Source organism: Microtus pennsylvanicus, chromosome 8 (assembly GCF_037038515.1).
Source record: "Microtus pennsylvanicus isolate mMicPen1 chromosome 8, mMicPen1.hap1, whole genome shotgun sequence".
Classification (NCBI taxonomy): Eukaryota; Metazoa; Chordata; class Mammalia; order Rodentia; family Cricetidae; genus Microtus; species Microtus pennsylvanicus.
Genome location: NC_134586.1, coordinates 59,189,882 through 59,261,605, shown reverse-complemented (window position 1 = coordinate 59,261,605; position 71,724 = coordinate 59,189,882). Strand labels below are relative to the sequence as shown.

The 71,724-nt window shown below is 41.5% G+C and overlaps 1 protein-coding gene across 2 annotated transcripts; it reads left to right on the top strand.

Annotated features, from left to right (window-relative positions):
- Positions 1–12,971: 12,971 nt before the first annotated feature.
- Gfpt1 (glutamine--fructose-6-phosphate transaminase 1) lies at positions 12,972–69,809 on the top strand. 2 transcript variants are annotated; one of them, XM_075983582.1, is made up of 20 exons: positions 13,027–13,169; positions 23,310–23,417; positions 28,053–28,160; positions 28,894–29,019; positions 30,856–30,914; positions 32,362–32,496; positions 34,812–34,873; positions 36,030–36,109; positions 36,290–36,343; positions 41,365–41,470; positions 42,922–43,085; positions 44,218–44,313; positions 50,685–50,782; positions 53,804–53,924; positions 54,462–54,619; positions 60,357–60,471; positions 63,131–63,258; positions 64,306–64,473; positions 65,154–65,315; positions 65,986–69,809. In XM_075983582.1, exons 1-20 carry the CDS (start codon positions 13,163–13,165, stop codon positions 66,028–66,030), a joined length of 2,100 nt encoding a protein of 699 aa, XP_075839697.1. In that variant the 5' UTR covers positions 13,027–13,162; the 3' UTR covers positions 66,031–69,809. The 2 variants fall into 2 exon arrangements, with proteins under 2 accessions (XP_075839696.1, XP_075839697.1); XM_075983581.1 differs by lacking the exon at positions 36,290–36,343 and having other exon boundaries at positions 12,972–13,169.
- Positions 69,810–71,724: the final 1,915 nt, after the last annotated feature.

Sequence of the window (71,724 nt, the reverse complement as noted above, 5' to 3'; positions counted from 1 at the left end):
TCTATGAGATATTATTTTTTGCTGAAGATTTTAGTTTATTTAAAAAAAAGTGCCAGGCAGTCATAGTCCACACCTTTAATCCCAGCACTTGGGAGGCAGAGACAGACAGATCTCAGTTCCAGGCCAGCGTGATCTACAGAGTGTGTTCCAGGACAGCCAGGACTGTTATACAGGAAAAACCCTGTCTTTTTCTTTTTAAAAAAGAAAAAATAATAATTCTGATTTAAAATGGTAGCTGTTAAGTAGCCTGAGTGTGAGAGCCTATAATGCCATGAGAAGCACAAAGAGCAATCCTGAGTGTGGACATGGGGAAGCAGAGCGGGCTGAGTGCCTGGGCCAGCCCAGAGCAGCCCATGGAAAGCTCAGCTCATGAGGCCCGGCCTCCCTGTTGAGCCTCTGTCATGAATTCTGAATTGCTGCACTCTAACCAATGGAGACGGATCATAGAGCCCTTTGTTAGCAGTTTTACTGGCTTGTGATTTCTTCTTATCAGGAATTCTGAATTGCTACATTCTAACCGATGGAGATGGATCATAGAGCCCTTGGTTAGCAGTTTTACTGGCTTGTGATTTGTGGCAGGTTGCAAATTCGCCTTGAAATTAAACGAATTGACATGTATCTTTCAATGAATTGAATCTAGAAAATAAAATCAATAGGTTGAAACAGTTGTTGTGTTAATGGTTGACTAATAAGGAATAACTTAATCAGGTAATTGTTGGGCCAGGCATGATGTATGCCTGTCATCCCAGCACAGCAGGAGCAGAGATGGCCAGAGCAGAGGGTTCAGGTCTTTGTGGACTATATGAAACCCTGTCTCAAAGAAATCAAAACAATGGAAATAATAACTCATTATTAGTTGTGTTTAGCGAAAATAAAAACAGAAAAAATAGCTGGGCGGTGGTGGCGCACGCCTTTAATCCCAGCACTCGGGAGGCAGAGGCAGGCGGATCTCTGTGAGTTCGAGACCAGCCTGGTCTACAGAGCTAGTTCCAGGACAGGCTCCAAAACCACAGAGAAACCCTGTCTCGAAAAACAAAACAAAACAAAACAAAAAAAACCAGAAAAAATAATCCCAGAAATATATAAGGTATTGTTATGTAAAGATAATTGAAAATGCTTTATAAAGGCCAGGTTCCAGCCTATAATTCCAGTAAAGGTGGGAGGATCACAAGTTCAAGAGAAAGATGGGAGAGAGCAAGGGATAAAGGAGAGTAAAATACCAAGGATGTTGTACTGATAGGGTGCTTGCCTAATATATATATATATATTTTCCTAATATATACATTGCCTAAATATATAAAGCCCTAGGTTTGATTCCTAGCAAAGAAAAGGAAAATAGTAAATGTAGGATACCTTAGTAAGCATTTGAAACTAAGATTCTTGGTTAATAGCAAGATAGGTTCTGAGATTTCTTGCTTATGGAGTAGGGCAAAGTGCTCTGTAGAATGTTCATGGATTTTTCACTGACCATTAATTTGAAATGCTGGGTAGAGGTTCTGTATATAAGGTCATATGAGAGTAATTATGCAAAAGTAATAAATTTCCGATGATGGCTCACTCTGCACCAGCGCATTATAGTTAGAAACTTCCTAAGTCCCATTGGTAGGTAACTGTTGTCCCTGCTTTAATGGATATGATGGGGGAGGCACAAAGACATTTCCGTTGCCATGTGCACAGTCCCCATCTTGGTCTGTTTTAGGGTTCTGGACCCTCATCACAGAGGGAGGAGGCGTTAGTGCTGGTGGTTAAGGATCCCTGCCTGTACCCAGTGAAGAGCCACAGTAGACCAGAGCAATGGTGCGTGCATGTGCGTGTTTTACCACGAAGTTCCTACACGGCAGTGGAGTCTACCTCTTGTTGGAAATGTACTCCGCATCAGAGTTACCTGTGATCCCTCCCAGGCTCACAGGCTGGCCACAAACAACTCTTTGAAGCTTCAGGGAGGAATTATCTTGTCCTTCTCTCCTTACATTTCTAGTGGTCTTTCGGCTCTCGGCAGCTCCCTGGGTAGTCCACCCCTCATTCCGTCTCTAACACACACAACAGGACAGAAATGGCAAAGATCGGACCAACTGGTCTCATGGTTTTCTGTGTATTAAGTTCCTTCTTAGCAAGACTAAAAAACTCTTCTAGCATCTGCCTCCTGGAGGAGAAGATGGCAGTAAATTCTGCTTTGAGTTGGGAGTGAGCACCCACTGCCCTAGGATGGTGAGGAACAGTCAGGCCGCGTCTGCCTGCGGTAGTGCACAGCCTTTGTGGCCTCTGGCTGCAGCATCTCCCCGTTTCCTCCGGAGAACTGAGCTGTCAATCACTGCTTCCCAGCCCTCCTTTCCACAGGACTAGAGCACCTGTCTCTCACATTGGCCTAGAACCCTCACCTGGAAGGCAGGAAGTGTGGAACTTCAGTCTTGGAGCGGGAGCTGCAGATGTGGTTCCAAAACCGAGGTCATTTCCCTGTCTTCAGGGACATAGGTGACAGAGTTTCACAGCATTGACTGTGATTTTTATATGGATGTGACCAAAGATGCTGTGTCCCTGCCTTTCACACTTAATGTTAGCTAATAAACCCCTTCTTCCAGTTTTAATAGGTTTCTGTTGTCATTTTATAAAGTTAAAGAAAGACAACATTTAGTTTTAGGAAAAAACAGTAAAATGACTGGTTTTCCAGAGTGTGCTTGTGTGCACAGGTAAAATATGCAGAGAAAGAGCATGTGCACATACAGTCACATGCAGCTTTGCAGCCTGGCAGATTCCAGACCTGAAGGGTGGAGTTGAGTTGGAGACTCGGGAGAGAACAGATGTTCAGAGCTGAAGTCTGGCTGCTCCCAAGGTCTTGCTTATGGAGGTAGGTCTTTTCCAGTAGGGCTTTCAGCTGATTGGAGGAGGTCTGCCCACAGCTGTCTCTCTGAGTCCACTGTTCATCTCATCAAAGCATCCTTCCCGAGTCATCTAGACTGTTTGGCTAAATAACTGTATACAATGGCCCAGCTAAGTTGATACAAATAATTAACCATTCAAGTCCACCCCGTGTCCACTCAGAATCTTTATGAATCTCTCTCAGCCATAATCTTCAAATAGAGCCACAGCAAGATCATACTTCTACCTAACTTGGTATGCGCAGCTGAAACTCTAGCTCCAGAAGAAGATGCCAACTCCTTCCTGGATAGTCTGTGGCCTGGGAGCTATAATGTAAAGCTACCCAAGTTTTATACTAATGTAGGGCATACCTCATGTTAACTGTAGGAGATACGAGGGAAGACGACTTACCTGACTGTTAATATATGTATATGAACATGAATACACACAAACATGAGGAAGACGCGTGGCAGGTACGGTTCTGTCTCTAACTGAGCACATGCCTATGGCTGGTATTTACTCCTACTGCGCAGCTCTTATTTCCTTTGCCTTCAGCAAACAACTCAGACGGGTGTGGTCTTGAGCTGGTGAGCCAACCCAATCTTCTTCCTTGCGGGCGGGCCCCATTAGTGGTCCTTTCTGGATTGCATTGCTGTAACTTCCCGTTGACATTAATCACAGGGGATGGGAAATGAAAGAGAAGTCTTCCTCCGGATGCCTTTCTTCTGAGTTTTGTGAGATGGTTGTGTGATTTCTGCACGACAGGATCTTTCATTCTGCCTGACACCATAGCTCCCATGGCCTTTTCTGCCTACTGATTTAGAAGCATGAGGAGCCCAGAGCAGCAGGGTGACAGTCACCTGGGTCAATAGAGTCTCTGTTGTGTGTCCCCATACACGTTTTCATTCCTTTGGGACTAAGACCTCCAGATCAACAGCATAAGGAAGCAGAAATTTTGCTTGTGGGTCATTAGGGGTAACAGTGACTAACCACACAAATGGGCCCCTTTTTTCCCGATCTTTGAGCCTTGGCTATGGGAGAAAGTATCACATACCAGGCACAGCCAGCCTTCAAGACCCCTTGCCTTGGCCTAGCAGGGAATTAATTCCCTCTGGTTCTGTAACTCATCTTCAAAAGTGATTTCACCATTCTGCCAAGCCAGCTGCCTCCTGTGGGAACTTGAAAGTGAAGTCCATGGGCCAGGTCCACTGCTGCCCTTCAATTGTGAGATGAGTTCCCTGGTCAAACTTCTGCCACTGTGTGTAATCTAGTGGTTGTAAATGTGTGTGGGGCAGGTTTTGTCGGAAGCGCTGTATGTGTGGCAGGCAAATCCTTACCAAGAGTGCTGGCTCCAGTAATAAAACATCCTAACTTACACGATGAAAGAACTGGTACCATCTTATAGGCTCTGTGTACCCAGGAGTGTCTGCAGCAGGTCAGCCATGAAGGACGGAGGTCTGTGTTTCTGAGCCCATGGTAGTCCCTGTCCATGCTGCCGTAGTCATTTTGTGCATGGGCCCATCTGGCAATGACAATGTCTCTGAAAGAGATGGCCTGCTGTCCACAGAGATAGTCATTCCCTGCTTTGTTAGAGCTGGGCTAGGCTGAGGCTCCAGGAGCCGTCACACCTTCACATTTTGTGGCCCAGACATCTTTGCCTCCGATCTTCTAATTCTTCCATGACCATGGCCATCTAGCCAAATCATCAACCATCGGTCATGAAAGCCCCCAAGTATTGCTCCCTGGGAGAATTTCTCCCCGCACTGTTCTTCAGGGGCACATCAGGAAGGGTCTGTTTTGCTGGGTGTGGTTTGCTTGTCAGGCAGAACCATGTTCTTACAAGCCAGTGTTCCTTTCCTCAGTTGTTCACAGTTTACTCCCTTCTTGGAGCATTCAGGCTGAGCAAGGGAAGGCAGTGTGGTCCTAATGGGGACCACATAGGTGTACAGTTTATGTGACTTGTGCCGTTGGGGCTGCTTGTGTGATTTCATGTGGCAATGGAGCGCTGCCACACATGCCAAATATTATAAATCGATGGGTCAGGTAACACCTGGTGCATGTTGGGAAGGGGCTGCGTGCTTAGTGACCTGTGGGTAAACCCAGTAATAGGTTCAAAGATGTTTCTCAAGAGGAGAGTTATGGGGCTGGAGACTCAGTAGCTAAGAGCACTGGCTGCTCTTCCAGAGAATCTGGTTTCAATTCCCAGAATCCACACAGTGGATCCTAGCTTCTGAGAAACCAGTTCTGTCTTCAAGCCTCCACAGGTCCTGTATTCATGTAGTGTACAGACATACATGCAGGCAAAAGACCTGTGGTAGTTTGAATGTAATTGGTCCCCATAAGCTCATATGGAATGACACTGTTAGGAGTGTTGTAGTAGGTGTAGCCTTGTTGGAGGAAGTTTGCCGCTTTGGGGGTGGGCTTTGAGGTCTCTTTTGCTCAAGCTTCCCTCAGTATATTACTCAGTCTACTTCCTATTGCCTTCTGATCAAGATATAGCCAGAACCCTGTCTGCCTGCACGCCACCATGCTCCCTACCATGATGATGATGATGGACTAAACCTCTGAACTATAAGCCTCCACCTCAATTAAATGTATTCCTTTTTAAGAGTTGCTGTGGTCATAGTATCTTTCCACAGCAAGAGAAACCTTAACTAAGACAGAAGTTGATACCATGGACTGGGATATTGCTGGGACAGGTCTGACTATGTTTTTGTTTGAAGAAATGTGAACCTTGGGACTGTGGATTAGAAAAGAAATTGAAGTGCAGCTTAGTGGGCTACACCAGTAGGAGCGTTGAAGGCAGTGGTGCTGAGTGTGATTTGATGGACTGTGGGGGACTTGCTCAAGAGGAGAGGTGTTTTAGTATGTTGCCTAGATGATTTCTTGTGAAATTTTGGTGAAGATAGTGGCTGCTTTTTGCCCTGGTCTGAAAAGTTTGCCTAAGGCTAAAGTGAAGAGTTTTGGATTAATTCCCTTGGCAGGGGAAATCTCAAAACAGCCTAGTATAAACTTTGTTGTAGGGTTATTAGTGGTAACTCTGATGAAGAATTATAATGAAAAGGATCAAGCTGAACAGTGTAAACTACAAAATGTAAAATTTAAGGAGAAAAGCAATACCAGTGAGTGGAATGGAGCTAAGTCCTGTGTTCAAGGAGTAAACAAATTAAGACACGGAATGCGGGGAGTGGTGGCCTCAGGTCAAGAGCCCACCCAGCTAAGTTTTCAACTGTAAAAAGGAACTAAAGAAAAGCTTAGTGCTCTCCCAGCACTGAGAAGGCAGAGGCTAGCCTGGTCTATAGAGCAAGTTCAAGGACAGCCAACCTTAGGCTTGGCAGTAAAGGTAACAATCAAAACCAGAAAGTTAGTGAAGATGTAATTGAACGAGGGGGCCATGTTCCAGCCCTGGCAATCAGCAGAGCTTGGCAAGTTCAGCCACATGGTTCTGGCTTTAGAGTTAAGGATAGAAGAAAGGGGCTGTGGAATTTATCCCCAAGACTATAAAGCTGCCGAGGCCAGGCACATGTCAGGGGTGTCCCTGAGTGGAGGCCTAGAAAGGCCATTCCATGAAGCTGTGAACTGAAGCCTGGATTGTGTTGGAGATGGCAGCTGTGGGATACCTGCCAAGGAAAGTTGCCAACAGGGAGTAGAACTATTCCAAGAGAGAGAAGTTTGCTGAAAGGAGATGGAGATTTGAAGAGCTTTGACATCAGACATGGAGATGCAGAGTTTGGGGTTTGCCTAGCCAGTTTTTGGTCTTGCTTTGGCCCAGTATTTCCTTACTATGCTCCCTTCCATACATTTTGGATGATAATGTATATCCTGTGCCATTGTATATTGGAAGTGTGTGATCTGTTTTTTTTTTATTTTATAGATGACTACAGTTAGGAGGTTGTATGAATCTCAGAAGAGACTTTGAACTTTGGACTTTTAAACATTGTTGAGACTGTGGTAGACTATGGGGACTTGTGAAGTTGGAGTAAATGCATTCTGCATTATGACACTGTTGAAAGTTTATGGGGACAGGAAGTAGTATGTGGTAGTTTGAATGTAATTGGCCCCCATAAGCTCATAGAGAATGGAACTATTAGGAAGTGTGGCCTTGTTGAAGTTACTTGCAGCCATGGAGTAAGGATATCACTGTGGGTGCAGGTTTTAAGGGCTCTTTTGCTCAAGTTTCCCTCAGTGTGACTTTTAGTCCACTTCCTGTTGCCTTCTGACCAAAATGTATCCAGCACCATGTCTGCCTGCACGCTGCCATGCTCCCCACCTTGATGATAATGGACTGAACCTCTGTACTAGTAAAACATCACTTCAGTTAAATGTTTTCCTTTATAAGAATTGCCATGGGGCTGGAGAGATGGCTCGGTGGTTAAGAGCACTGACTGCTCTTCTGAAGGTCCTGAGTTCAATTCCCAGCAACCCACATGGTGGCTCACAACCATCTGTAATGAGACCTGGTGCCCTCTTCTGGCCTGCAGGCATACATGGAGGCTGAACACTGTGTATATAATAAATAAATATTAAAAAAAAAGAATTGCCATGGTCATGGTGTCTCTTCACAGCAGTAGAAACCCTAACTACAGCAACACCCATATGTATAAAATAGAAATAAATAACATCTTACAATATATATTTTGTTCTTCTAAAGTTGGGAATATGGCTCACTGGTTGTGGTTTGAGTTAGAATGGCTCCTGTAGGCTCCTATGTTTAAGTGCTTGGTCCCCAGTTGATAGAACTGTTTGGGGAAGATTAAGAGGTGTGGCCGTGTTGGAGGAGCTGTGTCACTGGGGTGGGCTTGGTCTCCTTGTCTTTTCCCTCTGTCTCCTGCCTGTGGATCAGGATGCAAACTCCCAGCTCCTTCTCCAGTGCTGTGCCATGCCTGCCTACCAGCACACTCTCCACCACGATGCTCATGGAGTAGGCTCTGAAACTGTAAGCACGCACTCAATTAAATACTTTCTTTTAAAAGTTTCCTTGGTCCTGGTATTTCATCATAGCAAGAGAATAATAAGTATGACAGAAGTAAAAGAAAAATAAAATTTAAAAGAGACTTAGTTCCTCTATGGCTGGTGTTATGGTTTTGGTCCCTTTAAGAGACAAGCCACATCCATTCCTCTCCCCATCCACTGAGGCAGGCTGATCTTCAGCTTCCGGCCTGAGCTCGCTCTCTTTTCCTTCTTCCTCTCAGAGAGGCAGCTTCGCTTCTGCCTCTCTCCCCACTTCTCTGCTTCCCCCCTTCTCTCTCTCTCTCTCTCTCTCTCTCTCTCTCTCCTTCCCTCCCTCCCTCTCTCTCTGTCTCCCCCTTCACCCTTCCTCCTCCTCCATAACCCCCTGAATAAACATTCAACCTCACCCTGCATGTCGTGTCTATCCATGTTTCTGTCTTCTGCTTGCTTGCCATGTGTCTCCCTGCCTGGAACCAGCCATTGCTCGGGGACCAGCAGCCGTCTCTGCCTAGGACCCACTGCCTGCTGCCACATGGCCCACCACCACTGCTCTGAGACCAGCAGCCATCTCTGCCTGGGACTGGCAGCTCCCAGGGCCTGCTGTCTGCCGCCTCATGGCCCGCCACCACCGCTCAGGCCGCTGCTCTGGGACCGGCAGCCATTTCTGCCTAGGACTGGCTGCTCCCAGAGCCCGCTGCCTGCCACCACATGGCCCGCCACCACCATTTGGGATCTACAGCATTTCTGCTGCCTACTGCCACGGGGGATCTTGCAGCATTTTTTAAAAAGAATAACAGCTGAGGATATGGTTCACTGGTAGAGCTTTTTTTCCTCACAGTTCAGTTTTTCTCCTTCTTGAAGGGAGGATTTTCTTAGAACCCAAGAAACATGGTGCCTCAGACTCACCATTTTTTTTAGCTGAGGACTGCCTGAGTTGATCCTGCTTCTACCTTCTGAGTGCCGAATTACAGGTTTGCGCTACAACGCCTATTGTATGTCATCCCGGGGACCAAATCCAGGCTTGGGAGCATGCTAGCCAAGTGCTCTCTCTGCAACCAAGCTACATCTGCTGCCTAGAGCCTGCCATGCAGGAGATTTAGTCAAGAACAAGGCCCAAGTCACCATCTTACTCTAGCACTCTTTAATTTGTTGGTTTCTTCTCAGCAGGACCTCCTGATGCTGTGCCCGCTGCTGGAAGTCCCACAGCACATGTGAGACCTGTGCTCACGGTGGCCAAGACCTTTGCCAGGCTTCTACTTTTACACTGCTTCCTCAATGAGGGCATTGATCTTAGCTTCTGCGATGGTTTCCTCACTGTCAGGGAAGATGAGGGTAGAGGCGGGGGCCCCAGGGAGGAGGCCGTGGTAAGGGCAAGGCAGGACTCATTAAGTGCCACACGAACTGAGAACCTCACCTGCCCCTGCTTTAGTTTTCTCAACAGGACCGTGCAACCACATGGCAACTGGGGAAAAACTTTGTTTTCCTTTTTAATGACTTTTAAAAATGTCGATGTAAAGAACTAAGTGTCGTGGTGTGTATCTGTAATCCCAGAACTAGGGCGGGGGTGGGGTGGGGTGGAAAGGTCAGCAATTCTTCCAGGCAATGGTGGCACACTCCTTTAATCCCAGCACTCGGGAGGAGTTCAAGGCCAGCTTGGGCTACAGAGCAAGTACCAGGTCAGGCTCCAAAACTACACAAAGAAACCCCATTTCAAAAAACCAAAAAAAAAAAAAAAAAGGACCAGCAATTCCATGCTAGTCTGGGCTAGACACTGTCTCAAAAAGAAAATGAAAGAAAAAGCAAAATTGTTAAAGCTTGAGATGGTTTGAGACTGTTTTATTTCCTAGGGATTCAGGGTAGCTGGATTACAAGGTGCTGGAAGCATTTGGCAGGGGATCACTGACAAAGCTGCTGGAAGACTCTGTCTGGAGACATGTGCTTTATCTGTATGTGGGCTTAACCCTGGAGCAGGGAGAATGATCAGGTCTGTATTTAAAGGGCTATTCTGCCAAGAAGGTCTACATCTTGAGCTGGGGTAGTAGTGGAGCCAAAGGGGGCCCAGTCCAGGGTCTTTCTGCAGTCAAATGGTGGTGCTGGTAGTGCTGGTGGTGTGTGTAGGTAATGGTGGAACCCAGGAGAAGGTACTGTATCCCCTGGAGTCGGAATTACAGACATTGTGAGCCACCTTACTTGGGTGCTGGGAACTGAACTCTGGTCTGTTGGACGAAGAGCAAGCATTCCAAATGTTGAGCTGTCTCTGCAGCCTGGTGTGTTTTAGAACAGGGTCTCGGTTGGCCTAGAACTTTCTTTGCTGCCAGGGATGACCATAAACTCCTGATACTTTGCCTCAGCCTGAGTTCTGGCCTGAGTGTTTTCCTTCTCACAGGCCTCAGGCAGAGTTTGTGTTCTTCCTTTGCTATTTGCCACCATCATTTCTACCCACTGGGTAAGATTTTCTACAAAACTCCCTAAAATTTCAAACATATGTATCCTAGAACCTATAGTTTCATTTCACACAATAATACTTATATCGCTATTTATTAGACTTTGGATAAGGGGTAACAAAATTCACAAAAATGAGGAAGGTGAAAAATCTTAGAGCTATTTACATGGTGGCTCATTTGAAACATTATTTTCATATTTGTCTGTGTGTGCACAGGTGTGTGAAGGACAGATGATAACTTGGGGAGTCGGTTCTCCTTCCATCGTGTGGGTTCTGGGGATAGAACTCAGGCCATCGGGCTTGATAGCGAGTACCTTTACCAACTAAGCCTAACCTCACAGGCCCCCTTTTTTTAGACTCAGTGACCAGAAGCACTGGCGGCCTTCAGCCTATCTGACTGCTCAGTAGGGCCACAGTATGGAAGCACCAGGGCTAAGGGGCCTTGACTGTGGATAGGGAAGTAGACCCCCATGAAGAGAGGACAGACAACACTGTGCTGGCTAGTCTAAGCCTGAAATGTGACCTGAGAGGAAGGACCCTCAGCTGAGAAAACTGCCTCCATGAGACCCGGCTGTAAGGTATTTTTTAAATTCATGATTGTTGGAGGAGGGCCACCCTGGACTGATGGTCCTGGGTTCTATAGGAAAGCAGGCTGAGCAAGCCACAAGGGAGCAAGCCAGTAAGCAGCTCCTCTCCATGGCCTCTGTATCAGCTCCTGCCTCCAGGATCCTGCCCTGTTTGAGTCCTTGTCCGAGCTTCCTTCTTCCATAATGGACCGTGATGTGGAAACGTAAGCTAAATAAACCCTTCCTTCCCCAACTTGCTTTTTGGTCATGGTGTTTCATTGCAGCAATAGAAACCCTAAGACAAATACCCTCCCTCCTTTCTCCCTTTCCCGTCCTTCCTTAAATTTGTTTAGTGCTGTTTGTTTAGTAGAAATCCTTTCCATGGTCCCAGATATTCAAGTTAGACACAGATGACCTCTTTCCTCCACGCATTGTTTATTTTCTCCTCTAGGCCCAGGGAAGGCAGAGCTCTACGTAGAGGAGGGACAGTGGCTCAGCTGGCACACAATTACAAAGCACTCTTTGTCCTGGTGGTTTAGTGAGCTTGTTCAAGGTTGGGCTGGAAAACACTGGCCTTAAGTTTCCTCTCAGCTGGTGCCGAGCACCTACCAAGAGAGCAGGAGAATGGAGACGTGTGAGCGACTGAACCAGTAGGAGGCAGAAAGGGCTGGGCAGATTACTACAGTTGGAACACTTCACTGGTACCGTTGCCATGTTCTATGTGGCACCAACGGGTTTGCTGCCGGCAAACAAGGGATGCAAAGTGCTTTGGACTCTTGGGCAGGATCATCCTAGTCCCCTCTCAGCTGGTCTTTAGGCTAAGGTGTCTATCCAGGGGTCTGTTTTAAGAAAGGCATTGATCTTTAACGAACAGTCCAGTGTGTTAACTCTGCCAAGATCATCTAGAGACATGTTTAATGGCTTGGAATAATGTAGCACTTTCAGATGAGAAATACCGTGCCTACATTTTCTAGTCTCTATTTGAGGTAGGTGATGAAAAACTGAGATGCCTTTGCTTCCTTGCATCTATAGCCAGGTGATGGTCATTTCTGTGCCTATGGCATTTATCACTCCTTCAAAAACAGTTTTTATAACATTCATGTATTCAGTTTTGGGGTAGAGCCGGTCACGTGTGAGTGTGGTTAGAAGACACCTTTGAGGGGCCCAGGGATGGGACTCAGGCGTCCTCTGAGTGTCTTTATCCCCTGAGCCACCTCTCCAGCCACAAGAACAATTTTGATTCGCTACCTAGGGTTTATACTAAGCAGGTATACAAAAATCCCACTACATCATAAAGGAACTTAGAACTTAGTGGGGAAGGAGAAAACAGCCATTAACACAGAAGCCTATTTTTTGAGGTAGATCAAAGGAAGAGAAGTTAAAGCCCTGGGAAGACAAAAAGAGGTCGCCTTTAATAGTGACAGGGATGTGGGACTCTGCAGAGTAACCCAGGTGTGCAGGTTTGAATACGGGTGCTGTTAGGACACACGGGGCTCGAACATGCGGTAGGAAGGGGATACAGGCTGTCAGCACACCAGCTTGAGTTGGCCCTGTTCATTTATTTCCTTTAGAGCTATCAACAGAGGGCTGACAACCTTCCTGAAGCAAAGGCCCACTACTAGCTTCTCAGGACGTCTCCCCTCTTCGCAATGGAGAGTTCATTTACCGCATGAGCGACGCGGGTGCACCGTGCCCTCAGAAACCCTCTAGTCCTCTCAAGTGGGCAGTGCTGGGACCGCTGTGGTACCCTAATCAAAGAATAGAGTGAGGAAGGCAAGGGTGGGGCGCCGAGCATCTTGCCTACTGCTCAGGCCATCACCGGAAAGGCAGCCCGAGGGCAGCCTGCAGGCTCTGTGCTACCCGCCCAGTTCCGGCCACCGTCCCTGCTCCACACTGGCGTGTCTGTCCTAGGCTCTCCCTTCCTTCCTCCGGTTTTCTTTCTCTCTGCTCCTCGCGGGTTGCAAAGTGTTCTGTAAATATTCCCTCTCTCCCACTCCGCCTCCGCGGCACGGCTCACCCTAGGCGGGCTGCTCCAGGAACCTGAGCCGGATGCTGGACGAGCCCCTGCCACGTCTCCGCTGCCCGGAGCCCCGCGCCTGCGCGCATTGGGCGGGGGGCCGAGGCCTGCGCGTGAGCGGCGCGGGCGTGGCCCAATGGGAGAGCCGCGGCGGCGCGCGTTGCCGGGGGGCGGGGCGGCGGTTAAGGGCCGAGCCGCGAGTCCGGCAGTCGTGTCCGTGCTGTCGCATCCTGGAGTCCGTCTCGTCGCTGCCACCCCGGCCCACGCTCGTCCTCGTTTCCGAAGCTCTCGCGCGCCCGACCGCTCGGCTCTCGCCCCGCGACCAGCATCATGTGCGGTAAGGGCCGCGATGGGGGCGTGTGGCGGCCGCAGGGCCCGCGCAGTGAAGGCAGAGGTGGACTGTGCGAGTCAACGAGCGGCCTTGGGTCTGGGGTCCCTAGGAGAGAGATGGCCTGAGGGGAAGGGTGTCTGGGGAGAAGGGCGTGCGTAGGGCAGGGACTCCAAGATGGGGATTCCTGGATTGAGCTGGCCGCCGGTTAGTATGCTGGAGACAGGGGGCCGCCAAGGAGATTGTGGGGCCCCCGTGAGTCAGAGCTACTAAAGGGGCTGGGGCGGTGGGGGTGTCTGGAAGGATATCAGGGCATTCAAGGGGCACCTTTGCGTGGAGCTCCGAGGATAGATAAATGTCTACCTTAGAGGAAGTGCGGGGCTGAAACTGCCCACAGAGAAGGTATGGAGGGATGCCCGCAGGAGGGTCCACCCGGTGAGTGAGGCAACCTGTGGGCACACTGTGTGGTACTGGGGGTTAAACTCATAAAGTCAGCTTGCTAAGCGAGTCCTCTGCCCCCTAGCTACACCCCCTCACCCCCACACCCCCAGCCTTCCTTCACCCCCACCCCTCTTCTTTTTTTTTTTTTTTTTTTTTTTTTTTTTTTTTTTTTTTTTTGGTTTTTCGAGACAGGGTTTCTCTGTAACTTTGGTGCCTGTCCTGGAACTAGCTCTGTAGACCAGGCTGGCCTCACAGAGATCCGCCTGCCTCAGCCTCCCGAGTGCTGGGATTAAAGGCGTGCGCCACCACCGCCCGGCTTTTTTTTTTTTCTTTTTGTAACTGGGTCCCGCTCAGTAGTCTAGGTTGGTCCGGAATTCAGTGTCCTGCCTCACTGTCCCAAGTGCTGTGGTTACAAATATGAATGACATGTGGCTGGTAGCATTTCTTGAATTTATCTTGCACTTTAAAAAAAAATACTTAATTCTAGTCACTGTATGTTAGGCAGACCTAGTAGAACTCAAGCTAGAACTCCGACAGTGATTTTACACATTAACTTCCTGCAATTCTTAAGTCTCTCAAGAGGAACCATTACTAAATCAATAACTTGATGAAGTGGCCTCAGAGCTGATCTTGTGAAAGAGACAGGCAAGAGTCCTGGCCAGAGATCACACATCATGCATGTGCAGCTCTTTAACGTATGCCTTTACTAGAACCATTAAAAAAACAAAATTAGGCCCTTTTATTCCATGTTTTAAGATTATTTGAAAGTGTTGCTGTGAGAATTGTGTGTCATGACTAATAATACTCTAAAATGGGAATGAGCCATTAACAGTCCATAAAAAGAGTTATGTTCTTACCTTTTCTTTTAAAATTGACAGTTGAGCCGGGCGGTGGTGGCGCACGCCTTTAATCCCAGCACTTGGGAGGCAGAGGGAGGCGGATCTCTGTGAGTTGGAGACCAGCCTGGTCTACAAGAGCTAGTTCCAGGACAGGAACCAAAAGCTACAGAGAAACCCTGTCTCGAAAAATCAAAAAAAAAAAAAAAAAAAAAAAAAAAAACCAGGTTCGGTGCATCCCTGTGATCCCTGTGCTGTGGAGGCTGAGGCAGGTGGATCCCATGCTCAAATCCAGACTGCGCTGTGAGTTTGAAGGCAGCCTGACTTCAGAACAAGACTTTGTTTCGATGGTGGCGCATGCCTTTAATCCCAGCACTCGGGAGGCAGAGGCAGGCGGATCTCTGTGAGTTGGAGACCAGCCTGGTCTACAAGAGCTAGTTCCAGGACAGGCTCCAAAACCACAGAGAAACCCTGTCTCGAAAAACCAAAAATAAATAAATAAATAAATAAATAAATAAATAAATAAATAAATAAATAAATAAAATTGACAGTTGATGTTACCACTAGAAGAAAGAGCACTTTTAGAGATACTCTCTTGCCCAGATCATAGCTCTCCTTCAGCCTCATGAGTGCTGAGATTCTGGGCATGGACCGCCGTACCATGCCTGGCTCCCAAGAAAGAAGACATTTTAAGGAGAGGTGTTGTAGGGTTGAAGCTGTTATGAAACCTTCTTCATAGTCTTTCTCTTGAAAGAGCTGAGCTGGAGTTGTACCCATTAGTGCGGTTTTCCCTGGGTCTAATCATTTCTCCTTCTGAAAATGAAGAGCAGGTTAAGGCTTAAGAGATTGTAGATTCTAAAGCATCAAATGGAGACACCTATAGTGTATTGAAATCAGTGTAGGGCTGACTTCATAACCAGTTAGCTTTTACAGTTTAATTAGTAGATTGGTTTTGCAAAACATCTGTAAGGTAGTTTGGAGTTGTAAGTGGGGGACTTCCAAGCTGGGTGATTACTAGTGTGTTCATTTGGTAGTTAGCTGTTTTCTCACCTCTCTTGACCTTGAATTCACTGTAGCTGGGAATAGCCTTGAACTTATGATCCTCCTTAAGACTAAGTGCTGGACTTACAGGACTCTGCCACCACTCCCAGCTAATTAACTGTGTTTGAGTGATGAGTTGTGTACGTAGTAAAGTACCTGACATTCTGGTTGCAGGTTATTTCCTCATCTTGTTCCAGGAAGGAAAGTGTAAAACAAAAAGAAAACAGAAATCAAATCTAGTTCCTGAAGGAAGCCTGAGGAGACATTGTTAGTTACAGTGGCTACTAGTGCAGGCCAGCCATTAGCCTGAGTCTCACTGACTACGGACAGAGAGTGTGCTAGCATGCAGTATTTGAAGCATTTCTAAGACCCTGCCTTTCAGCTCATTGCCTTTGAGGTAAAAATCTGAGATTTAAAGATGAGGTTATTTTTTCTTCCGTTTCATTTTGTTTCCTTCCTTTCCCAGACTTTGATGTATGCCAGGTTAGAACTTATGTCTTAGTTAGGGCTTTATTGCTGTGAAGAGACGCCAGGTTCAGCGGTGTAGTTCATTATTTAATGCAGGAAACAAGGTGACTTGCAGGCAGACTTGGTGTTGTAGAAGGAGCTGAGAGCAATACATCTTGATCCACAGGCAACAGGAAGAGACTGTGAGCCACTGGGCCCAGCTTAAGCTTCTGAGACCTCAAAAGACACACCTCCTCCAACAAAGCCACACTTGCTTTAACAAGGCCTCACCCCATAGTGCCACCCTCTATTCAAACAGCCATGAGTCCTATTCTTCTACCCTAGCACCTCAAGGGTTGGGGTTATAGCAATGTCTACCTCCCATATCTTAACTTTTTAAAATTTTTTATTAGAATTACTTTAATTCTATATAAAATTTATTTTAAAAAACCTACAAATAAACATCATATGTCAAAATTAACCCTGCCCAAAGTCTCTACATGAGTTTCTGTATAATTACAATAGCTATTCTCAAGCTGTGAAGCTCTAGAGTAGATTTTACACTTTCACTATTGAGTATATTTTATTCATTTATCCACTACCAAAACTGAAAAAGCCACGGCAGAACTAGAACTAGGAAAACAGTTATTTTAATGTTTTAATTGTTGAAATAAAATTTTTAGGCAGAGGCCTGGAGGGATGGCTCAGCCGTTAAAGGCTAGGCTCACAACCAAAAATATAAGAGTTCGGTTCCCAGCACCCACGGCTGTCCCTCCAGCTACCATAAAAAAACAAAATTTTAGGCAGAGATATTCATGAAAATATGAGAATATTTACAAACTTTCTGCTACCTATTTTTTCTGAAAGATTACATTTTTTTCAGTATTGTAAACATTAAAGCAAAAGAATAAAAACTAAAATTCTATGTTATGTGTTTTTCAATTCAGTATTCTAATAAAACTGTCAAGGTGTTTACTATATGTTTGGGCCATCAATCAAAAGATTTTGTATGAGGCTGGAGAGACATCTCAGTGGTTAAGAGCACTGACTGCTCTTCCAGAGGTCCTGAGTTCAGTTCCCAGCAACCATGTGGTGACTCAAAACCGTCTCTAGTGAAATCTGATGCCCTCTTCTGGCATAAAGTCGTACATGCAGATAGAGCACTCAAAATAAATATTTAAAAAAAAGATTTTGTAGTCAAGCAAATTTGGAAAACAGTATATTAACCCAGTAATACCTTATTATTATATATTTCCCAGAGAACAGGGTGCCTATTTTTAATTGTTTTGTCTTTTATTCTTGATTCTTGCCTCTTTTTATTGTTTGTTTATTTTGGAGGCGCTCACCTAGGCTACTTTGCTTTCCTGTTACTGTCATGATCAAAGTCAGCTTGGAGAGGGCAGGGTTTATTATATCTTACAGGTTAGAGTCTCACTGAGGAAAGCAAGGGCAGGAGCTTGAGGCAGGAGCTGAAGCAGGGACTGTGGAGAAATAGGAGCTGCTTACTGGTTTGCTCTCTAAAGCTTGTCCAGCTTGCTTTCTTATATAACACCCGTTCATGGGCAGTACTGTCCACAGTGGTTTCGGCTCCTCCACATCGATCATTAGTCAAGATTTCTCTCAGGCATATTCATAGGCCAGTCTGGTGGAGGCAGTGAGGGTCCCTGCCCAGGTGATCCAGTTTATATCAAATTTAGAAAAAAACAGTCAGCACACCATCATAAACTATGTAGTCCGGGCTGCTGATCTCAAACTCAGTAATTCTATTCCTACCTGACATTTCAGGTGTGAGCCATCATGCATGGTTCCTTTTTTTTTTAACTTAGTAATTTAATTTTTTTATGTATTTATGTGTAAAAGTGTTTTTCTTGCATATATTTGTTTGTGCCATGTGTGTGCAGTATCCCAGACGAGGGCAGAAGATGGCATTGAATCCCTGGGAATTAGAGTTACAGCCAGTTCTGAGCTGCCATGTAGGTGCTGGGCACCAAACCCTGGTCTTCTGCAAGAACAGCAAGTGCTCTCTCAACCTCCTAGCCTTCTCCTCATCTTCTAGCTCCATTTATGTTTTTGTTTCTGGTGTTTCTGGAGACAAATCCAAGGCTTCTCACAAAGCACTCCACCACTCAGGAATTGTATCACCAGTGCCGTGTTGCTGCCTCCCCTGCTTGTTGGTTGGTTTATTTGGACAGGTTCTGTTGTAGTCCAGGCTGGAACTTACCTAACCCAAAATGACCTTGAACTTCTGGTTCTTGCCTCTACCTCCCCAAGTGCTGAGATTTTAGAGATGTGCTGCCATGTCTCATATAGGGTCCTGGGGATCAACTCAGGGCTTCTTTCATACTTGGTACTCACTCTACCAAATTGCTACACTCCCAGCTCCCCAGCCCTTTAATTCTGGGAGAACCCCAGCCCTTTCTTAACCGTTGAGCCATCTCTCCAGCCTCTTGATCCTTTGAAATCCTATGTCCGTCATGTTTATATTCATTTTGGTTTTGCTGAGTTGTATCTTCAGTTCATTAAAACTACCCCTGCTTTTCATAGTTATTGCTGGATATTAAATAAATTGGAGTTGCATCTTTTCGATGTGATGGTATATGTAAATGACTTTTTATAATGACAGTCTCTACTCAAAAACAGAGCTTAAAATTTGAAAGTATCCTGAAATGAATATTTTAAAAACTTTTTTGTAATTAAACTGTCTAATTGCTTTGAAGGCAATTGAGGGATGCTGAAACTGGTTGCTAGGGTGACTCATAAAACCAGTACTGTTTAACAGCCTTAGAAATCATAGTGGATATAGAGAAACTGTGAGGGGAATTTGCTAATTGCTTAGGAGACATTTCCTAGGAAAGGGAGAGGTTAGTAGATACCAAGGCTACTAGAAATGAGCCATAGAAGAGGGAAAGGGTTTGTAATACCTGTATGATGCCTACTCTTGCAGATCTAAAATTCACAAGAATAAAAAAGGTTTTTTTAATACAATAAAGTAAAAATAAAAAAGGTTCTAGAAACTTTTAAAACTAAGCCTAGTAACTTTGATTCAAATTATTACTACTACTTACTACTCTTGGTTTTTCTTTTTTTTTTTTTTTTAATATTTACTTATTTATTAAGCCTGCAGGCCAGAAGAGGGCACCAGATCTCATTACAGATGGTTGTAAGCCACCATGTGGTTGCTGGGAATTGAACTCAGGACCTTCAGAAGAGCAGGCAATGCTCTTAACCACTGAGCCATCTCGCCAGCCCTACTCTTGGTTTTTCAAGACAGGGTTTCTCTATTTAGCAGCCCTTGCTGTCCTGAAACGTGCTGTGTAGACTCGCAGAGATCTTCCTGCCTCTGTCTCCAGAGTGCTGGGATTAAAGTGTTCACTACTGCACCCGACTTTGACTCAGTTTTTTTTTTAAGCTTTTAATTAGGAAACCTTTATTTTACACCTTTTTAGCACTGAGCAAAAGTTAGTGTTGTTTCTTGTGACTTGCGAATTTTCAACTGTATGTTTCAGGTTACCTAGAAAATATTAGAAGATATTATGAAGTGATTGATAGCACTGTCTCTGGAGAGATGACTCAAGGGAGTTGCCTTCAAGGGATTGTTCTTTGGTCAGAGAAAACAAAATTGAATGCAAATACAGTGGCTGCAGGTGCTGTCACAGTCCTATCTCTGGCATTCTAAGATTCGTCAGACACAGGAGAGTGGGTTTTTTGGGCTGACAAGATGGTTTAGTGGGTAAAGGTACTGCTTACTGCCAGTCTGATAATCTGAGTTCAATTTCCAGACCCCACATGTTGCAAGGAGAGAAAGGACTTCAAGAAGACTCCCGCTTTCTGTCCTCTGTGTACATACACCATGGCACACACATGTGCACTCACACACACAAAATAAATACAATTTAAGAATATTTGGAGGGCCGGGCGGTGGTGGTACACGCCTTTAATCCCAGCACTCGGGAGGCAGAGGCAGGTGGATCTCTGTGAGTTCGAGACCAGCCTGGTCTACAGAGCTATTTCCAGGACAGGCTCCAAAGCCACAGAGAAACCCTGTCTCGAAAAACCAAAAAAAAAAAAACCAAAAAAAAAAAAAAAAAAACCAAAAAAAAAAAGAATATTTGGAGGCCAGAGTTTTATCTCTGGAATTCACAGAAAAGGAGATGACTGAATCTTTGTTTGGTTTTGCAAGACAGGGTTTCTCTATGTATCCATGGCTGTCCTGGAACTCACAAAGTTTTGCTTGCCTCTGCCTCCCTGAGTGCTGGGATTAAAGGCCTGTGCCACCACTGCCCGGCTGAGGACTGACTCTTTTTTTTTTCTCACCACTATACAAACGAGGAAGGACTGACTCTTTCAAGTTGTCCTTAGCCTCCACGTAAAGTGCATGTGCAGAATATATATACAAATAAATAAAACATTTAAAAATAGTTTTTAAGTAGATTTTTAAAACAGTGTTAATACCTTAGATACAGTTTACTTTGGGCTGGGCATAATGGCACATGCCAAGGTCCTAGGTTCTAGTGAAACTGAGTTGGGGATTACTTGAATCTAGATATTTGAGCCAGCAAACAAAAACAAATCTGTTTATGTAGTTAGCATTTAATTTTTTAATAAATTTTTTTGTTTATTTATTATGTATACAATATTCTGTCTGTGTGTATGCCTGCAGGCCAGAAGAGGGCACCAGACCTCATTACAGATGGTTGTGAGCCACCATGTGGTTGCTGGGAATTGAACTTGGGACCTTTGGAAGAGCAGGCAATGCTCTTAACCACTGAGCCATCTCTCCAGCCCCAATTTTTTAATAAATTAATATTAGGGAATCAGGCATGATGCTTCACACGTGTAGTCCTTGCACTCAGGAGGCGGAGGCAGAAAGATTGTAAATTTGTGCCAGCCTGGGCTGCATAGTGAGACTGTCTCAAAGGGAGGCCAGTGACATGGCTCAGACAGTAGAAGTACTGACTCTGCAAACCTGACAACCTGAGTTAGATTCCCTGAACTTTCACAGTAGAAGAACCCATTCTCAAGAGTTGCCCTTTGACCTCCACATATTGCACTGTTGCATGTACACACCTGCACTCATGTCTCAGAAACTAAAAATAAAACTGTTTATCCAGTAATTCCACTAGTGAGCATTTGAGATGAAATACTTTAGCCAAAGAGAATTTCGACCCCATGTTTATTGCAACACTTTACAAAATACAAATCATGCTTTTAATTGGTGGATGGATAAGGAACATGAGTGTAACAATAGAATACTACTCAGTCACAAAACAGTGAAACCCTGCCATTTGCAGGAACATGGTGAAAAACTGCAGGACATTGTGTTGAGTGAAACCAACCAGACATACAGCAGCAAATAGATGTTCTATTCAGTCGCCCTTGAAGAAGTACGGATTAGAAGAGGGCGGGGTAAGACGGACTTTAGGGATGCGGAAGGGTGCTAAGACCTACTAGGAGCCATAAGACAACTGGCTCTCCCTCAGAAGCCATAGCTCAACCACCCATAGCTCTTCAGTTAGGGTGAGGCTCATGAACCCTGTCCCACTCCACATTAGAGCAGGCAACCGCGGTTAGTGTGAGTTCACGGGTGCAGAGGCCTGCCATGTCCTGGAAAACTTGTGCTCTGGTCCTCCTCTATCTATGGCTCCATAGTCTCTCCTCTTCCGTCATGGTACCTGAACCTCATTTAAGCCATTTTGAGGCTTGAGTTATATATTTAGGTGAGTTTTTTTTTTATGATTAAATTATTGTGTTGGGTTGTAGTTGAATGATAGAACATTTGACTCAAATGTGGTCTCCAGGGGCTGGAGAGATGGCTCAGAGGTTAAGAGCATCGCCTTTTCCAAAGGTCCTGAGTTCAATTCCCAGTAACCACATGGTGGCTCACAACCATCTGTAATGAGGTCTGGTGCCCTTTTCTGGCCTTCAGGCATACACACAGAAAGAATATTGTATACATAATAAATAAATAAATATTTTTTAAAAATGTGGTCTCCAGCTCTGGGAAAAAAAACTAAATTATCGCCTGGCAGTGGTGGTGCACACCTTTAATTCCAACACTAAGGAGGCAGAACAGGTGCATCGGAGTTTAAGGCCAGCCTGCTCTACAGAGCAAGTTCCAGGACAGCAAATCCATTTGTTGTTTTTTTCTTTGTCTCAAAAAAAAAAAAAAAACAAAGCAAATCCATTTGTTGTTTTTTCTTTTTGATTTTTGAGACAGGGTTTCTCTGTGTAGCTTTGGTTCCTGTCCTGGAACTAGCTCTCTAGACCAGGCTAGCCTCCAACTCACAGAGTTCCTCCTGCCTCTGCCTCCTGAGTGCTGGAATTAAAAGGTGTGTGCCACCACTGCCTGGCAACAAAATAAAATTTTTAAACACAGTTTATCCCTAAACGTCATTGAATAGTGGAAGTAAACAGTCATTTTTGCTATTGTTATATGAACTATTTGTGACTTAAAATGCTTGCTAGAGCCTGGCAGTGGTGACACATGCCTTTAATCCCAGCACTCGGGAGGCAGAGACAGTTAGGTCTCTGTGAGTTTGAGGCCAGAGCGAGTTCCAGGAAGGCTCCAAAGCTACAAAGAAGCCCAATCTTGGGGCAGAGGGAAACTTTCTAGAAGGTATGCGTATGTTTAATGTAATAGTATATAGCCCACAAATTTAATTTTTAAAAAATAAATTTTAGTTGAAAAATGGCAGTGAAGGAAATAAATGACTTAACTTTTTAAGCTTTGTTAAACATTTATTTTGACATTTTTGTTAATCTTTTTATGTTTATAAGAAGATCCTGTTTGAAAAAGTTCCATGGGTTCTAAATAATTTGAGATGAAGGTTTATTATTATATGAATTTTTTACTCTTTGCTTTTGGGGGGACTCGTCACTCAACTCCCAAATAAATTATACACGAAGGCTTAGCCTGGCATGTTTCTTACCAGCTTTTCTTAAACTATCCCCATTTCCTTTTGCCTCTGGGCTTTCATCTTTCTTATTTCGGTATATTTTACTTTCTTTCTTACTCCGTAACTGGCTGGGTGGCTGAGTGCTGGGATATCCTCTTCTATTATTCTCTTGCTCCTGGGGCACCTCATTTCTCCTTTTATCCTCTCTTCCTGCCAGCCCTGCCTGTCCTAGCTCCTGCCTTGCTATTGGCTGTTCAGCTCTTTGTTAGGACCATCAGGTGTTTTAGGCAGGCACAATAGCACAGCTCCACAGAGTTAAACAAATGCAGTGTAAACAAGTCACACACCTGAAAATAATATTCCCCAACAGTTTCTTTTCTGAAGGTGAAATCTAGCTTTATATTTCTGCATAGCCTAAACGTAATTATATCAGATTTGATTCATTAGAGTTGTCAGTTAAATATTTATTTATTTTTTTTTTTTTGCAGGAATATTTGCCTATTTAAATTATCATGTTCCCCGAACAAGACGAGAAATCTTGGAGACCCTAATCAAAGGCCTTCAGAGACTGGAATACAGAGGATATGATTCTGCTGGTATTTTCTTTAAAAATATACTATGGGTTTGCATTGATTCTTGAATCTAAATAGTATTTTTATTATTTTTAGGAGACCTGTTTTCTTTGTTGTGTTATAAGTTCAAGTCTGAAGAATTTCTGTCTTCCATCATATCTAAAGGGTTTCCTTATGCCATTTCAAGAGTACTATTGTTTGTGTGGATATTGTTCTCATGGTAATTTCCTTTATAAAAGATGCTGCTGTAGGACTGGGGATGTGGCTTAGTTGTTAGCATACTTGAAGCCTTGGGTTCATCCCTAGCACCACACAAACTGGGTTTGATGTTCATACCTATAATCCCAGCACCGAGCAGGTGGAGGCAGGAAGGTATGTTCAGATTCATCCTTAGATATATAATAAGTCTGAGGCCAGCCTGGGCTGCAGGAACAAAAAAATAAAAGTTGACTATAAAAACATAAACCATAGCACATTTTTATGGGAACAAGTTGTAGAGCACCTTACCTTATAAATTCTTTGTTCTTTTTAGAAAGGTTTCTTATTATTTTTTAAATTGTGTGTGTGCATGAGCACAGGTGCTAGAGTTACATGTAGTCATGAGCTGCTTGGCGTGGGTGCTCAGAACTGAACTCAGATTTCCTGCGACAACAGCTTTTAACCTCTGAGCCAGCTCTCCAGCCCCTAAAAAATCCATGTTTTTCCATTTCTTTTTTTCTCCATGGACCCCATGCTATGTCATTTAAATATGAATTTTTTTTCTCTTTTTGTGTTGGAGATTGAACTTTAGGGTCTTGTCCATGCTAGGTAACCACTCTACTACTGAGTGATATCCCAAACCAAGATCCTTCTGTTTTATGTAAACGACAAGCTAAGTCATAAGAGTCCGTTTGACTCTAGCTCTTAGTTGGGGTTCAGCAGAAGCTCCCATTCCATGGTTCCTAGAGTGACTTATGAGCCTCAGCAAAGAGCTGAACACATAGCTCTATGATTCACTACAGCGGAAGAATCCAGAACAAAATGAGAACAGCAGCGGGTGTAGGATGAACTCTGCAGGAAAGCAGGCTCCAGCTTCCAGGAGGCCTCTTTTAACAGGGTATCCTTGATTTCCCTAGCAGCAGTCCATCCCAGAGGGGCACACTGTTTTCATGAACAGTATAGGCACAGAAAGCACACTCACCCCTCTCAGGGGTAGACATGCTCCTGAAATCTAAGATGCCAGATGCCAATCAAGGGCCAACCGTGAAAGTCTTTCTAAGGATTGTAGTGTTGGTTTCTCTTCCTATTTTAGTAGTACAGGGAATAGAGGCCAAGGTCACAGATGCTAGGGCAGTGCTGAGTTATGCCCAGTCCTGTGCCTTTATTGTTCAGATTCTCCGTTTGTAGCTTTTCTAGCAACATATCTTCCCATATGGATGCTGATTATGTTTTCTGTCAGCTTTGGAGATGCCTTTTCTTATGGCTGTTGCTTAAATAATAATGCTCTTTAAGATTTTATTTATTTGCCAGGCGGTGGTGGCGCACGCCTTTTTTCCCAGCACTCGGGAGGCAGAGGCAGGCGGATCTCTGTGAGTTCGAGACCAGCCTGGTCTACAAGAGCTAGTTCCAGGACAGGCTCCAAAACCACAGAGAAACCCTGTCTCGAAAAACCAAAAAAAAAAAAAAAAAGATTTTATTTATTTATTTGAGGTTAGGTCTGCTCTATAGCCCAGGCAGACCTTTTTTCCCAAGTGCTGAGGTTGTAGGCATGACCACTCCTCCCAGCCACAGAGACTCTTTCCTTATTCCACTTGTCTTTGTATTTTCATGAGATGATTTCATTACCCTATACATTGTGATTTATAGTCCACGTGTTTGGTTTCAGTTTTTTTTTAATTTTTTTATTGATAAAAGGAGAATAAAGAAAAGAAAAAAAAACAAATTTCCACCTCCTCCCACCAGCCTCCCCTTTCCCTCCCCCTCCTCCCACTCTTCTCCCCTTCCTCCCACTCTTCTCCCCCTCCTCCCACCCCTCTCCCCTTCCCCCCACTCCTCTCCCCCTCCCATTCCAGTCCAAAGAGCTGTCAGGGTTCCCTGCCCTGTGGTAAGTCCCAGGTCCTCCCCCCTCCATCCATATCTAGGAAGGTGAACATCCAGACTGGCTAGGCTCCCACCAAGCCAGCACATTGCGTAGGATCAAAACCGCGTGCCATTGTCCTTGGCGTCTCATCAGCCCTCATTGTTCGCCATGTTCCGAGAGTCCAGTTTTATCCCATGCTTTTTTTGGTAACAGTCCAGCTGGCCTTGGTGAGCTCCCAGTAGATCATCTCCACTGTCTCAGTGGGTGGGTGCACTCCTCGTGGTCCCGACATCTTTGCTCATGTTCTCACTCCTTCTGCTCCTCATTGGGACCTTGGGAGCTCAGTCCAGTGCTCCAGTGTGGGTCTCTGTCTCTATCTCCATCCATCGCCAGATGCAAGTTCTAGGATGATATGCAATATATTCGTCAGTATTGTGCAACCACTGTGGAAGTCAGTGTTTCGGTTTCTCAGGAAATTCGGGATCAACCTACCCCTGGACCCAGCAATACCACTCTTGGGAATTTACCCAAGAGATGCTCTATCACATGTCAAAAGCATTTGTTCAACTATGTTCATAGCAGTATTATTTGTAATAGCCAGAACCTGGAAACAACCTAGATGCCCTTCAATGGAAGAATGGATGAAGAAAGTATGGAATATATACACACTAGAGTACTACGCTGCGATAAAAAACAATGACTTCTCGAATTTTGCATGCAAATGGATGGAAATAGAAAACACTATCCTGAGTGAGGTATCCCAGACCCAAAAAGATGAACATGGGATGTACTCACTCATAATTGGTTTCTAGCCATAAATAGGGTTCACGGAGTCTACAATAGGCGAATCTAAAGAAGCTAAGTAAGAAGGTGAACCCAAGGAAAAACATATAGTTATCCTCTTGGATAAGGGAAGTAGACAAAATTGCCGGGGAGAAAAGTGGGATCTTGGGGGTGGGGTGGGATGGGGGTTAGGGGAGATAGGGAGAGAAAAGGTAGAAGGGAAGGAGGGGGGACTTGGGGAAACAGGAGGATCGGGATAAAGGAAGGTTGGATAGGGGAGCACGGAACCACAATTCTTAGTTAAGGGACCCACTTTAGGGTGGGCAGGAGACTTGACCCTAGAGGGGCTCCCAGGTGCCCAAGCTGAGGTCCCCAGTTAGTTCCCTGGGCAGCTGAGGATAGGGAACCTGAAATGACCCTACCCTAGAGCAATACTGGTTTCAGTTTTAAGACAGTCTTTCTTCATAGACCACACTGGCCTCAACCTTACCATCCTCTTGCTTCAGTCTGTGGAGTGCTAGGAATACAGGCACGTGGTACCACATTTGGCTTATGTATTTCTAGTCCAAGTGTGCTTCCTAAGTTGCAGGTAGGCTCGTGTTTCCAGCTACCTTCTAGAAGTATCTTCCTGGACAGATCACTTTTCAGGTTCATAATTGAACTGAACACTGTGGTCCTCACTCATACCTCATTCTGTTCTATGTCCCTTCTACTAATAATCTTTCTACAGATCCTTTGAACTCAGAAGAGAACCTTGTCTATCTAATGCCTTCTCATCCAGGCTTTGTGTTTCTCTCATTCATCACCATCACCTGCTTACATTTAAGTCAGGCCTTCTCCATTTTTGTTGTATTGCAGCTGTAATGTCCTCTTTCTCCCTCACCAACCCATCCTCCTCTCTGTACCATTTTCAGAGCATTTGCTAATTTTTCTTGACATTATTTTTGCTTGAAATGACCTTCAGGGTCTAAGGAAGTTTTTCAAGTTCCTTAGTAATCTAAGTAAAATTTCAAGAGCTGCTTTCCTGACTATGACTGGTTTTTACCTTCAGAAGTGAGTGCCTGTGGCACTTGTTCTCAGTTTATAATTTCTATAGCAATTGCTTGGGCTTTTTTGTTTGTTTGCTTGTTTTTCCAAGACAGGTTTTCTCTGTGTAGCCCTGGCTGTTCTGGAACTCACTTTGTACACCATTATGGCCTTGAACTCACAGAGATCCACCTGTCTCTTTCTTCCAAGTGCTGGGATTAAAGGCGTGCTCCACCACTGCCTGGCAGCAATTGTTTGTACAAGTAATAATGATGATTATCGTTGTTCTTTCTCTGTCTGTTTTCTGAACAGACAAGAATTGAGCTCTCTATTATAACCCCTTTCCTGACCTCCCTTCTCTTACCCTCTTAGAATTCTGATGCTGGGTTTGAACACAAGGCCCCATTCATGCTAAATAAGCCTTATTTTCAGTTTTTGTTTTAAGCATCTTTCACTATCTCAACACATAGTAGATTTTCAGAAAAATCTACTTGGTAAATGAATTAATTAGATGAATATATAATCTCCCTTTATTATTACTATTTTTTTTTTGCCTCATATTGGTATTCTTTTTTTTTTTTTCGAGACAGGGTTTTTCCGTAGCTTTTTGGTTCCTGTCCCAGAACTAGCTCTTGTAGACCAGGCTGGCCTCGAACTCACAGAGATCCACCTGCCTCTGCCTCCCGAGTGCTGGGATTAAAGGCGTGTGTCACTACCGCCCTGCCTCATATTGATATTCTTAACAACCAGTTTCTAAGTCTTGCTTTCTTATCTACCTCTTGCTAATTTAGGAGTGGGACTTGATGGAGGTAATGACAAAGACTGGGAAGCGAATGCCTGCAAAATTCAGCTCATTAAGAAGAAAGGAAAAGTTAAGGCACTGGATGAAGAAGTTCACAGTAATGTACTTAGTTTGATTTTTCCCATTCTACCCTCTTTTGGGACCCATTTTAAGGTAGATTTAAAGGTTGAAGAGAAGGAAGAAAAGTAATTTTGTTGACTGCTTGGGTTTAAATTGTCCCTGTGCTTCAAAAATAATCATAGCAACTAGGAAGGAAATTAGGTGCAGTGGGCATAGGGGGCAGCTCAGAGCTCTAAGTGAAGAAGCTTCAGAAGCATCATCCTGAGGATGGGGCTCGCATAGGTGGCCTGCTTATATGTCTCCACTTGGCATAGTTTTTACTTTGCTTGATAATCACCCCAAACGCAAGATGCTGGTTTGCTGATCTGCCAGAGAAGCCAGAAGGTGCTTCTTGTGACGGGAGAGGGTGAAAGTTCTTACTTAACAAGGAAAGAAGACAAATGCTGAGTCTGCCAAGAGGTGTGGTAAGAATGAACCTTCTGTTTCAGAAGGAAACAAATTAGTGCTAATTCTGCTGTCACATCTCAAGCAGAAAACGGTTTGGCCAGAAGCCACAGGCCACAGTGAGTAGTTCCCTAAGGTGGAAAACATGGTGACATTGTGCAGGAAAACACATGCTATGTATGTAGAGCTCTGTACCATCTGCAGTTTCAGGTATCCCTGAGTATCTTGACACAACCTTGTGGATAGGGGGGCTGGTGTAGATATATTTAATATAATGTATCTATAGCATTATCAAATACTAGAGTTTTAAATTTTATCTTCTACAGAACAACAAGATATGGACTTGGATATAGAATTTGATGTACATCTTGGAATAGCTCATACCCGTTGGGCAACACATGGAGAACCTAGTCCTGTCAATAGTCACCCCCAACGCTCTGATAAAAATAATGGTATGAATGGGTTGTGTGTGCTTTGAAATGATTTTAGTGGGCCAGGAATGGGAAGAGAATCAAGGTGCTTATGTTATTATTTTAATTAGATTCTCATCTAGAAATTTCAAAACATTCAGTGAATGCACAAAACTTGATCCCATCATCAAATTTCAACAGTCCTCCATGTATTGGTTTTTTTGGGATTCCAATAATAAATATTGGTAACTCTTCAATATGATAGTTGTTTTCTCTCTTTCACTTGTAATTTAGTGCATTGTTTATCTGTGAGTTTCCTGTAGTCTAAGTATTGCTAATTATATCTACTCCTATTATGCTATTTAAGGTTTCCCCATGTCTTCAAATTTTTTTTTGTCTTTTCTTTATTGTTTTTTTAAAATGGTCTCACTTTGTAGATCTGGCCAGCTTTGAACTAGCATTAATCCTCCTTTCCTTACCTCCCTTATAGCTGTGTGCCATCATGCCCTGCTAAACAGACCTGTTACCCCGTTGTATCGCTGCAGCACTTTTTCTGTTTTGCCCCACTGGGAGCTTACTCAAGTTGGCTCCTGTTTCTTTTTGAAATGATCCCAGTAGGCTCAATAGTCTTGATTACTTTTCTTTTTTTGAGACAAATATGAGATCTTTAGGTATACTGAGAACATTTTGAATGCTATAATATGAAATTAGATTTACATTAAATGTGGTAATACATGCCTAGTTACACAGAAGGCTGAGACAGGAGGAGTGCCTAAGTCTAGGAGTTCAGGCCAGACGGGGCAACAAAACCATTGTATTTAGTAGCAATTACTCTTTTTTTGTTGTTGTTTTGACAGGGTTTCACTATGAGGCCCTGGCTGGCCTGGAACTCACTATATCGTCCAGGCTGGCCTTGAACTCAGAAATCCTCCTGTCTCTTCTGAGTGCATGAGTCGCCCTACCCAAACACAATTATTCTTTTGATTTGGGAGTTTAAACCTACACTGTATGGGTACTGCCAGGCTGCACATAACACTGTTAACTCTTAGGTAGCTGTTTTTAACATTTTTCAGTCATCGTTTAATAAAAATAGATGAAATTGATCTCTCAGAATTATATTTATTTGCTCTTGGGATGCTACTTTGACATTTTAATGTGACATTCCAGGAGTCATCTGGACCTTACATAAATCAATTTATAGAACTTGGTAATTATGTAGTTATTAGTTCTTAAACTTTAGTTAGCGTCACTGAGATTGTTTTAACTGAAAAGACTTTTATACTTAAGCAAAGCATAAATGAACAGAGAGAGTGTGGTCAAGTAGAGTAGCACTCTGCAAGGGAGGAAACAGGCGCAGGAGACTTGCTCTGCCCCTTTCATTCCCCGTGTTAGGATAGTAGTTAAGTGTAGCAAAATTCAGAGCTGGTGTATTTCCTCATGTTCATGGACACTAACACTGTACATCAGCACATAAGCAGTGCTCTTGAGTTGCTCGATAGCAAGCCACAGTAAGAAGCATACAACACTGGAGGACACCCACTAGTATATTAACTTTTTGACTTGAGAAGACTATTCATAGACCAGGTGTGGTAGTGCATGTCTGTAACCCTAGCATTTGGATTACAGACACTGGAGAATTTCCACTAGTTCAAAGCAAGCCTCGGCTACATTGTATGTGATACCTTGTCTCAAAAATATGGAACAGCAGGGTTAGGAGGTAGTTTAGTGGTAGAGTATTTACCTAACATGCAGGAGGAGGTCCTGGATTCAAACCCCAAGCACCACTGCCAAAACCCAAAGGAAAATCTATCCACAATCATAGCTATTCATAGCATTTATCAGACTTCTTATAGTTTGTCAATACTTTATTTCTTTTAGAATTTATTGTTATTCATAATGGAATCATCACCAACTACAAAGACTTGAAAAAGTTTTTGGTAAGTAAAGTGAGCCCAGAAGATACTATCTTTGAGACTACTTTTGAGTCAGGGACATGCAACATTATTTAGACTGCTTACGTAATTCCCAGGTTAACCACAGGGTGCGCAGCTTGTTTTATTTCTCTCTGTTGATACTGGAGCTGTTCTGATTGCTTCAGGGCATTCTGAGGGCCAGCTGTGTGCTGTACTGAGATAGTGCCACCCAGCGCCTGTTGAGTTTCCGCAGTGATGGGAACTGTCTGTATCTAGCATAGCAGGGTCTGTGCATATGGGACTGCTGAGCGCCTGTGACAGAGAAGCTAGATTTTAAATTTAACTTTAAAATAGCCCTGTATAACCAGTGGCTCTTTATTGGACAATTGAGGATCACCAAAGAATTGTTACTCATTATGAACTAGCATTTTTAATATCATATATCCCACCTTATTTATTTATGTATTTATTCAAATGCTTTATTGATTTTTTTATTTTATGCATTAGTGTTTGACCTGCATGTATGTCTGTGTGAGCATGTTGGATCCTCTGGAACTGGAGCTACAGACGGCTGTGAGCTGTCATGTAGTTGCTGGGAATTGAACTCAGGTCCTTTGGAAGAGCAGCCAAGTGCTCTTAACCACTGAGCCATCTCTCCAACCCCTATTTTAATTACTTATAATTTAATTTATATGAGGAATATATGTTAAATGTATTGAGTTGTACTCAATAATGTTATTGTTTCTCTATAATCAGACTTTAATTTTGATTAACATTAATTGAATTATATTAACTGAATAATTTATTAAATTTATTATTATAAATTAATTTTAACTAATTCAATTAATTTACATTTTTTGGAAAGTCTGTATGACATCCAAAAAAAGTTAATAATTAGTAAGATTTTAGAGGGGTGAGATCGCTCTTTGGGTAAGATGTTTGCCACTGAAAGCTGACAACATTGACTTCATTACCTGAAATCCACATGGTGGAAAGGGAAAACTGATTCCTCAGAGTTGTCCTCTGGCCTCCAAACACGCACTGTGGCACACTTCTGCCTATACTCGCATTCCTACGTGCACACACACACATATATATGTGCACACATACAATTAGAAATTCATTTGGTTTTTGAAAGAAATATTCTAGAAAATATTTGCATGGGGGCTAAAGAGATGGACCAGTAGTTGAGAACACTTGTTGCTCTTGCAGAGGGCCTGGGTTTGATTCCTGTCACCCAGAGGGTGTTTAACAACTATTCAGTTTCAGGGGATCTGATGCCCTCTTCTGATCTCCAGAGGCATCAACCACATATATGCACAGACATATATATAGGCAAAACATCCACACATAAAATAACATAAATCTAATAAAAATTTTTAAAAGGTTAACATAAAAGAACCATTAAGTTAAAAAATATTCGAACATTGTATTTATTTAAATGTGTCTTTTTTCTTTATTTTACTTTCAGGAAAGCAAAGGCTATGACTTTGAATCTGAAACAGACACAGAAACCATTGCCAAGCTTGTCAAATACATGTATGATAACTGGGAAAGTCAAGACATCAGTTTTACTACCTTGGTGGAGAGAGTTATCCAACAACTGGTATTAAATCATTCTTAATGATTATTATGTCAGATTGAGATAATGACTCAGCAGTAAAGCACTTGCAATGCAAGTTTGAGGACCAGAGTTCAGATCCCCAGCACCCACATAAATGCTGGGTAGATAGGGAAGCCTTGTTGTGGTTCTAGCTCCCAGGAGGTGGAACTGGATTTTGGAACAAGCTGTCTGGTTGACTATACTAGCTGAATCAGCAAATTCTTGGTTCAAGTGAGGGATCCCTACCTTATTATATAAGACACAGAACAATCGAATAAGACAGCTAGCATCAGACCTTTGGCCTCTTCCTATACTCACCCATGCGACTGCACACCCACATCTATATCCACAACCATGTGTACTAACACACATACTATCATGCATATCCAGTACACACATGCAAAATAAAGTAATTATGCTAATGTTAATTTCAAGTAACTTTCTTAAAATGAGGTTTGATGTGCAGGAACTATGCTGATTCATTATTATTAATTCAAAGGACTCTAACAATAGACAACTTTATTTTTAAGGTATTTTATTGTCAGCATCTCTCTGTGTGTGTGTGTGTGTGTGTGTGTGTGTGTGTGTGTGTGTGTGGTGTAAGTGAAGGCCAGAGACTGGTATTGGGTATCTTCTTTTTTTTTTTTTTTTGGTTTTTCGAGACAGGGTTTCTCTGTGGTTTTGGAGCCTGTCCTGGAACTAGCTCTTGTAGACCAGGCTGGTCTCGAACTCACAGAGATCTGCCTGCCTCTGCCTCCCGAGTGCTGGGATTAAAGGCATGCGCCACCACCGCCCTGCCGCGTATCTTCTTAAAACTTTGTTGTGGGGGCTGGAGAGATGGCTCAGAGGTTAAGAGCACTGACTGCTCTTCCAGAGGTCATGAGTTCAATTCCTAGCAACCACCTGATGGCTCACAACCATCTGTAATGAGATCTGGTGCCCTCTTCTGATGTGTGTGAAGCAGAATGTTGTACACATAATAAATAAATAAATTTAAAAAAAAAAGAAAAAAAAAAAACTGTGTTGTGCCCAGCTTTTTATGTGGGTGCTAGGGAACTGAACTCATGCTTGTGTGACAAGCATTTTAGCAACTGAGCCATCACCGTAGTTAATCCCTGTGCTAGTTTCTTGAGGGATTTTTAGGCTTCTGTTACACACACAAAATGCAGAGAATTTCGATGGTGGTTTTACTTACTAACTTGCTTTTCCTGCATTTACCATTCCATTTACTTCACTATAGTTGTATTCTAGTTATTTCACTATAGTTAGAGGTTGAAAGGTAAGGTTGGCCTAGCACAGTGGTTCAGTAGGCAAAAGCATTTGCTGTGCAAGCCTGACACCGTAGAGAGAACCAGCTTCAGAAAAGGTGCTCTCTAATGTCTTATCTTTTTTTAAGATTTTTTTTTTTATGGTGGTGATGGTACCTGTGTGCACACGTGTGGAGAGTAAGGTATCACTGTTAATGTCTATGGAGACCAGAAGAAAGTGTTGCACCCTCTGAAGCTAGAGGTACAAATGATTGTGAGCTGCCCAATGTGGGTTCTGGGAACCAAAATCAAGTCCTCTACAAGAGCAGGGAGTCAGCTTCCCTTTATTTATTTATCCATTCATTCATTCATTCATTCATTCATTCATTGTTTGTCATTTTATTTTTTGAGACTGGGTTTCTCTGTGAAACAGCCCTGTCTATCCCAGAACTCTGTTTGTAGAACAGGCTGGCCTCAAACTCACAAAGATCTATCTGTCTCTGCCTCCTAAGTGTTCCTGAGTACTGGGACTAAAGACATGAGTTACCACTGCCTGACTTTTCCATCCCATTTAATAATTATGATCGTGTATATTTGTTAAGTCCAAGACGGAGGGCATCAAGAGTGGAGGTTTGTAGTGGAATATGATGATGAGGGCCAAGGATGGGTTTTGGTTGTGGAGCTTGGGATCTTTGCTAATTCTGCCTCCCTGAACAAATTAGTCTGAGAGAGATGTGTCTGTTGAGAAATGTGCTATGCACACAGGTGGCTCTCCAGGTGACGTGTCTTTAAAAGCAGTATTTGAAGGTAAGCTTGGTGATAAAGTTTAGTTTGTTCTCATTGGAGCTTAGGGGTCAGTGTCTACCTGAAATGTGGGCTTGGATGTTAGGGAGATCTTGCTGTGATCTAAAATGGAGACTTGTTTTTGTTTTTTTGTTTGTTTGTTTTAAATAGTTAAAAAGAGCATTGCTATGAGCAAGAAGTATCCATGCAGAAGCCAGTATGTTTTAAATGTTTTTGTTTGATAATTATTACCAAGAAGTATTGCTGATGTTTCTTTTTCTTCCATAGGAAGGTGCTTTTGCACTTGTGTTTAAAAGTGTTCATTTTCCTGGACAAGCAGTTGGCACAAGGTACAATAGGTTTAAGACTAATGATGACATGCCTTTTGTAGCACTCGGGTAACAGGATAATTCTCAGTAGCCTGTAAGTGCCCTTTACTGTTTCCTTAGAGGTCTGACTGTGTTTGTTTTTATACACTCCTTTCTTGTACCATTCTTTAACAGAATTTCATGGTAAAACAAATACATTTTGGCATTGTGATTTGTCTTTAGTGAGCACTGTGGCTATTTATGAATTTGGATATGGAATATTCTTTAGTTTCAGCTCCAAAGCACTAACTTTCTCCATACTTTTTGCAAATATGTATCAGATTCCTAAGTGTAACACCACTGATTTTGCTAGATTTTTGCTAACTATCTTTAGAATGATCATAAAGTTCTTAGAGCAGTAAGAACACTTAAGATCCAATAGCAGAAGGATCTTTCTCTGAAGGCATGATGCCTAAGGATATATTGGGGTGTGTTTGCAATTGAATGAAAAGTTGCACCACACATTAAAAGAACAACAATTTAAAGTGTTATAAATTATGAGTTGGCAAATTTTTCCAGAATAGGTCAGATAGGAAATACTTAAGCTTGTTGGGACACATGGCCTCCCTGCCAGCACTCAGAGTTGCTGTCAAGCATGAAGCAGCTGCAGAAAAAGGACCTCACTGTCTCAGTAAAACTTTAATGCAACTGTAATTTGCCAATTGAAAACTTTATTAGAAGTACACAGGTGTGGCCTAGGGACACAGGTTTCTAATGTGGTTATTTTGTTACACCTGAAGTTCAGTTCATTTTTTTATAATGCATATGTTATAAATACATATTTATGCATGATATATTTCCATATATTATGTATAATATACATACAAAATACATATGTAAGTCATATTCTATAGCATTGTATTTTAAATTGTTCTTCTTTTAATAAGAACTGGAACTTTTCATTCAATTGTATACACATTGCAATATATCCTTAGGCATCCTGCCTTCAGAATAAGAATCCTTCTGTTAGCCGATCTTAAATGTTCTTTCTGCTAAAAGAACTTCATGATCATTTCTAAATTAAATCATTTGGGGAGCATTATATTTCAAATTAAAATGAATTTTGAGTTAATACTTTTTAATATTGTTAGCGCATTATTTATGAGAAAGTTTTATTGTAACTCATCTTGCATTTCAGGCGAGGTAGTCCCCTCTTGATTGGTGTGCGGAGTGAACATAAGCTTTCTACAGATCACATTCCGATTCTCTACAGAACAGGTAAGCTAGCTGCATTCCGTTGTAAGACAGGGCGGCTCTGAGAACCATAGAATGCTATGGTAAATGCTATTCGGTCAGATCTGTGTGTACATGTGCATACAGTTACGTAGTTCTATCTAGACATGAAAAAACTTGTGAACACTCTGATAAGAAGAATTTTTCTCTGTTGTGCATCCTTAGCTAGGACTCAGATTGGATCAAAATTCACATGGTGGGGATCACAGGCAGAAAGAGGTGGGAATGCACTCTGCATGGATGGAGGGATTTTACCTGCTTCCCTTCATTTACTAATTCTTGGTTTTTGAAGTGAACTGAGGCTCTAAAAATGCTTATTTTATGGGGAAATGTTTTGACATTTTCCAAATTTGCAAAATAATTTTGTCTGTTTGCTTTTGCCATTTTGAAAGTTGCATTATTTAATAACTATTTTGTTAAAATGAGAGGTTTGAGGAGTATTTCAAATCTAAGGCCCTTTTTCCATTCCTGTTTCAAAATCATATAGATTAATGCTTTAATTAGGGAAGGAACATGGAACTAAGCAGCCACTTACTGAGTGATTTAACATCACTTTTAACTAAACTAGATTAAATGCTCTTTGTTTAGTGCATGACATTTTACTTTTAGATTTTGATTGGTTTCATTTTAATTTGGAGTCTTATTTTAGTCTTTATGTTTGGGGGTTTATTTTTATTTATTGGTCTTGGGGTGATGATGTTCAAACTCAGAGCCTTATACACACTAGGCAAGTGTTCTACTGTTGGCTTGTATCCTCAGCTCCCCCACTTTTTTTTTAAGATTATTTATTTATTTATTATATGTACGCATGTATGTCTGCATGTGGGTGTGGGTGTGCATGAGAGTAAAGTTTTCTTGGAAGGTCAGAGGTATCAGATCCTCTGGATATGGTTGTGATCTGCCTGATATGGGTTCAGGAGGCCAAACCTGGGTCCTCTGAAAGAGCAGGAAATACTAGTAACTGGTGAGTCATCTCTCCAGCACCAATTCCCTCCTTCCCTCCCTCCTTCCCTCCCTCCCTCCCTCCCTTCCTCCCTCCCTCCCTTCCTTCCTTTTTCTTTGAGAGGAGGTTGGAACAGGATCTTGCATAGCCCGCACTAACCTCAGACTTGCAAGGCTGACCTTTTAACAATCCTGCCCCTGTCTCCTGAGTGCTGCAGTGTGTTCCACCTTGGTCAGTTTTTTAGTCTGTCTTTATGCAAACTCTGAATCATTTTATTGACTTACACAGAAATAGAAAACGACAGTGTACCTTTTGTTTTCTTACTACTGAGAACTTTCCATGTGTAAGGTAGGGGACTGCTGGGTTCAAAAAATTGAAACCTTAATTAGTAATATATAATTCTTGGCTTCTTGAACAACAGTTACCAAAGAATGCTGAGCCTGTTCATCTTTGGATGACTGCTTTCATGTTTTACCTGGGAAGAAAATTATTTCCTTAAACAGCCTTTAATACTTGGTGATACTCTTTATTTTTTTTCCTTGAAGTAGTACGTCTTTCCCAGTCCATGCCAGAAGATTTCCACCAGTGATAACACAATCTGGTTCTACAGTTGTGGATTCCTATAACAGTACTGCTTCTTGTGTATCATAAACACTACCTTATAGGCTATTTTAGGTGGCTTTTAGAAATAATAATAATAAATAATTGAGTGAGATCTCCCAAAGTTGGCAGAAACATTGATCCTGGGAGATGACGCTTGGTACCTGTGTTTCTCTAACTCTAGTAGGTAGTTGGTGTGGAGCTCAGTGCCATGCTGTGGTGAGAACAGTATTGGTGGGAGGGCTATAGAGAGAGCTTTGGCTAGTTTTTCAGGCTTTTGCCATTGTCTCCAACTTAAAGCCACTTCTTCCCACTGAAAAACGAGTGATGCCGATATCTCGGTGGAAAATTGCCGAAATCTCAGTTGAGACCTCCAATTGCCGAAATCTCGATGGAGACCTCCAATTGCCGCGCACCGTGCCCCCGTGTCTGCGCTCTGTGCGCTGGCACCCAGTTCGCGAGCTTCGGGCAAGGGGGCTGGAGGTTAAAATACACAAACACAGACAGACAGATAGACAGACAGACAGACAGCGACACTGTTATCCTTGAATTCCCCAAGAATGCCCCCTTTATTGTGTTCAGGGGCAGATTATATAGAGATAGCCATGCCCCAGCCAAACTCACCAGACACCACTCTCCTGCCATCAGGAACTCCTGAAGGTCTCCTGCTCAGAGCAGCTGTAAGGCACTCAGATCAGGGGATTACAAGAAATTCAGGATCTGGGGTCTTACTGCTCCCAACAGAGTGATACTGTATTTCATTGAACAAGAGAATCCCCAAATGGAAAAAATTATAGATATTTATAGGCAGTGATGCTTCAGCTTCTTTTAAATATTTCAATTAGATATATACTTCTGTTACCTTAACAATGAAGTTACAAATATTTGGAGTTATACTCAACTCTAGAACATTTTATAAACAAAGCTAGTTGTGGGTTTTTTTGTTTTTGTTTTTGTTTTGTTGTTGTTGTTGTTGTTTGAGACAAAGTTTCTCTGTAGCTTTGGAGCCTATCCTAGAAACTAGCTCTTGTAGACTAGGCTGGCCTCGAACTCACAGAGATCCGCCTGCCTCTGCCTCCCGAGTGCTGGGATTAAAGGCATGCACCACCACTGCGCCTGGCTAGCTAGTTGTCTTTTTAAAATGTTGTTTCTGGGCTTCTACTTGTTTTGTTTTGTTTTGTTTTAATTTAGATTGTGTGTATTGAGACAGAGTCTTACTTATAGCTGAGGCTGGCCTCAAACTGTTGGTTCTCCTGCGTCAACTTCCAGAGTACTAGGATTAGAGGCATACACATGTGACATTAATCTTTTTAGAAACAAACAATTCAGTATTATTTAAGAATTATTAAACAATTTTTTGAGTTTTTTTTGATGTATGTGTGTTTGCCTGCATGTATGTTTATATTCCACATACATGCAGTTACCTGCAGAGGCCAGAAGAAGATATTGAGTCCCCTGGCTCTAGAGTTACACAGATGGTTGTGAGCTACCACGTGGATGTTGGGAATCCAACCCAGGTCCTCTGAAAGAGTAGCCAATGATGTTAACCAATGAGTCATCTCTCCAGCATCTCACTATGTAGCTCTGACTGGCCTAGAACTTGCTATATGGACAGATTGGCCTTGAATTCAGCAGAAATCTGCTAGCTTCTGCCTTCCTGAGTGCTGAATAAAAATTGTGTGCCATTAAGCTCCTTGGTTTAAAATTCACTTTTTGGTGGACAATTTTAAGATTCCTGCCAAAGGCAAGTAGCTGTTAAATTATCAATGCAATGGAACCCTTGAAGCTACGCCTTTGTAAGCACTTGCTACCTTTTTATAGTATGCCAATGCATACTTACGTTTTAAAGTTTGCTATCTTCTCTGCTTTTGATTTTGGCTGGAAAGTACTGTTTTGGTTTCATGCTTAAATCATTCCAGATACACACAGGTAGAACTTGGAATGCATATTTCTAAGAATAATTATCTAGTCATTGTATATACATTTTAGAGGATAAGATGTGAATTTTTACAAGTAACTTGTGGTATTTTATGGCTATTCTGCCCTTGGTTTATAAAGCTCTTGTATGCTCTGAATTTGGAGAAAGGATATACTGTTCCTGGTAGCTCAGACTGGCCTCAAACTATGTAGCTGAAACTGACCTTGAACTAATCTTCCTGCCTCTGACCTCCCAGGACTACAAACAAGCTTGGCTTTAACTTAGAGAATTTGTCATACCAGCGTACTTCCTCATTTCTGTTAGTTGAGAATTAACCAAAAGGAAAAACAAACCAAAACAATTATTACTGATGAAGAAATAAGTGCCAGAATTAAAAGGACACTGAAAGACACACACACTTCTGAGATAGAAGAAGGTCTTGGCTCACAGCTTTGCCTGTGACTACAAGTAGGTGCCATTGGCACGCCATGGTTAAAGTGGCATGCGCTTTGCTTTTTAATTACGTTTATTTATTTGTATATATGTACATATGTATGTATATAAATATATATACATACACACATATACACTGTGCACATACCACAGCATATGTCTGGCAGTCAGAGGATAGATTGTGGGAATTAGTGTTCTCCTTCCATCATGTAGGACCTGGGGATTGAGCTCAGGTCTTCAGGCTTAGTAGCTAGTGCCTTTACCTGTGAGCCATTTCATCAGCCCCCTTTGTTTTGATTTTAGTTGAGTATTCTAGGCCTGATTTGCTGTTAAAATAGCAAGAGATTTTATTTAAAAATTAACTTGGCTATAGTCTGCTTTTACTTTTCATTGTACCATATTGATTGCTTTTTAGTTTTTTTTTAATTTAAATGTTTTATTTTATGTGTATGAATGTTTTACTTGCATGTATTTTTTGTGTATCACAAGTGTACCTGGTAACCAGGGAGGCAGAAGAGGGAGTCTGAACCCTTGGAATTAGAGTTGAGGAGGACGTGAGCCACCATATGAGTGTTATGAACCAAACTTAGGTCCTTTTGCAGTAGCAATAAGTGTCTTTATCTTTGTCTTAGTTAGGATTTTATTGCTGTGGAGAGACACCTTGACCACAGCAACTCTTATAAAGGAAAACATATAATTGGAGCTGACTTACAGTTTCAGAGGTTTAGTCCATTATTATCATGAAGGGGAGCATGGCAGCATGTAGGCAGACAAGGTGCTGGAGAAGGAACTGAGAGTTCCACATTTGGATTGCAGGTAGAGAATTTGCTTGAGCTTCTGAGTCATCAAAGTTCACCAACCTAGTGACTCACTTCCACCAACTAAGCCACACCTACTCAACAAGGCCACACTTCCTAATAATGCCACCTCCTATGGACCAACCATTCAAACACACGAGTCTGTGGGTGCCATACCTATTCACACCTCCACAGTCTCTGAACCATTTTTCTAGCCCTGCTGCTTCTAGATTTTTAAAAGTTATTATTAATAAACTATTATCGGCAAATTCTTTTCTCCCCGAGGAGAAATGACATCACAGAGTTTGCAGTGCAGCACTGTTGTTCACCATGCAGTCTTGGTCTTTGCGTCTCACTGCACTTCTTCCTTCTTCCCGGCTTACTTGCATGGAAATCCAGTGAGAACTGCTGAATTTGTCTGTGCTGCCTTTTTTCTTTTTGTTGTTGATTTTATGAACATTTATGCCTATTTCCAAATTGTAGCATGATTTTCTATGCTTGCTGACTTTATGTTATCTCTGTGCTCTAGGCAAAGACAAGAAAGGAAGCTGCAATCTTTCCCGTGTGGACAGCACAACATGTCTTTTCCCTGTTGAGGAAAAGGCAGTTGAATATTACTTTGCTTCTGATGCAAGGTGAGCTTCCTCATTCAATATTTAGGAAAACGACCCCAAACCATGAAGGTATTTGTAAAACTCTAGTTGCTAAGAACCTCTGATTCCTGTCTGCCAGGCAAGCAGACCTACTATTAATGATGCCTTAGCTCCAGAACTCTCTTAACTGAGAAATCAGAGCTCACTTCATTAGACATGGGACAATAAAAATGCTTTTTCTACCACTTCAGAGCATGTTGGTCACTTTACCAAAACACATGCATTCTTAGAGACCTATTCTAATACATTTACTTGGAGTATTTGTTTTATTTCCAGGATGTACTCAAGCGTTATAGGGAGGAGGGATTGCTTTTCTAGCAGTTATGGAATTATGTAGTTACGTAGTGAAATATTTAGAGGCACTGGTAATTTGAAAACTCTAGGACTGGGGTTAAGATAGAATCACTCAGATACTTGATTCATTCACTGTGACTGGAAATAAGAGGAAATAAGAAAGAAAATGGTACCACTTAGTACCAAGAATGTATTATCTGAGTGAGAAACAAATGTTACTGTTTTGTAACATTTGTAAGATTTTGCAAACTTGTCTTTGCTGTCATTAAGTGGGTTTGCTACAGAGAGTTGGTAGTCATTACCTAAACTAGAAAAACTTTTGATTCATTCGTAATCTTAATGAACAATGCCATATGCTACCCTTAGGAGAATGGTAAGATAAAAAATATTATTTGATCTGTCATAACGGAGGAGATAACACTTACCTATAACAAGATCATTTAGGCCCTCATGAGTATATCCTTCTTTAAGGGAATGAAGCTCAAACTGAGCTAAGGGACAGTTAGGAGCTAATTAGGTGAAGGGTTTGAGGGAAGAACATTCATTTTGTGCAGTTGGCTCAACTGTGAGAGTTGGGAAGGGCATAGTATAATTAGAGGCTGTTTGGTGGGACATGCGAGGCAATTTGAAGTTTTCCTGAGAGCCAGAGGGAGCTGAAAAGTGATTTGTTGGGTGAAGGAAAAGTTTTGATTAGCATTACCTTTTGATGTTGACTTGAGCAGAGAAGGAGACTTGGAGGAGCGGTCAGAGAGTAGTGGGTAGTTAGGAGGGTGCTGCAGAAGCCGGCCAAAGAGCTGCTGGTGGCTTGTGTTCATCAGTGGCAATGACATGGAACTATCCAGAAATAGGGGTTAAAATTACAGGCTTTGGTAAAAGCTAGAATGAAGTAGAAATAGCCAAGGCTTCTGATTTTGTTTAATTGGTCAGGTGTGCAGAAGTCCACTTTATTATTGTTGTTATTATTTTCACAATAACCACATCTTCTATATGACCTTATAGGAAGTGAGTACATTGGCAATTAACATGTGGTGTAAGATGAGAGTTGGTGTTTGAGCTTGGTCTGTGTGTTCTAATGATAGCTTTCTAGGTGACAATGATCCTTGGTTATTGATAGTAACATCTCCATGACCATTTTGTAGTGCTGTGATAGAGCACACCAACCGTGTCATCTTTCTGGAAGATGATGATGTTGCAGCAGTGGTGGATGGTCGACTTTCTATCCATCGAATTAAGCGAACTGCAGGAGACCATCCTGGTCGAGCTGTGCAAACCCTCCAGATGGAACTCCAGCAGATCATGAAGGGTGAGTATTTTGCAGTGTTAGGACTTGGGATGCTTAAGGAAAGGAAGCATGCTACTTCCCATCCTGCTTAGGAAACTTCCATATGATGAGTGGGTGGGCAACCCAGGAAAAGGGATGACTGGAGAAATTATCTGCTAGTCTTAGAATAGTTCTTGAAATTAAAGCATGGTTTGATTTGAACTTTGTAAGGAGATAGTGCCACATGTTTAAAGGGTAAATATGGCTCATGCTCTGTTCAGTATTCTTGTATTCCCTCTGCTTCATCCTTCTCATGTATTAAGAGGGGAAAATAGAATTCATCTCATTAAAGTTGTATTGAAGATCAAGAATGCTGGTCTGTATAAAGCTCTTAGAACAGTACCTGATATGAGTGTGCCCTACATAATGTGTCCTGCCATCAAGTGTTAGGATTTTTATTCTCCTCTCTGGGCTGTAATAGGAATTATATTGTAGAACCACTGTCGGCAAAGTCCCATGAGCTATACTTTAGTCCATACTAGGAAGTATAAAATGATCTTACTTATAATAAGGAATTTTCACATTGACATGCTAAAGATAACTTGATGAGTTTGAACTTAAATTTGATTCAAAAATGATCTTATGCCCCTGTTTTTGTGTAACTATGCATTTTAGCTACTAAGTATATAAAAGTGACTTTCTTCCTTGTTCATTTTTCATAGTGAGTAAAGCACTCACAGAGGCTTCTAGGATGTTAACCTGATTTATTTATTTTTTTTAAATATTTATTTATTTATTTATTATGTATACAATATTCTGTCAGTGTATATGCCCGCAGCCCAGAAGAGGGCACAGATCTCATTACAGATGGTTGTGAGCCACCATGTGGTTGCTGGGAATTGAACTCAGGACCTTTGGAAGAGCAGGCAATGCTCCTAACCTCTGAGCCATCTCTCCAGCCCCCCCCTTCTTAAAAATATTTATTTATTTATTTATTTATTTATTTATTATGTATACAATATTCTGTCAGTTCCTGATTTCTTTATTGCATGGCCTTTTGTTTCATCTATCAAGATTATGTTGAAAAGAGATAGACTTGACTTGATTGTGTACAGATTTCTTACTCTTTAGCTCATTTACTGTTGTTTTAATTATGTAATTTCTATTTTTGTAGGCAACTTTAGTTCATTTATGCAGAAAGAAATTTTTGAGCAGCCAGAGTCTGTTGTGAACACAATGAGAGGAAGAGTCAATTTTGATGACTACACTGGTAATAACATTTACTTTTTTTTCATTTCAGTCTCTTGTAGGATTGCCATTAGCAACCTGAAGGTTTATTGTCCTTTATATAGATGGGTAGAACAGCTGAGATTGCCAGACATCCAAGTCTGATTGCACTTTATGGTGAAGTCACAGTAATCAGACTCAGAGACAGGAAGTGGTCTGATGGCTACCAGGTGTTGGGGTAATGGTGGAGAGTCATGACTTCTTAGGTAGTTTCTCTTGGGGATGATGAAAAGTTCTAGAGTTCGTTAGTAGTGATGGGGGCCCAACAGTGTGAATGTATGTAATCCCACTGAATGGCATATTAAAAAATGGTAAAGGGGGTGACTGTCACATACTGTGTTCCTGCTGTGGCTGTCAGGGACAGTTCTTTGCATGTGTTGGGCACTGTAGATTCTGAAAAGAGCCTGTCTTCTCACTCAGGTTACATTAATTGGTCAGGCTAGATTTCTTTCTAAATTTTTTCTTTCAGGTTTATTTGTTTTATGTGTATGAGAGCTTTTGCTGCCTGTATGTATGTATGTGCACCACATTTGTGCCTGGTGTTCTTGGAGGTTAGAAGAAGACATCAGATCCTCTTGGACTGGGCTTATGTAGTTGTGAACTATCATGTGGGTCCTGGGAACAGAACCCAAGTCTTCTGCAAGAACAGCAAGTGCTCTTAACCACTGAGTCATCTCTCTAGCTCCTGGGTTTTTTTCATAAGTAAGCTAAAGCATGAACTTCTGCAGAGTTCTTTCTTAATGTTTGCACCTTACTCCATGTTTAAGCTAGAAGTCAAAGCGCAACACTACTCTCCAGAACAGACATCACAGGAGCTTACACAGATATCTTATGATCATAGACTCTTAGTCTTGAACGCATGTCATAGGAGTAGACTATATTAAAGTTTCTGATGTAGTCATGCCTTCAATATTTTAATCATGTGTAAAGGAGATCAGTATATAATTTACAATTTCAAGAAAAGTAAAATGTGGTCCTAGCACTAGAAAATGCTTAAAGCTTAATATTGAATTTATGAAATATGAAGAATGAGTCTGTTTGTGGAAAGGGTTTTGAGGTAAGGGAAGGCCTCATGAAATAAGAAGGTATGGGTTTGAAGATGTAAATAAGTGGATGTCAGATGGGAACACTCATCTGGCTAGAAGAGCATTAGCTAAGGGCATTGATGGGAAAACCATCAGGAGGCTGCTTATGGAGTACTCTGTAGTCTAGGGTATGTTCCAGATCTAGTATTTGAAGAGTTGTAAAAGAAAGTAAGTATAGGAAAGAAGAAGAAGTAGAAGGGGAAGCTCAGTGGGGTACCTCTGCTAAAGAAGCTGAAGAACTTAAAAGACCAGGTGACAGTCTCCAGGATACAGAAGGAGTGAGAGCCTGAGTTATATACCTATGTCAGTAGAATGTTGATCTGTCTTGGACACAATGAAAAGAGAAAGAGGGGGGACCCAGGGGAGAGACAGGAGCAAGACAACAAAGACCCATATCTATTTGTGAGTGCCAAGACTCAGGGAGGGCTTCCCTCTCATTGCCTTTCATCTGTGGTTACTGGCATGTTGGTAGCATGTCTATTCTATGACTGATCCATTTGTCCCTGTTGCTTCTCTGTTGTGCCTGATCTCTCTCTCTCTCTCTCTCTCTCTCTCTCTCTCTCTCTCTCTCTCTCTCTCTCTCTCTGTGTGTGTGTGTGTGTGTGTGTGCTGTGTCTGGGAAAGAAATGAGGAATTCATTATACAAAATCTTTGAGTTCTACTAGGGAAGAAGTTACTTTCCTGACCAAGAATAGCACTCAGAACCACAAACAGACCTATATGCACATGCTGCTTTCAACAGTTCATGTGTTACTTGTTTTTTTTAAGATTGCTTTCAATCTGTTGGCTGCTTTTGGCAAATGATTACCACAACACACAAGCATTATTCTGGGTCAGAGGCATGGAAAGTACATAATTTAAGATTAAAACTATGCATTTAGCTGAAGTTGTAAAAGCTGATTGCATGGAAAATCCAAGGCACAGTAATTAATGTTGGTTACATTGTTCTCTTAAAGGCAGGTTGAGCAGGCTCATCATACAATAGGATAACAGGTTTAGTACATAGTCTTAATGGTCTCAATGCATATTATTAATTTGGCTGTAGGACCTGGGAGTACTTCAGTCTCATGAAGACATTAAGTATTTTTAGAAAAATATATCACCATAGTTTGGAGTTCATAGAAATAAACATAATGAAGGTAATTTTCTAGGTAGCTTTATTGAAGTATAGTTAGATGTAATGAACACAATCATTCTGTATGGTGATTGTACATACAGCCCATGTTGATAGGTTTAGGTGTGTGTGGTTTGTGTATGTGTGTACAAGTGTACATGCATGTGCTTTTATGGATACCAGAGGCCAACCTTGGGAGATGTTTCTTAGACTTGCTCCACTTTGTTTTGTTTTGTTGTTGCTGTTTTATTTTGTTTGTTTGTTTATTGAGATAGGGTCTCTCACTGAGATTTGGCATTAGGATTAGACTTGGCATTGAGCCCCAGGGATCATTCTGTCTCTCTCCAGAGCTAAGAATGTAAGTACATCCCATCATGCCTAGATTTTTACATGGGTTCTGGGGATCAAACTCCTGCTTGTGTGGCAAGCACTTTATGGATTAGTATATCTTACCATGTATTTTCTCCCTTTATGGATTAGTATATCTTACCATGTATTTTCTTCCTTTATGGATTAGTATATCTTACCATGTATTTTCTCCCTTTATGGATTAGTATATCTTACCATGTATTTTCTTCCTTTATGGATTAGTATATCTTACCATGTATTTTCTTCCTTTATGGATTAGTATATCTTATCATGTATTTTCTTCCTTTATGGATTAGTATATCTTATCATGTATTTTCTTCCTTTATGGATTAGTATATCTTACCATGTATTTTCTTCCTTTATGGATTAGTATATCTTACCATGTATCTTCTTCCTTTATGGATTAGTATATCTTACCATGTATTTTCTCCCTTTATGGATTAGTATATCTTACCATGTATTTTCTTACTTTAAGGATTAGTATATCTTATCATGTATCTTCTCCCTTTATGGATTAGTATATCTTATCATGTATTTTCTCCCTTTATGGATTAGTATATCTTACCATGTATTTTCTTCCTTTATGGATTAGTATATCTTACCATGTATTTTCTTCCTTTATGGATTAGTATATCTTACCATGTATTTTCTTCCTTTATGGATTAGTATATCTTATCATGTATTTTCTCCCTTTATGGATTAGTATATCTTACCATGTATTTTCTTCCTTTATGGATTAGTATATCTTATCATGTATTTTCTTCCTTTATGGATTAGTATATCTTACCATGTATCTTCTTCCTTTATGGATTAGTATATCTTATCATGTATTTTCTCCCTTTATGGATTAGTATATCTTACCATGTATCTTCTTCCTTTATGGATTAGTATATCTTACCATGTATCTTCTTCCTTTATGGATTAGTATATCTTATCATGTATCTTCTTCCTTTATGGATTAGTATATCTTACCATGTATTTTCTCCCTTTATGGATTAGTATATCTTACCATGTATTTTCTTCCTTTATGGATTAGTATATCTTACCATGTATTTTCTCCCTTTATGGATTAGTATATCTTACCATGTATTTTCTTCCTTTATGGATTAGTATATCTTACCATGTATTTTCTTCCTTTATGGATTAGTATATCTTATCATGTATTTTCTTCCTTTATGGATTAGTATATCTTACCATGTATTTTCTTCCTTTATGGATTAGTATATCTTACCATGTATCTTCTTCCTTTATGGATTAGTATATCTTACCATGTATTTTCTCCCTTTATGGATTAGTATATCTTACCATGTATTTTCTTACTTTAAGGATTAGTATATCTTATCATGTATCTTCTCCCTTTATGGATTAGTATATCTTATCATGTATTTTCTCCCTTTATGGATTAGTATATCTTACCATGTATTTTCTTCCTTTATGGATTAGTATATCTTACCATGTATCTTCTTCCTTTATGGATTAGTATATCTTATCATGTATTTTCTCCCTTTATGGATTAGTATATCTTACCATGTATCTTCTTCCTTTATGGATTAGTATATCTTATCATGTATCTTCTTCCTTTATGGATTAGTATATCTTACCATGTATTTTCTTCCTTTATGGATTAGTATATCTTATCATGTATTTTCTCCCTTTATGGATTAGTATATCTTACCATGTATTTTCTTCCTTTATGGATTAGTATATCTTATCATGTATTTTCTTCCTTTATGGATTAGTATATCTTACCATGTATCTTCTTCCTTTATGGATTAGTATATCTTATCATGTATTTTCTCCCTTTATGGATTAGTATATCTTACCATGTATCTTCTTCCTTTATGGATTAGTATATCTTACCATGTATCTTCTTCCTTTATGGATTAGTATATCTTATCATGTATCTTCTTCCTTTATGGATTAGTATATCTTACCATGTATTTTCTCCCTTTATGGATTAGTATATCTTATCATGTATCTTCTTCCTTTATGGATTAGTATATCTTACCATGTATTTTCTCCCTTTATGGATTAGTATATCTTACCATGTATTTTCTTCCTTTATGGATTAGTATATCTTACCATGTATCTTCTTCCTTTATGGATTAGTATATCTTACCATGTATTTTCTTCCTTTATGGATTAGTATATCTTATCATGTATCTTCTTCCTTTATGGATTAGTATATCTTACCATGTATTTTCTCCCTTTATGGATTAGTATATCTTATCATGTATCTTCTTCCTTTATGGATTAGTATATCTTATCATGTATTTTCTTCCTTTATGGATTAGTATATCTTATCATGTATCTTCTTCCTTTATGGATTAGTATATCTTATCATGTATTTTCTCCCTTTATGGATTAGTATATCTTATCATGTATCTTCTTCCTTTATGGATTAGTATATCTTATCATGTATTTTCTTCCTTTATGGATTAGTATATCTTATCATGTATCTTCTTCCTTTATGGATTAGTATATCTTACCATGTATCTTCTTCCTTTATGGATTAGTATATCTTATCATGTATTTTCTTCCTTTATGGATTAGTATATCTTATCATGTATCTTCTTCCTTTATGGATTAGTATATCTTACCATGTATTTTCTTCCTTTGATTTGTTTTATATGTGTGTAGGCTCATGTGTCATGGCATGCAGGTAGAGGTCAGAGGACAACTTGTAGGAGTTGGCTCTCTCCTGTCATGTGGGTCCTGGGAGTAGAATTCAGCTCATCAGGCTCAGCAGCAAATGCCTTTACCTGCCAAGTCATCTCACCTACCCAAATTCATCATTTTTAAAAAGTAACTTTTTTTTATGGGTTGAACAGATGACTCAGAGGTTAAGAGCACTGACTGCTTTCTTCCAGAGGTTCTGAGTTCAGTTCCCAGCAACCGCATGGTGGTTATAGATGGTGATAACCCTAACCCCAGCCGTAACCCTAACCCTCTATATTAGGATCTGATGCCCTCTTCTGGCATGAAGGTATGCGTACAGAACACTCATATACATAAAACACAAATAAAATTTTTAAAAATAACTATTTTTAAAAGATTTTTTATTTTATATGTATGCATGTTTTGCCTATTGTATGTATGTGCATCATGTGCATATGTGTACCTGGTGCTAGAAGATGTTAGATCTCCTGGATCTGGAGTCACAGACAGTTGTAGCTGCCATGTGGGTGCTGGGAACTAAACCTGTGTCCTCTGAAAGAGCAGGAAGTCCTCTTGACCACGGAGCCATCTCTCTAGCACCAAATTCGTCATTCTAAATGGAATATTCTGCTTCATTTTTTTTTCTTGTTATGTTCCCCAGGTTGGTCTTGAATTACTTGAATTACTTGAATGGCTCTATTGCCTCAGCTTTCTAATAAGATTCTGAGTTTTGACAGAACTTTATAACAGTCATAATCATGGCCTCAACAGGCTCAAGACATAGAAGAGTTCTAACATTCTGGAAACTTCCTTATGCCCTGTTGTCCAAATCCAGTGTCAGATGATCTGCTGGTCCTGTCCCTGTAGCTTTTCCTTTGCGGTAACTTAATGTACAGAGAGGAATGAAAAGTGACTTAAAGTGAGTCAGTGCCTGCTGAGTGAGGGGAGGGACCAGCTAAGCTGTGAACTGTTAATTTACGTAGCTACAACAAAATAGTCTTATGGGAAATATGAATTGCTTAAAACAGTAGTATTGGTTTTTCAAATTGACAGTGGATATTTATGAAAAGAAATTTCTGTTTATATGGTTTTCTCCTAAGTAATTATATACACAAATTTCTATTTCAGTGAATTTGGGAGGTTTGAAAGATCACATTAAAGAGATCCAGCGGTGTCGGCGGTTGATTCTAATTGCTTGTGGCACAAGTTACCATGCTGGTGTGGCAGTAAGTGCCTTTTACATTTTAGTTACAGTGTATTGGAATCAGGGTATCTGCTGCTCAGTATTTCTAGTAACATACCATGTAAAACTGTATTTAAAACTTTAAAAGTTATTATTGTATGTGTACATGATATGTATAGGGAGGCATGCATGTGAAGGGCAGGGGACAACTGGAGTAGGTTCTCTCCTTCCACCTTTGTGAGAATTTTGAGGGTTCAGTTCGCTCTCCAGACTTGTGTGACAAGTCCTTTACCTATTGAGCTATCTTGCGTTAGCCTTGTAAAACTATCTTATTAAAACATGTTATTGTGTCATTTTTTTACATGACATTTCAGGAAAGGGATAGAGGATGTTCTAGTTGCTTTGTTAATGGAAGATGTGCTATAGAAAGAAAGCTACATATACATATAGGCTGCCTTTGATTGACATCATAACTAGAGTGGGAAGGGGCTTTGCACTGACCTAAGTAGCCCAGAGAGCATGCCTTCTTGTAGTCATTAGGTGTTGTTTTTTTGTTTTTTGAGAATATAAACTAATAAAAATGAGTTAATTCAAAATGTAAAAACTAGCTAACAATACACTTAAGTAATTGGCCAAGCCGTGATTTAAATAATATACTTTGGGAGTAGCAGCCTCCTACTACACCAGATCTAAGATCCTTCTTCCTCAGCCTCTTAATATAGCTTTTGGGGTTTGTTTATTTTGCTTAGAATTGCCCACTAGACTCAGACAGATGGCCAGTAGTGACTTTTGTGAGCCTCAGCAGGCTTTACTTCACAGGTACTTTTCTGCAAAGAAAAGAATTCTGCTTTTTAACAGAATTAGTTTGTTTATTTATTTTTTATTTTCGAGACAGGGTTTCTCCGCAGCTTTTGGTTCCTGTCCTGGAACTAGCTCTTCTAGACCAGGCTGGCCTCGAACTCACAGAGATCCACCTGCCTCTGCCTCCCAAGTGCTGGGATTAAAGGTGTGCGCCACCACCGCCTGGCCAGACTTAGATTTATTTGTTTTATTTTATGTGTGTGAGTGTTTTGCTTGCAAGAATGTCTGTGCACCACTGGTGTGCCTGGTGCCCTTGCAGATCAGAAGAGGGCATTGAATCTCCTGGAATTACTGATGTCTGTGAATCACTGTGTGGCTGCTGGGAACTGGACCAGAATCCTCTGCAAGAGCAGCTGATGTTCTTAACTACTAAACTATCTCACCAGCCCAGACTTTGCTAAATTAGTGTTTAGAAATGGAAAGTCCTGTGTTGGGGACTTCCATTGGTTGTCAGTAAAGAAACTGGGACATGATGGCCACTTAAGTTAGATTCAACTGTAGTTTCTTCATAAGTGTAGATTACACACGGCATACACAAGTCTCTTGCGCTCAGTTTTTGCTTTAAGATTGGTTTCCAAAGTTCATGATAATAATTTTTTATTTGCTGCAACATAAATATTTACCTCTTACTCTGTGGGAGCTAATTTTTGTTTTTCTTGAGACAGGGTTTCTCTATATAGGCCTGATTGTCCTGGTCTTTAGACCAGGCTGGCCTCAAACTCTGCCTCCTGAGTGCTGGGAATAAAGGTGTGGGCCACCACTGCCTGATGAGTTATGTTCATTTTTAATATCTGGTAGGTTGTTAGGTTTGTTTGTTTGAAGATAAAATTCCAATCTAATACATTTGTAATCTAAGGGGAAATTTTTTATTTACATTTATTTGAAGGAAAACATTTAGCTTATTAGTGTCAGTATCTGATTTATGAATAATTATAAAGCACACCATCATAAAAGTAATTAAAAGTAGGAAACTTAATTTTCACATATTTGGCATTCATATTTCTCTAATATTTTTATTATCATGTTGCTGCAATGTTGTAAAAAACTCCCAAACTAAAATAACTGTGGAACCAAGCACAACAAAACAATTCTCTTTCAGTTTGTGGGCAAGCAAAAGTTCCAGAGCTGTGGAGTATGGACAACTTTGCAGGGGTCTTTTAGTTTCTCTCTCTCTCTCTCTCTCTCTCTCTCTCTCTCTCTCTCTCTCTCTCTCTCTCTCTCTCAGCATGCATATGTGACACATGTATAGGTCTGGCTGGCGTCAGAAGAGGGTGTAGGCCTCTTTGGAACTGGAAGCGTAAATGGTTGTGAGCCACTAGTCCTGGGTGCTGGCGAAGAAACTCAGGTCCTCTGCAAGCAGCTCTCCTGCACCAGCCCTCGTGGCTTTTATTGCTTTAAAGGAGGAACACATGGAGATGAGACTAGAGGCAGGCAGAGCGGGGCTGGCCTGAAGAAACAGGTGACGGGCTAGTGGGCGAGAATGTCTGTTGTCAGCGTTAAAGCACCACCATGTGTCTGTGCATCTACAAGACTTAAGAGATTTTGGTGCTTACAAGTTTGTGTTCTGTTGTTTCTAACTTTCTAACATTTGGAGTAGAAGGAATATGTGTATCATTGACATTTTAATTTTAAATATCAGGAATTGGAGAGTTAGAGATAACACACAAGTTCATTCAAAACAGTGCTTTTTTTCCTCAAAATGTTCCTTTGTGTGGATATATCCGCTTATAAGAATGTTTGCATGGAGCTTAGAATTATGACTCACACCTTGTAATCCCAGCACTCAGAAGGCTGAGATAGGAACCTTACTGCAAATTTGAGGCCAGCTTCAACTGTATAGTGAGTTCCAGACGAGTCTAGTCTTGAAAAATAGGATTGTTTTAAAACACTTGTATTAAAGTGTTAGCAATGCTTATCTCTTGCATAGTGGGATGTTGAATACCTTTAATTTTTTTATTCTTTAATTTGTATTACTTAATGTTTTCCAGATTTATGCCTTGTTCTTCTTTTGGCAGCGCTGGGGTTGGAAGCAGTGATGGGGTTGGTTGGCCTTATGCATGCTAGGCAAGTTCTCATCACTGAACTATACCTCTAGTCTGTATGCTATTTTTATAAACACAAAAGTAGAAACTGTACGTTAAGACCAAAGAAGTTCAATGAATAAGGATGTCTGAAGGTAGATTGTGTTCTCTTTTCTCTCTAGACCCGTCAGGTTCTAGAGGAGCTGACAGAGTTGCCGGTGATGGTGGAGCTTGCTAGTGACTTCTTGGATAGAAACACTCCAGTCTTTCGAGATGATGTTTGCTTTTTCATTAGTCAATCAGGTATGTTCATTTTAGACTTTAAGGGGAAAAAAGTCACTGTAAGTCAATTTTCCTAATAATTCTATCAAATCTTTTAAGAACTAATGCTTAAACTGGTATTTCAATGACCTGGTAAGTACAGATTGACTTCAGTCATACTAATATTCTTTATGATTCAGTAAAAACGAACACCATTTATACATACAGCTTAAAGAGCTTAATTTTCAGATGAGAAACAAAAGAGATCCTAGAAAGCCTATGTCTTGTAAATGTATGGTTTTTGTTGTTATTTGAGACAGGGTCTCACTATGTAACCTTTGTTGACCTGAACTCACTAGGTAGGCCAGGAGGGCCTCCAACTCAGTAATTTGACTGTCTCTTCAAGCCAAGTGCTGGGAGTAAAGGTGCATGGCACCGTGCCTGGCTATATCTTCTAAGTTTAATAAGAGCTTGCCTCATGCTTTATTTAAAACAAATAAGTTGAAAGTGTGGCCAGCTTTTCATGTAAGAAGCGGCATACTCTGAAACTGCTGTGTTGCCTTTGTCCGTTTTACACAGGTGAGACAGCTGATACCCTGATGGCTCTTCGGTACTGTAAGGAGAGAGGAGCCCTAACTGTGGGGATCACAAATACAGTCGGCAGTTCTATATCAAGGGAGACAGATTGTGGGGTTCATATCAATGCTGGTCCTGAGGTTGGCGTGGCCAGTACAAAGGTAAATCCTTGGTTTCTTCTACGGCAGTTACTTAAGCATCCTGTTGTTGAGGGGTGCTGGTCTGTGGGTCAGTTGATGTGTTCTTTTCCCTGGTGTAGTCTTAGAGTTTACAGAGGACAGTGTTTACCAGGTCTGCTTTGAAAAGATCTCTGCCAGCTTTTCCTGTTTGTCATGCACAGTCTCTATTCTCCAAGTACAATAACTCCAAGCAGTCATACACCACCCTGTTACTGGTGTAGTTGGGATTAGAAAAGCAGTAAATTAGAAATGGACAGTTTAATCCAAACAATTATTGATGTTTTTATTTTATTTTTTATTTATGTATTCCTGGTTTCCTTAAGTATGTCAGAATATGACACTACTTTTGAAAAACCGTAACAAGGAATATACTTTGTAAAACTGACAATTAAAAGTAAAGCTAGTTGGGTGCTGGGTAGATGTTCGTTGTTTAAGAATGGTTGGTGTGAGCCGGGCGGTGGTGGCACACGCCTTTAATCCCAGCACTCGGGAGGCAGAGGCAGGCGGATCTCTGTGAGTTCGAGGCCAGCCTGGTCTACAAGAGCTAGTCCCAGGACAGGCTCCAAGACCACAGAGAAACCCTGTCTCGAAAAACCAAAAAAAAACAAAAAACAAAGAAAAAAGAATGGTTGGTGTGGTAGGCAGTGGTGGCACACGCCTTTAATCCCATCACTCTGGAGGCGCAGGCAGACGGACCTCTGTGAGTTCAAGGACAGCCTGGTCTAGAGTCAGTGCCAGGACAGGTTCCAAAGCTCTACAGAGAAATCCTGACTTGTGCAAGCTTAAGGCCTGAGTTCAAATCCTCAGCACCCATGTAAAAAGCCTGATTATGTCTGCCTATGACCTTTGGGTGTGTGGAGACAGGAGGATCCTGGAGGTTGTTAGCTGCCAGCTTAGCTCCAGGTTCAGTGACCAGCTGTGTTTGATTAAGTCAGAGTGGTAGAACAGGGTACCTTCAGCCTGCTCCCCAATGTTCGCGCATGGATACATGGATGCACACTCACAGTGCAATATCTCCCTTCCCCACACAGAGCAATAAGATATATACATAAAGCTTCAAAAGCAGAAATGACAGGATAGTATTCATTTCTTTTTAAATATTGCATCTGTAGGAGTTTCAAAATACCTTGGTTTTAAAGGTGTGTAAAACTGCTATCTGTAGTTGAGATATACAACTTTTTGTAAGTTGTATAAGTATATAAAATACAAAATGTTACTTAGGATTTTTGAAATTTCAGCTTACCTGTTTTTCTGCTTAAGTTTAATATTTTTTGTTGATTGATATGTTTCAGTGGTTTAGGCTTTAATCCTTAAATCTCATGGAAAACTTTTGTGGAAAATTTGTGATTCTTAGTTAAAAACTCTGGATATTTTGTTTTTGTTTTGAGAGTCTTGACATTACTATAATTTACACATAGTTGAAATGTGAATTTTCTCCATATGGTGATTAAAACATGTGAGTTGCTTGTGCTTAGGGCCATCCTGTGGGGGAGTGAATAACGAGCTGTTTGTAGCAGAGTCCAGACAGCTCTGATCAGGGATGGGCACACAGTCCTGTCCACGCACGTGAACCACCGCACTTCAGCATGTGTGGAGAGACAGATGATTGAGTTGTAGGGGATGTACTTTACAAAGTATTCTTGATCCTTTATTCATGAGAGCTTGAATTTCTCCATCGTTTTATTATGAAGGTTTTCATGCATGTAGCAGTTATAATGACTTAACACCCATTTACCCACTGCCTGGATTCCACCATGAGTCTTTCTGCAGTTTTAGGAAGGTGCAGCTTGCACTGCCATGTGGTAAACTTACTTGGTTGTGCGGCTGTCACCACACAGTTTTAGGAGACTGTGTTCACAGAACAGCAGTTATTCCTTTGTGCTCTTGCCAGTCCGTGCCCACTCCTAACCTCTGGCTTCACGCTCAAATCTACTGCTTTCTCTTACTAAATATTGTGTCATTTTCCAGATAGTTCTCATGAATAGGAGTTTTATGAGACATGTCTTCTATAATTGGCTTTCACTTAGCATGAAGCCTTTGAAGCTTGTTCATGTTGTTAGTATCAACAGTTTTTCTCTAAGAGCAAATCCTTTTAATTTCTTAAAATTTGAAATATTCAGATTTATAGGAGTTACAAAGTTGTGTTATCAGTCAGCCTCACATTATCATAACAATAGCTGAGGCAACTAACATGATCCCTAGAACCTGTATAGGGGAAGGAGAGAACTGACTCCCTCTAAGTTGTTTTCTGACCTCCACACGTGTACTGTGGTATGCACCCCTTTCCCCCTCTGAATAAATAAATCTTTTAATAAATAAAAATATCTTCATTAAAATCTTTTAATAATTATGGCAGCTTATTTATTTATTATTTAATTATTTATTAATGTAATACAGCTTCATTCTTCCTGGATTCTAAAGTAATTTTGTTTTCAGCTGTCTTAGTTATTCTTGGCTTGGTGTTCTATAAGATAGGTTCTGGGTTATTTCATTACAGCAGTTTCTGAATGGGAAGTGAGTTTGTATGTTTTAAGTAGTCACAGAAGTTGCTCCCCATCACTGCTCAGTGATGAGCCTGTGTACAAGTTTCCAACTCTACCTGAGAAGATAGTTGGTTTAAAAGACTGTTACTGACTTTCACATAGTATCAGACCAATGATAATTTGGTGTTTCTTTCGGAATTGATGGTGCCAGTGTGCAGAATTTGTAGTTCTTGTTATTGCAGGTGTTTAAAATTTTACCACACTGCTAACTTAGGGTTTTTTTGTTTTTTGGGTTTTTTTTTTTGTTTTGTTTTGTTTTAATGTGCCTAAGTAATTTTGTTTTGAACTTAATAAAAAGAAAATCAAGTTGGAAAGTTCAGTCAACATTTTCTGGGTAATTTTTTTTTTCAGACCGTAGTAGGTTGTAAATGTGAGGTGTAGCTTATTTTTATCATATTGAGTTTCTTGGTATGCACAGATGAAATGAAAACTATGGTGGCTGGGACACACTCATTGGTAGTGTGACATTAGTGGTGGACTGGAGCGGCTAGACTGAGTGCTTGTTGCTAGATCAAGTTGGATTTGGAACAGCTTCATATCTTAGGGGACCAAGATCCTGTTAGTGATTTTCTCTTCATTGAAAGACACATCCATAGTGACAAGGGGAAGCTGACACTTAGAATTCAGAACATAGGCTCCATTCATACTTCAGCGTGTATGTGGTTCCAATCTGCTGGGGGGATGAAATGGGGACAGGTGGCTGTGGAGGCCAAAGGTGTCCAGCAGAAGTGGCAGGGTCTCACATAATAGTTTGGCTGAGGTGTCTCCTCAGCATGACAGGAGCATAATCACTTAGGAATTGACTCAGGGAAGAATGCTAGAAACTGGGTGTAAAACCGTAATAACTTCCTGAATAAAGACCTATGCACAGCACAATATACCTAACAATTTAGCAATGAAAATTAAGTAAAAGTCTCCAAGGCCTAAAGCACAAAAGCTTTCTTTGAAATAATATTGAGTCCTCCAGGCATATGGCACATGCCTTTAATCAGCATGGAGGTGGAGGCAGGTGGATCTCTGAATTTAAGGCTTACCTGGTCTACACAGAGTGCTGGGACATCTGGGGCCACACAAAGGAACCCTGTCTCAAAAGAAAACAACCACAAAAGTAAGAGAAAAAGAAAAACAGACAAAGAACAATAAATTTGTCAAAAGAGTGAATATTATTAGCTAACACACATGAAAAGAAATCCTAGTTTCTTTGGACTGAAGCTATGAATGACAGGTTCTTGTGGTGGTGTGCACCTGTTGGGGATTACTCGAGCCCTTAGGTTTGAGATCAGCTTGGCAACAAAGGGAGAAGACTCCCATGTGGTGAAAGGACAAGCACATGAGCCACCAGCTCCAAATAAATAAACGTTTGGAAAAGGTTAAGATGGTAGTCATTTGTCTAAAAGATAGTTTTGACTCTCTGACAAATTTTTTTTTTTTTTTTTTTTTTTTTGGTTTTTCGAGACAGGGTTTCTCTGTGGCTTTGGAGCCTGTCCTGGAACTAGCTCTTGTAGACCAGGTTGGCCTCGAACTCACAAAGATCCGCCTGCCTCTGCCTCCCGAGTGCTGGGAATAAAGGTGTGTACCACCACCGCCCGGCCTATGCTTATTTTTTAATTGAATGTTTTTTGAGATAGGAGTTCATGTATCTCAGGCTGGCCTCAAGCTTGTTCTGTCGCTAAGGAGGGTCTTGGTTTTTTTATTCCTTGGGTTCTGCCTTCCAAGTTTTGGGATTATGGGTGTGTGCCACTATGTGTGCTTAATAACTTTCTTTTATTGAAAATATATTTTTTATACATAATAAATAAAGAAAAACTAGGGCCAGCAAGGTAGCTAAGTGAATGAAGTTGCTTGCTGCCAAGCCTGACAACTTCAGTTTTACCCTGTGGACCCCATAGAAGGAGAGAACTGACTTCTAGAGGTTGTCCTCTGACCTATACACACACACTCACAAGTAAATGTAAGTTATAAATACCAATATGTTATCATAGGTTTGCAGATGCTTAATTTTACTTACTTATTTAGATTTTCCTTTAACTTTTAGTTGTTTTTTGTTTGTTAAAAAAGTAAGAATGAGGACCTGTGTGGGGATACCTCTGTCTGGACAGTGTTAAGTTTCCGGCACCTAGTAAGGAGCTGTGCCTGGTAGTTTGCGTTTATCATGGGGAAATGGAGACGGGTGGATTGCTAGGACTTGATTACCAGTGCAGCATAATCAGTGAGCCCTAGGTCCCAGTGAGAGACTGTCTCAGTGAAAAATGCACAGGGGGCAGCTCCTGAGGAATCCCTATGGTTGGCCTTAGGCCTCCACATGCACACACGTAGGTAAATCTCACCCCAGGGTGCCCTCTTCCTGTAACTCAAGCGCAAAGTGAGAATGAGCTAAGTGTGGTAGCTCACACCTGTACCTTGTGCACTTGGGAGACTGGGGCAGGAGAATTACTTTGAAACTAACCCAGGGTATGGAGTATGACCCTATCTTTAAAAGGAAAAGAAAAAAAAAAGTGAAAACGAGGAAATGCCAGTAGGCAAAAATTAAGGAGCGGAGGTGGGGCATTTTATAGCTATCCACAGATCTCTTAGTGCCAGGAGCTCTGTCCTTTCTCCTCACTGTGGTTAGGCACATTCAGATTATCAATCTCTTGTTCCTCTGAGGGGTGTGAGGAGGTTCAGAAGCACTAGTATTTTATGTAGGTCTGAGATACCTAGGTGCTTTGTGATTAAAAGTAGAGGTAGATGCTAAGCCAGGCCAGCAGCAACAGTGTTGCTTTTAAAAGATGAAGAGTGTGGGGGCTGGAGAGATGGCTCAGTGGTTAAGAGCACTGCCTGTTCTTCCAGAGGTCCTGAGTTCAATTCCCAGCAACCACATGGTGGCTCACAACCATCTGTAATGAGATCTGGTGCCCTCTTCTGGCCTGCAGACAGAATACCAAGAATAGTGTATACATAATAAATAAATAAATCTTAAAAAAAAAGAAAAGAAAAAGAAGGACATAGGCACTAGCCTGACGAAGTTGGTGCAGGAAGAAAGCGTGGAACCCGGGCGTGTCCAGCTTTTTTAAAAAAAAAAAAAGATGAACAGTGTATACTATGAAGAATTGGGATTTAATTTAAATCTTTTTGTTAAAATTTCCAGGTTCTTAAAATGCACCTGGAATTAATTTTTGTCTTCTTTGGTGTTTTAGGCTTACACCAGCCAGTTTGTGTCCCTTGTGATGTTTGCCCTCATGATGTGTGATGACAGGATCTCCATGCAAGAGAGGCGTAAAGAGATCATGCTTGGATTAAAGCGGCTGCCAGGTATGAAGACACTCATATTTTAGAGGTGTTTTAAAATATAATTTTTCTTAGCATCGAAAATAATAGGTTTCTTTCTTTTTTGGTGTTTTGTTTTTGAGGCAGGGTCTCACATAGCTGAGATTGGCCTCAAACAGTAACCATTTAGCTGAGGATGACCTTGAGCTTCTAATCCTCCCACTTCTTCTCCAAGTGATGAAATGACAGGTGTGGTGTCCTGCCTGGTTCATGTGATGCTGGGGATGAGCCCAGGGCTTGGTACATGTTAGGCAAGCATCTCTACCACCAGAACCACATCCCCAGCCCTGGATTGCTTTATAGACTATAAATATTAATCTGTTGAAGCACAGTTGGCAAAGATTCCATCTTAGAGACTGGCTCTTCACCTTGTTAATCATTCCCTTTGCTGTGCAGAAGCTTCTTAGTTAGCAATAATCGCACTCAGGTTACACTTGGTTGGCTGCCATACTGCACTGTGCAAAACTGTGGAAACTTGAATTCCATGAAGTCCTACTTGTCAATTCTTGTGATCATTTCCTGTCTTGGTGGGAGTCCCGTTGTGGAAGTCCTTGTCTTTGCCTGTGCTAGTGTCTTGAAGTATTTTCACAATATGTTTTTCTCCAGGAATTTTAAGTTTTGGTTTTTCTTCAGGGTGAAAAATAATGAATCTAACCTTTTTTATATGTCAGTACCCATGTTTGTATATTGAAGACATAATTTTTCTTCAGAGGTGACTTTTCTCAACATTTTTGTCAGACGGTGGCTGCTACCTTGTGGTCTGTCCCTGGTCCTCTCTTCTGTTGGTCTGCAGTCACTCTCACTCTGTCGTATAGTCTTCATCTATGCAGTGTCCTAGGACTAAGCAGAGTACAGTTGGGTGTTGGGAAGCCTCCTCCATTACCCTTTCTGCTTAGGATGGCTCTGAATAGTTGGAATCTTTGGTACTTTTTTTTTTTTTTTTGAATTTTCGAGACTGGGTTTCTCCGTAGTTTTTGGTTCCTGTCCTGGCTCTTGTAGCCCAGGCTGGCCTCGAACTCACAGAGATCCGCCTGTCTCTGCCTCCCGAGTGCTGGGATTAAAGGCGTGCGCCACCACCGCCCGGCTCTTTGGTACTTTTTATGTTCTGCTTGAGCAGTAGTTCTCAACCCTCCTAATACTGTGACCCCATAATACAGTTCCTCGTGTTGTGGTGACCCCAACCCTAAGATTACTTTTGTTTCTATTTCTTAACTGTAATTTTTCTGCTGTTATGAATCACAAAACAAATATCTGTGTTTTCTGCTGTGAAAGGGTCCTTTGACCCCCAGGTTGAGAACCACTGTTGTAGAGCTTCAGCATTCCTGCCCTCACAGCAGTGACCAGCAGAGAGCTGGCTCAGGCCTGTCTGCTCCAGAGTTATTTCTAGGTACCTAGAGCAGTGCTACCTTCCCACATACTTCACTGCCTGGACTGAGCCTCCTGCTGCCTGGACTTTTTTGGCATGTCAGAGTCTGTCTCTTCCTTCCCTCTCCAGCTGTCTCCCACTGATGTGTGCAGCTTGAGCTTTAGCTTCTGACTTGAGACTGTCTTGGGCCTAGAGTAGTGCAGTTTTTAAATTTAATTATTTTATTATGTGTATAGGTATTTTGCCTGCAGTATATATCTGTGCACCACATGCATGCAGGTTCCTGTAGAGGCCAGAAGAGAACATCGGATCCCCTGGAACTGGAGTTATAGATAGTTGTGAGCCGCAGTGTGGGTGCTTGGATTTGAATCTGGGTCCTCTAGAAGAGCAGTCGGTGTTCTTAGCCAATAAGCTATTTATCCAGCTCTGATTAGCTTAGTTTTAAGAAGTAGGTTTCTTTCTAAGCTTGTGTCTGACCACAGAGTCATAAAATGACGGAAGGAACCCCATTGCTGGAGGATTCACTGTCTGCAGACCAGTACCTAACTTGAGGCTTTGAGGGCTGTAGTTTGTCGTGTGGGTGGGACTTCTCATCTCTTTTTCAGGCTGTGTGGCTTACCTTTTGGATGAAACTTCTGTTTCCCTTCTCCCAGTAAGGGAGCCATACATAGGTCTAGAGCTATGCTCCATTTGGTTACTTTTTGCCTGGTGGCTTTTCTGATCTTTTTTTGAGACCAGGTCTCTTGTATCCCAGGTGGAGTTTAACTTAGTATGTAGGGGAGAATGACCTTGAACTCTTGATTCTCCTGCTTCTACAGGTATTATCCACTATGCCCAGTTATATGCAGTTATGGGGCTTGACCCTGTGTTCATTGTAGGCAAGCACACTCTAACTCTACCAGTTGAACTACATCTTTGACCCTTTGAGTCTTTTTTTTTTTTTTTAATTCTAACTTTTCTCCCTGACTATCACAGGAGGCAGCTTTTGGCCCACCACCCTATCTGGAAGTCTAAACTAAGGCTCTTTATTTTATTTTCTATATGTTTGATGTGGAAGGGACTGAACAGTGAATGAAGTTCTCATCTTACTCCTGGTGCTGTGGTTTGTAGTTGCATAGTTAGAAGGTCTTTCTGTTTTTGCCTCCATGTTAAGAGAATTTCATGCTGATGCCACAGAGAGGAAGTACTGGTCTTTGCTGTTTGCTTCCAGTATAGCATTGTTACTTTATCTATGTATTGCTCCTTTTTCATAGGCTGGGCTAATCTTTATCTTAACAGACTTGATTAAGGAAGTGCTGAGCATGGATGATGAAATTCAGAAACTGGCAACAGAACTGTACCACCAGAAGTCAGTCCTGATAATGGGACGAGGCTATCATTACGCTACGTGTCTGGAAGGAGCCCTGGTGCGTTTTCTCACTTAAGTTGATTTTACTCCTAAAGACTTAGGGACAGGCCACATACACTTTTTGGTTTTTCGGAACAAGGTTTCTCTGTCTAACAGTCCTAGCTGTCCTGGAACTCGTTTTGTAGACCAGGCTGGTCTTAAACTCACAGAGATCCACCTGCCTCTGCCTCCCAAGTGCTGGGATTAAAGGTGTGTGCCACCACCACCCGGTGGGAACGTGTACTTTTATTTATTCTGCAGTACTAGGGATTTAACCCACAGAGCGCCAGGCATTCAAAATATCACTGTGCCTTGTCATTCATTTAGTTTTGTGTGTGTGTGTGTGTGTGTGTGTGTGTGCACTCGTGTGTGTGCACTCGTGTGTGTGTGTGCACTCGTGTGTGTGTGTGTGTGCTCGTGTGTGTGCTCGTGTGTGTGAGCACATGCATGGGTGGGAGGTGGTATGCTTCAGTACATGTGTGGGAATCGGGACAGCTCAAGCTGGAGTCAGTTTTCTTCCAACCGTTTGAATCCTGGACATCAAACTCAGGTTGTCAGGCTTGGTGGCAAGCATCCTTATCTTGCTGACTCCCCACATACTTGTAAAACAAATGAATTGAAATGGGCAAAATGTTTAAAATGCCTCTGTTTATATATTGTGGTTTGTTTGCCTTAAGAAGATGCTGTAAAACTTAATTCAAAAGTGAAAGCCAAGAAAAGTGTTTACATGGGAACTAGGGGTTAGCATTTTAAGTTGGGCATACATGCAATTGAAATATGAACAATTGACTTAAGGTTCACTAGATAAGAAGTTGAAGTGAATTAAAAGGCACAGCATGACTGATGTTGATAGTCTGAATCCTTAAGAATACTCTTTGTAGAACTTCAGCACTGTGGTTGTTGGTGTTTTGGAAGTGATGATCTGTTGTTGGCTCTAGGGACAGATCAGTAGTAGTCTTTAATACTTCCTAGTAGACCTAACCATCTCAGATGCTTTGTGTAATATTTCCTTAAAAGTAGAATTTTGAAAAATGAACTAAAGACTTACCTGGTTCTTTAATTCTAGAAAATCAAGGAGATTACTTACATGCACTCTGAAGGCATCCTTGCTGGTGAGCTAAAGCATGGCCCTCTGGCCTTGGTGGACAAGTTGATGCCTGTCATCATGATCATCATGCGAGACCACACTTATGCCAAGTGTCAGAACGCGCTACAGCAAGTGGTTGCACGGCAGGTAGGTCAAGTGCTGTAGGTCAAGGTTAATAGCCTGGAGCTCTGTGAGCAGGGTTACCAAAGCATAGGTGAATTTATGCTAACTGTGCCAGACCAGGCCTGGGAGATGACCGCAAACCATGCTTGGTTGCCAACTTCTTTGCTGTGCTGTTTATGTATAGGGAGCCAGAGGCTTAGCTTTTGATGGTTCCTGACCATCCTCTCGCTCATTATCAGCTCTCATAATATAAGATCTAAACCAGAACTAGGCCCTAGTCTCCGGATTCTTTCTTCTGTCAGTTAACACAATGTTTTCTTTTTACTTTAACAAGATGAAGTATTTCCTTCAAAAGAAACTCTAATGTGTAGAGTTTACATTAACATCATGAATGCTGTGCCTCACATTCTCCCACCATCAGTTGGCTTATGTTTAATTCCAGAGATATTTCTCACTCAACACATTGTACTGGAAATAAAGTTGAACTTCAAAGGAAGGCGAACCTATATTCAAAGTACTAAGCTTGGTGTTTCTTTCTTGTGTAAATTTTTGACAAAAATCTACTGAGTTCCACAAAAGCTGTTCGTGCCCATCTACATGAGCAGTCAGAGCGTGTCTGTGTATCTTGCAGTATGGAGCACATGCTCACTTGTTGCCTAGCATGTACTTCTCATGATTGTGTCTGCATGTGGTTTTCTTCCCAGGGGCGCCCAGTCGTGATCTGTGATAAGGAGGATACTGAGACCATTAAGAACACAAAAAGGACAATCAAGGTGCCCCACTCAGTAGACTGCTTGCAGGGCATTCTCAGTGTGATCCCCTTGCAGCTGCTGGCTTTCCATCTGGCTGTGCTGAGAGGCTACGATGTGAGTGACCGCCTCTGTAGAACTCCGGGGTGGCTTTTGAACTCTAGGGTACATCTTGATATAGTTAGTCCCAACTTTTTTTGTTTTGTTTTTAGATATTTATTTATTTAGTTTGTGTATATACATGTCACAGTTCATGGGTGGAGGTCAGGGGACAACTGGTAAGAACTGGTTCTCTCCTTCTACTCTGTGGGTCCTAAGGAGTGAATTCAGGTTTGGCAGCAAGCACCTTTGCTTGTTGTGTCTCACCAGCCTTCCCAGCTTTCACAGTAGCTCTTGAAGATGCTGCACCTGTGTCTTCGTACAGCCCAGTCCGTAGTTTACATTGCTTTCTTCTTACCCATAGGATTTGAAGAAGCCTTGGTGTTTACTCCAGGCCTTAGACTGACTGGGCAGGGGCTGTGATTGGCATTTTGGGGTGGGACAAGTCTGTGTTGTTTGGATCTCTCCCACAGTGAGGCTGCAGGACTTGTAGCATTCTTAGTCCTCTTGCTGTTGCGGGAACCAAAATATTCTGTCGTGTTTCCAGGGTTCCCTGTGAGGTCTGCCTCCGTAGAGGGACTGAGGTAGCTCTCCCGGTATATATTAGCACCTTCCTCTATTGTTTTTCAATTATTTTACAAGATAAATTATATGATTCTATTTCTTAATATAATTCTCTTTTTTGCAGGTTGATTTCCCACGGAATCTTGCCAAATCTGTAACTGTAGAATAAAAGGCATCTGAAATTTATGACAGTTAAGCAACATGAGACACCTTTTGTATTTAAATTTTTGATTTAAACTGTTGCCTCCTGAAAGCCTTTTTAGTAAATTCTTATTTATATATCAGTTATAATTATCCCTCTCAATTAATGATTTTGTGCAATTGCCTCATTTTCAATAATACATGGGGGCGTTTGATTAATAGAATTTAAATTGAACCTGAAGTCAGAGAGATTTTAGCTGTAGTGTTGTATAAAGAACTGGATAATGAATTTCTGGGTCCTCCACTTCAATCATGAGGTTTGTTGAGTTTTTGAGATGATTGTTGTTTTCCCATGCCTTGATTCAGTCAGACTGAATAAAAGACCAATGCATTTCATTGGAATACTCAAAAGTCAAAAGCCAGTGTGTGCTAGTACCTGCTGAAGGCTTTGCTACATGATTTATAAGTTGCAGATGCTGTGGTTTATTTTGAAGCTTGTCTATATTTTGTTTGTAAATCAAACTGTTCACCTAAAAAAACCTAAGTTCAGTTAAATTGGTCTAAACATGGCTGTCATCTCTAGGTAGAGGGAGCACGTGGGCAGTGTGCGGTACATTGTGTCCTCCGTGCTCAAATAAAACACCGTGTGGAGTTGTGTGGCTCTCTGATCTGAACTACTTTAGACCCCAACAATGTGGCTGGATGTTTGAATATAGGACCTGGGCATCCTACTCCTTGTTTCTTTCCCTCCTCAGAGTCGTTTGCATTGCCTTGAAACTGTAGAGCTTAATTTAAAAAAATAATATTGTTGAATGACACCCTGTCTCCTTTGACATCACAGCAGAGTTGCTGTCGAGCATCTCAGATTGGTATTGGCATGTTCAGTTCTCTCTTCAGCTTTGTCCCAAGTCCCTTCCCTGCCTTGCTGCAGAAAGCATCCCCTTGTGGCAGTTTGGAGGTTCTTCTTGATAACTTGTGGGATTTGCACTGGTCATTTGATCTTCAGTGTATGTGGTAGATGAGGCTTAGAACTTCACATACTTTCCACTGTGGAGTGACATGATTTAGGGTTGCTTTCTAGATGTTTTCCTTTGTATTGTCTTGAGTCCTGTTTAGGAATGAATGCAGTAGGAAGAAGTGATATTGACATGCCTTTATGCTGATAGTGTCAGAAATGGAGGTCGACAATTGGGATAAAGTATTTAAAGTAGAACATTAGTTTGACACCCTATAAATGTGTGGAATAATTTCTTCATAGAATTATTTGGGTCAGATCATGTGGCTGTAGGAAGGTAGTTATATTCAGTTAGGTCCATTTCTTTCAAAAGCTTTCACCGTTATTGTGGAAGTGCAGTAGTGGAGTTGGTGGCTCACTCTTTGTGTTTGAACTTGATGTTAAGCATTAAGCAGTTCATGCTATGCCAGAAGTGTAGGCTTCTTGTGAAGGTGGGTTGAAGACAGAGTTTATATAACTTTGGAAGGTTTCACTTCCATCGATAGAGACTGGAAACCTGATTTTTTAAAAACATAAGACAGGGTCACAGTTTCTACCCCATGTAGCTGCTTTAGTTATGTTTATCTGTTCTAATTATTTCCAAGATTTCATGTTTGTCTAGCATGTGTATCATGTCATTTCTTGTGTTTGACATAATAGCATGGCTACTCATAGTTGTATGTGTTTCGTTGTTGTCTTTTTTCATGTGTTGCTCTGGAGTACTGGGTGATGTTGGTACACTAAGACATTGTGAAATGATCACCACAATATTCTTAGGTCATCCATCACCTCAGTTACTGATCCAGAGTCCTCTTGGAGCTGCTTTGAATTATACAGCTCAGTTTTACTAATCACCCTCTATGTAATGGAATATCGGAACTTAATTCTTCTGTCTGGCTCTGACTCTGAACCCATTCACCAGTTTCCCTTCCATACACACTCCAAACCAGAATAAATCCTAAAAGCCAGTCAAAAGCCCAAATGAAGTATTTTCTAAACAAATATTATTCTCTTCCCTATCCCATTTTGCTTTCTACCCTGGTTAATGTAGTGATTTTAAATTCTTTTATTAAGTTAGTTCTTAACACCCTGATATTTTAGTGAGGCAAGCCTCTGAGTGAGTGAATGAGTTGACCCAGTTAAAATTAGTATAATATAGGACATGAAAATCTAATTTTTCAAAACAGAATATCCTGCAAAAGGGAGGCTTTCTATAAAAGTTCTTTCTTGTAGTGTGTTTAAAGTTTAAGTTCACACATACATCCTTTCCTGGGAGCCCTTGCTAGGCAGGGAGGACTGTGGAGGACTCAGTTAATGGTTACTTTGAAGTCAACTTTAAAAAAAAAAATCACCTATGCCATAGGAGTGAAAAGGCTACAGACAGTGCAGTACTCACTCGTAGTTTGTGGCTGTCTGCAGCTGTGTCTGAACCCCAGCTGTGAGCAGCTGTGTGCTGGGCAGCAGAGCTATACCTTCAGAGCAGTTCTGACGTCCCTGGTGGGTCTGTTTCTTGTGAAGACACAGGTGGAAGAGTGGAGAGATGGAGCTGAACTGAGGTGTTAAATGCTGTGAAAGGGTTTGTTTACTTAAACAGTGCTCCGCGTTCTGGAGCATCTTCGTAAGCAGCTGTCCCGGTCTGTCCACGATACGTGGGTCTATGGTACGATAAAGAGCCGCAGTTAATAATATGCTGAGATAAGCCACTGTGTGTCCCCGCTCCTCAGAGGGACGCTTCAGGTACTGTGCAGGAGGCTGTTATTCTGTGTCCTGGGTGGTTTCTGAGGTAACACGGTTGTCTCCCTTTGAATCCAGGGCCCTTACCTGAGTAGTTCTGAGGAGGGAGGAAAGGAGCCTGTTCTTGGTCCCTTGTAGTATTCCTCTGAAAGTCATTTTTATCACTCTTTAGAGAAGGAAACCAGCTGAACTTTAACAAACACACTTTCAGGTTTTTTTTTGGGGGGGGGGCAGTCTTTTGTCTTTTTTTTACAATGAGGATTCTATAGCAATAAAAGAAACTAAGGTTACTGTTTATTAAATACTATAACTGGTATGATTTTTCTAAAAAAAATTAAAAAGCACAATCTCATTGGAAAGTGTTTATTGAAAAAGAATTCATAATTCACATTGAATTTAGGAAGGCCAAAGAAATGGAAGGGAATGGTAAAGACATTTTGGTTCATGACATCCACATGTTTAATGAGTTGTGTCTTCAAGAATACTAGCAGTGTTTTAAACTTGGAGATGGATTTCACATGATTCTGTTTAGTCTCAAGTTTGGAAGTTTTAACATATAAGTTGGTCTTTCTCACTGTATTTAAAGATTGTTAAGTATTTCAGTGTCTCTGTAGCTTGATGAATCGAAACACGTCCTCAGACCCAGGATGGTGACAAATAATGAAGCTGGCATTGGCTTTGAATAGTGATGTCCGTGGTTAAGCAACTGGAGCTGTGTTGTGTAACTAGCTTGAGTGGAGTGCTGTAAAAGACAGCAGGACAGAAGGCTGATGAGGACGGCGTGGAAATTCTCGCATTATCTTGTTTTCTGTACCAGTTTCCAGAGTGAGTGTAGTAATGGTCTTGTTAACTTTTCAATATTCTCTGGGTGAATGTGTTTTTCCATGAATAAAGTTTTGCTATCTGTTGAAATTATACTTCTGTGGACTGGGGGTTACAATAATCATTGCTCTGTTTTGATTTTGTTTTCTTTTCAATGAATGTTTAGTTTTCTGAGCCAGATGGTTATTTCATCCTCATGTCCTGTTAAATCAATCCCATGACTACACCGGAACTGTGAATAAATTACCCAAAACCTTGCTGTGTGTTTGCTCCTTTTTGATAGAGCTTGGGATGGCACCTGGGCCTCACACTCTAGGCCACAACCCATAGTATTTCATTTTGAAGGGTTTACCAGTGATTGAAACTCATAGGCATGTAGCATTTTTAAAAAGGTTCTGTCTTAATATAGCCAGTGTTTTCTTTCATTGTTAGTAAACATGTTAATGTTTTATTTCTGTTACTTTAAAAAAAGAAATGATCATACAATTATCCAGACCCACATGTCTCTAGGCCAGCTCCCAGCTGTTTTATCATTAGACAGCACTCTGATATCACACTCTGATGCATAGTACTTCACATTTGAAAAATAATTCGTGAACAGGTTATTAGACAACAGTGATGAGAAAGTTGAAGATGCATTGATAGCCACAGGAGCAGGAAGAGTGAGGGTGAGTGGCGGTCACACCTGGCCTGCACTGGGCACTTCATAGGTAAAGTGTCCAGTATAGAACTGGAAACAGCAGGTCCATGCTGGCCTGCCCTGGCTGGGCCTCTCATACAGCTCAGCCTCTGCCCTGTTCTTCCCCTCATCTTCCTCTGTTCCCTCTGCTTTCTGTGACAGGATCATGACCTCCTCACCTCCCCACCATGGTTTTGGTATAAAAAATTTCTTTAAATTTGCCTCGGTTGCATGTTGATTTGACTTAACAGTTAACAAGAGCCAGGAAGTCCTAAAAATTAAAAATCTGCTCTCCCCCGGGGGTGGGGCTGAGAGCAGAATGGTTCTTCAGCTGCCCTGATGAGGGGACACAGCAGAGGTCTCTCCAGTGACTAATGATACACGGCTCAAGTGAAGGGCTATTACCAGACTCTGAACGGCCTCTCCAGTGACTGAGCACGTTATTTCCAAGACTGAAGGGCGCACTTGTGAACTGGGTGTGTTAACCCTTTGACCCGGATGCGAAGGCTCACCCTGTCAGAGTGTTGTGTGATGTTTTATACTTTTGGCTTTGGGGGGGGGGGGGGCGCCACCCAGCTCTCAAGTAAATCACACATATGGAGGCTTATTAGCTGTGAATGCCCAGCCTTGGCTGGTTTCTTCCCAGCTTTTTTTATCTTAAATTGTCCCAACAACCTTTTACCTCTGGGCTTTTATCTTTCTCACTTCTGTGTGTCTTACTTCTTACTCCGCGACTGGCTGGGTGGCTGGCCCCTGATGACCTCCTCTCCTTGTTTTCTTCTCTCAGATTTGGCCTTCCATCAATACTCTGCCTGCTAGCCCTGCCTGTCCTTGCTCCTACCTTGCTATTGGTTCTTCATCTCTTTATTAGGATCATCAGGTGTTTTAGGTAGGCAAAGAACCACAGCTTTACAGAGTTAAACAAATGCAACATAAAGAAAAGTCACACACCTTCAAATAATATTCTCCAACAGGAGAGTGCTTAGAACTACATTCCTTATTCAGGAGATTTTGAATATGAAGTATGGATGTGTAATTGAAAATATGGTTTAAAAAGCCTTTAAATAATTGGAAAACTTTGTGGATAAAGTTATTAGTCCCATTCATTTACCAGTCTACCTCTCTCTGTTTGGAGTGAATTTAGATCATGCCATTAGAGTGAAGACAAGTAGGACGTGTATTTGTGTGGATTTCAGTGGTGTGCTGAGTGCTTTAGACACATCCAATGGCTGCAAGATGACTCCGTGCTTAAGATCTTTCCTGCTCTTCCAGAAGACCTGAGTGTGGTTCTCAGCACTCAGGTTGGGCAGCTCACAACAACTTGTGACTCTAGCTTTGTGGGGTCCTCTACCCTCTTTTGCCCTCCGTACACTGCACTCAGTGCACACACACATATGCGTGTGTGTGCATGTATATTTACATTAATTTAGATAGTTAAAAATAAATCAAAAAGAAAAAAGTATCTAGCACTTAAAAAACAAAATCACAAGTAA

Coding starts and splice junctions, on each gene's coding strand:
- Gfpt1 (XM_075983582.1), top strand. Junction 29,020..30,855: donor ACGCTCTGATAAAAATAATG/GTATGAATGGGT, acceptor TATTTCTTTTAG/AATTTATTGTTATTCATAAT. Junction 53,925..54,461: donor CTTTTTCATTAGTCAATCAG/GTATGTTCATTT, acceptor CGTTTTACACAG/GTGAGACAGCTGATACCCTG.